The sequence below is a fragment of the Papaver somniferum genome, unplaced genomic scaffold, assembly GCF_003573695.1.
Source record: "Papaver somniferum cultivar HN1 unplaced genomic scaffold, ASM357369v1 unplaced-scaffold_139, whole genome shotgun sequence".
Classification (NCBI taxonomy): Eukaryota; Viridiplantae; Streptophyta; class Magnoliopsida; order Ranunculales; family Papaveraceae; genus Papaver; species Papaver somniferum.
Window position 1 is genome coordinate 900,168 of NW_020623156.1, and position 70,899 is coordinate 971,066.

Consider the following 70,899-nt stretch of genomic DNA (forward strand, 5'->3'; position numbering starts at 1 on the left):
TCTTTCTGTATTTTCTTCTCTTTCAGGAAAGAAACTGGCCCCTCAGAAAAACTTTACCAACATTCTTTCTTTTGTCCACCAGGGAAACAAATGTTGTAAGATTTATCTTCACCTCCTCTTTTAAATCTAGAAACTCTTATCTCTTATGTATTCTCCTTCTTCATTCTTTTGTATTTGAGCAAGGTAGACATCCTCCCCTCTTCTCTCACTCCATTTTGAAAGATTGATATTTTCTTCACAAGCCTGCACCAATACCTCATACATCCAGATGGTCATCTCCAAATGAAAAGCCAACCACGCTCCAAAACCACGTCTTCCCCTCTCTACATAATCTCCGTCGTCCCGTAAGCTTCTATTTCTATCTTGAATGTCTTCCTTTCCAGTTGTATCAACTTGCTAGGTGCATCAAAGATTACCTCATATTCTTTAACCCTCGATCTGGAATCTTCTCCTACAGATCCAGTTTTCTCACTTCTAGAGGACAACCTTATCGTTTCTTCTAGAGAAGTCTCCTTAGATGATATACACATCAAATCAAATCTTTTGAGCATACGATCTCTTCTTTGATTAGATCTACCAGCTATACTAACCAATAAATCCTGACCCCAAGGGGAAGGATCAAAAGATTTCTCCTTGGACAGCGGACAAGTTCGATTAGCACACCATCAAACTGATTCAATCATAAGATTGAAACGATTGAGAGGCTGAGCTTGTTGGAGAAAAATAGCCATTAGGCTCTTGAGAAATCTTGGAAATAAATCTTAGAACATTTCACATCTGTAGCGGATACTCGAGGATACAAACAAACTGAGGATTTTGGATCAATAGATACGTATATGAAATGTTAGAATTTTGATTAAGCACTTACTTTTTTTCTTTTCAAAATTTTAATACTCGGTTAGGTTTCCTAATCGTAAATATTATATACGGTTGGGAGTTCATATTTTCCAAAATGTTTACGGTTAGGAAATCACTATTTCTCAACTGTATTTTCTGAAATTAATCTAAATTTTAAATCCCTAATTCAATCAAATCTAACCTATTGATGGAATTAAAAGGAACAAAAGAGGGGCAAGTTTTTCGATTCTTACCCAATTGAAGTCATCACAGGCAAGGAATTCAATATCGGTCATACCGCCCGATATTATAGGTTCTTATCATGTATCGAGAAAACCATTACGATATTTGAAATATTGTCAATACAAAGATTGAACGAATAAAGCCCTTGTATCGGCCGCTAGAGACCGATATTTCCTGGATTCACCGATACGCTGATAATATCGGTAAGGGTAATTTGGTAGGATAATTATTTACATTTGAAAATCTGTAAAGAAAATCCTTCCTTCTAATAATCTTCTTCTTCTGTACCCTTGAAACTCAGTCTGAATCAATAAGGAAAATTTTCAACTATTTCATTTTTTAATGAATTTCTTATCTTTGAAACAACCGTGGTTCTTTAGTGCTCATTTTCTTGCTGCATAAGATTTATCAAATGAGAATTTATTATCGTAAACACTTTTATCTTCAACACCATAAATTCAATCAAGTTAGTACCAATGACAGGGTCATCTAAAATAGGATTAGTAAATATGGGATAAATAGTGAAATGAAATTAAATTTGTTCAATAAATCTCTTGATCTTGAGAATTAATTTATCATATGGTACCAATTTTTTTTAGACTGAAACATTTATAAATATTTAAAATTATAATTTTAATGATGTATCACCCATAAAATACGATATAATCTTTTGTATAGGTGTATCGGACCCGACCGATATGACACCCCTACATGATATTAATTACTTTGATCATAAGTTAATAATCGACGATTAATCATCATTTAATAATAAAAAATATGGAAGAAGAGGCGATGGAGGAGAAGAAGAGAGGAGAAAGAAGAAAATGAAGTTATTATTTTTGCGGGGTTCGAAATAGTTTTTTGTTCAGTTAGGTTTAATTTTGGTTATTAAGCTAGTTATTAAAGGATATTTTTGTATTTTTGATATAGATTAGGTCCTCTCATCCACAGTTAGAACATTTAAATCCATAGGAACCCTGAAAACTAAACTATTAGAGCGCTATGATGAAGGCACAATTGGGAGATACTCTCACAAATTGGGGGATATTCACTGTTATGTGGGGATGGATATTCGCTAAGGGACATTTTTAATTTGGTATCCCCCAATTATGCCTTCTAAATTAAAAAAATAACCACATTTTAATTGCAAAACGATAACCAGATAAAAAAAAAAAAAATAAGCAATTTACAAAATGATAACCACAGTTTCAATCAAATTTTACTTTTTCAGGAGGACAAAAAAACATAAACACATTTTAGTCATTATTATATATAAAATTAGTTTGAACTTTTGTTGTAAATTAGAATATTAATAATTAAAAGCCAAATACTTGTCTGTCGTTGATGATATTGATAATCTTTTATCGAACATGAAAAGGAATTGTGGGGGATTCCAAATCGACTGGAATCGACGCAGAACTGGCCGCGCTCTCAATTGCAGAAGATGTTGTTGTGGTGGACAACATTGATCTATACTCCGCCTCCATCTTCTTCAACATCCCTTTTGATAATCCTTCCGTCTTTTTCCCAAGTATTTCCACCTAATAACAAAACAAATGATCATTAATTACAATCAAACAAAATAGGAATCGGGATTAATTCAAAAAGTTATATGATAACTTACTTTTGTAACACACTGATTGTTATTGTTTGGCTTGATAGTTTTTTGATTCAAATTAACCTATTCGGCATTGTTTTTACCCATGAATGCAATACCGACTGGTACGATCGGTATTGTTTTGAATATCGGGTAAAACCTTCCAGTGCCGATTGTTAATACATTTGGGGATATCTAAGGATAATTTAGTCACACAACATTTAATTGGATAAGAGATTCCTAAATTATTTCATAATATTTTTTTTTCTTTGAGTATCCTCTAATTTGTGAGAATATCCTCAATTTTACCTTCCTTATAATAGGCTTCAGAAGAGAAAGTAAAAAAACTGAAAAAAGAAAATGATTTATTTTTTCTCTAATTTCATTTTTTTCTCGACCTCAACCACAACAAAAATCTAAATTCTAGTAGGATTTTTCTAATTTTCTCCCCTTGCTTTTTTTTCTCGAAAACTCCAGTGACGGTGCCATGTGGAAAATGAGACATCTCTATCCTCCCCTATTTTCTCTCTGAACCTAAGAGCATCTCCAACAGGGAGTCAAATTTTTTTTTTTTTCATGACATGTAGGATTTTAGACCCCTAATTCACATAAATCCATCTCCAATGGTGGGATCCTACAAATTAGGAGGGATGAGAAAATAAATATGAAGGTGTTAAAGAAAGTCTTATTTACACCTTCACTTGCACCTCCAGTCATATTTTCAATTATTTTATTTTCTTAGAAGTTAGTTTAAGTAAAGATAAACGGTTAAGATTTTATCATATAAAATATATTCTACAGATTAAACCTTTCACTATTGGAGATAGTTTATTAACCATACGGTCCTATATTTACTATATGTGTATAATCTCTTAAATAAATGTCTTAATTAGACTTCCACGTAGGATTTTTTACACCCACTGTTGGATATGCATTAAGGAAGAAAGAAAAAAAAATATACTTCCTTCAAAACTCAAATGATTGATTTGTCCGGTTTTGGTTTGGTTTGTTCGGATCTATCAGACAAATCGAGTTTGTTTTCTTGTATATATTTATCTTCGAATAAAAAAAATTGTTTCTAAACAATTTTTATGATTTTCAAATCGGTCTGATGGTCTCACAATACTATCAGAACTTATTTTCTTATTCCCATATTTGGTTTTTATTGTGGATTTGGATTTGCATTGTTATTAATCATGTTTTGGATGAAAACGATCTACTTTGTCAGATGTGGAGATCATTTGTGAAGAAACTAATTTGGACATATTACTTCCCTTTTATGGAAACATCTGATTACTTTGATGATCAAGAAACAAAATGGTCAGAAACCATTATAAGGATATTCAATACTTTAACGGGCTACAAAAGTTTAATATGGTTTTCTTATCTCGTTGTTTTAAGTTTCGATTGTAAATCTTGTATTATCTGTATTGTCCCATTTATTGATATAATTTATCATTATAATCCTTCAAATCTCAATTTGAATAAGGTAGTCTAACAAATAAATTTGAAAACCATTTTTTTTTTTTTTATGAAAGATTATCGACAACAGTAAAGAATCGAAGATGTTATCCAAAAATATTAGTGCTTAATCTGTCTCAAATAAATTAATGGCATCACGTACAATAATTGAAACTACGACAAAGCTAATTATAGGAATTGAATGGAGATTATAGGAATATGTTCATCATCCAAGTCAATTGTAATTCATTATACTCATTATAGATCATTATATTCAAACACAACCCTAACAAAGGTCCAGAAATCTGTACATCTTTCACTACCTACGATAATGAATTGCTCAGCCATGGATAATAAGATGAGAAGAATTGAAACGATTTGAACGAAGAGGAAGGATAGAGGGGGACTGGGAGGGAGGGAGGGTATATTTTGGTTTCAAATGAACGTGCAGGGGAATAAAATCCGGAAAATATATTAAAATATTTTACTAGCAAGATCTAAAATTGATGATGCTAATCCAACGGCAGTTAACTGCGGATTCATTTTTCTTGTCGCGCACGTGATAGCAGGACTGAATAATTTATCTTAGAAATCTTTATCCATTCTCTACGCACATTGCTATCCTTGCAGATCAGCAGCGGAAAACAACCATTGACTGGCCACCCAGATGCCCAAGTCAACAAAGTTACGTGCTTGCAACAACTATCAATAGAGACATAAATATGACACTCTACAGTTTTATTAATTTTACACGTATTTTGCATGCATACATATGGCGCGATGCGGTTGTATCAGTCACTCATGCAAATGATGTGATCACTCACCACACCCGAGTTATAAGGATGTGGTTTGGTTGATGACTTTTTTTTTCTCGCGTGTCTAGGTTCCAGTTCCCACGATGTATCCCCTTAAATTAGTAGTTTGGGAAATGCAACAACGCGACATGACATGCATCGACAATCTTTTGCGGTGACACTAGCTGTGCATGCATTTCCTAGCTAGCGCCTCCTATAGGTAACGTCTTATATTTCCGAGACAGAGAGACAATAACTTTGACAAAGACGACACATATTTTTACGCAGCTAGTTGACAGCACAAAATTTATTGATGATAATCAGACAAAGTTTACTGATGATAATAAAAAAGAACAAATAATACTTGAGAAGCCTGGACACGATATCCTTGGTCGCTGTAAGTTTACTTGGAGAATCTTGTCTTATCTATTTATACAACAGTCCAATCTATCCTTATCTTCGTCCATACGTAGCAAGTTTGAACTTGGTACAAATACAGTAGTCTAGTTTTGAAACTGTCGTTAGTCTTCTTCTACAGAATCATGAAGGTCGAAATTGTTTCGAAAGAGATCATCAAACCTTCATCACCGATCCCTCACTACCTTAGAAATTTCAAACTCTCTCTTCTGGATCAACTTCTTCCTCCTCTTTATGTACCCATTGTTATTTTTTACTCGGATGATGATGATGATCATCATCCCTTTTCGAGTCATGGCAGTCAATGTAGAAAATCAGATATTCTCAAGAAATCATTATCTGAAACCCTAACTAAGTTCTACCCTATCGCTGGTAGAATCAAAGATAACATCTTAGTTGATTGTACAAATGAAGGTGTCGATTATATCGAAACCAAAGTTAATGGTCTTATGTCTAATTTTATGTGTGTGGATGCAGTACACCAACTTAGTCCATCTCATATCCTTGCAGATATCAATGGTGCTGCGAAACAAGCTCAGTTAGTTGTTCAGGTGAATATGTTCGAGTGCGGCGGAGTAGCCATTAGTGTGTGTTTATCCCACAAGGTGGTCGATGCTTGCACAGCCATGACATTCTTAAACGCATGGGCGGCCAATGCTCGTGGTGTACACGCCGAGGAGATTGTTTATCCAACTTTTGATTCGTCATCCATCTTCCCAGCACTACCTATGGAGAGACAAGTACCACCATTTGAACCTGATGATGTGGTTAAAGGAGAGAATGTCATAACAAAAAGGTTTATATTCTGTGCGGCCGGAGTAGCTTCCCTCCGTGAAAAAATTGCAGCGTCAAGAAGTGGCAGCTCTGTGTTTTCAAAATACCCAACTCGTGTTGAGGCAATATCCGCACTGATTTGGAAGACCTTTATAGATATTGGTAGAGTCAAAATGCGTCGCAGTTCTCCGCCATCTACGAAAACACCGGTGGCCCTCAAATCCTTATTGAACTTTGCTGTGAATTTGAGAACGAGGTTAGATCCACCATTGCCTCAAGCATCATTCGGGAATGTCATAATGGATTCAACAGCGGAATCAATTACTACTGCAACGGGTAATGACGACGAGGAGAGTAGCAAGGATTTTGCAAAGACATTAGATGGATTAGTAGGACAGCTAAGGGCAGCAATCAACGAGATCAATGGTGACTACATAAGAAAATTAAAAGATGGTGATACTGATTTCTTAAAGTCAATCGGAAACTCGTCTCATCTCAGAAATATCAGCGCCGGCGGTGATGATGATGGGGGTATCAAAGTTCAGGTATGTTGGATTAGTAGTTTGAGTAGGTTTCCATTCTATGAAACTGATTTTGGTTGGGGAAAACCATGTTGGATAGCTTGTAATACTACTGGTGAATACAAAAACTCTCTTTTGATCATGGACACAAAATGTGGTACGGGAATAGAAGCCTGGGTAAGTTTAGAAGAGGAAGACATGTCAATATTCGAGGAAAATCATCAACTGTTGCATTATGCTAAAACTTAATTGCAGACATTAAGTGCGCGGTTCAGTGTTCATCATATTCACGACTCAAGGCTAGTAAAAAGTTTGTCTAATACTAGCATTTTCTTGGCGTACTAACATTAAAGTTTGGTGAACTTTTTAAGTTGTAACTGTACGCATTAACTATTTTCGTCATGTTTATAGATTAATGCAATGGTGGTGACTTCAAATCTGCTGATGAAGTTTGCAAGATTTCAAAATATTATCTTAAGCTCGTAATGGCTTGTGTCCAAAGTGAGCTGCTTATATTGACCAGGGAAACGGGCCGGCTAACCGGTTCTCAGTGCCTTATAATTACATTGAATCCCGTAGTACGTCTCTTTAGTCCAATTTCCTAATTACAAGCTCAATTACCTACAATTTGTTATCTGCGGTGCTTTCCTTTCTGGGTGTGATGTCTTGTTCGAGTGAAACACTTTTTTATATGGATTTTATTTTCTTGTGATATCCTAGTTCCAGAGTGATTATATATCGTTAGCTATAATCACAAACAAATTCATCTAAGATTCAAGGGGTTATTGCTTTTGCAATTCGATGAAAAGTAATCAACACTGCAAGAAAATGGAAAATGGGTCTTTAGTGCCAAATGTTTTCCCATCAAAGTTTGTTTAGTCACGAAACATATTCACTTGTCACCAATATCAAAATTGTTAGTATACATATTCTTTTTGCGACAAAAGAAATATTTTGTCTTTACAATTGTCACCGATAGCATGGATGACAACTAAAACTTGTCGTGATTTCCTCCGTCGCTGATGATTTGTTCGACGAGAATTTCGCCAGTCACCAATTTTACTTATACTGACAATGATAAATGGTCGTCGCAAAAATAAATAAATTTGTAACTACTATTTTGTTTTCTCGTTAAATATATATAGGATGACAATATCCAATGGTTTTTGAAAACTTTTAACTGCGAAAAAATAATTTGTAACTACTATTTTGTTTTCTCGTTAAATATATATAGGATGACAATATCTAATGGCTTTTGAAAACTTTTAACTGCGACGGGACAAGATTTTGTCGTCATACTGTTTTTGCATCTAAAATACTTCGTCACGATATAAACTTTAGGTGAGAAATAAAATGTTAACGCCAACGTGTTTTTCTGCCACGAACAAGAATAACCGCTGGAAAGAATGTTTTAGGGTGATAAAATTTTAGACATAACAGAAAGTTTCTGCTGACGAAATAGCGTGTTGTTAGGGTTACTTATATGTTTGTAACAAAAAATAGTTGTTAGTAAAAAATAGTTTTACAACGGCGAAAATTTTGGACATTATAATGATAAATAATTTCTACTACCTATTACGAACACGAGTGCTTCCCTAATGGTCGTTTCAAATGGTTACCAATAGCATTTGAGTTTAGTTTTGGCGAACGTGATAGGTTTCAGTTTAGGGCCTGGCCTCCCCTTCATTAATGTTTTAGCAGATCTTGTTAATGCAAGTTGCCTATCATTTTATAAGAGATTCTTGACAATCAACAATGTCATCTCTACAGAATTCATCAAAGATTAATGCTTTGTATACTTTTCCATTCAAGGATTTCTTCGGACTTAATATACGAATATTACAATCTGTGCAATAAAATCGAAACACAATGAAAATATTTAATTAAAAAAAATGAAATTGTAAAGTAATTTAATAAGGCAAAGCCATAAATTACATAACCGTTCGAGCAAAAATTAGTCTTAAAATGAATATTTATCGAGTTTCAAAGTAAACTAGCAACGAATATTAAGTTTCAAGTAAAATAGTAGTAACGAACTGATATTCTAGATCTGAGTCATCTTCTTCTGTCACAATATCCTCAGGCTCTACCACGTCATTGTTATAGTTAAACAATGTTTCGTCTTTTTCCTCCTCCTCCTCATCATCATCTATGACATCCTCAGCTAGAACAAGATCTGCATCTATGGTTTCGAGTTCAACATCATCATCTCTATGAAGTACAGTTGCCTCGTTATCATCTTCCTGAACAGTGGATAATAGCAATGGAGCCTCTTTGTTCTGGTGATATGCCTCATCAATAGTTGTTTCTGTTTCTAGTTGTACTTCATTGATATCCATTTCTGGAACATCCCGTATGTGTCCATGATGCATTTTCTGAGCCACTTTCCAATTTTCTCCATCCTTGTAGTCATCTAGGTAGAACACTTGTTGCGCTTGTGATGCAAGAACGAAAGGATCAATGTTGTACCACATTTTACTAGTATTTATACATGTCAAATTATAATCCTTTCGAATTCTTGTCCTTCCAGGAGTTACGTCAAACCAATCACATTTAAATAACACAACTCGGTGGCCATACAAAAAGTCTAATTCAATAACATCTTGCAAGCTACCAAAGAATTCAATTGGCTTACTCTTGTGTTCCCCGTCTACTACCAATCCGCTATTCTGGATCGTTTGACGAAGTTCACGTTGTTTTGCATGGAATCGAACTACATTATAGATGCAAGCAGAAAATGATTTTGCGCGAGATTCAACACCCTGTGCTAACGAATGCAATTCATCACTAACACCTGGAAACTTTTCATAATACAATTTTCCGATCTGCATATTTTCAGAAAAAAAAAAAGAAACAATAAAGAAACTGAAATTATTATTTGTAAACAATAATGATATAGAATCCTTAAAGGTCCATGTTTAGCATGGATTGCATTCATAATTTCTTATTTATGTTTATGTTTATGTTTATTGGTCTCGGTTTTACTAGTAATGCAAACCTTACTGTGTTGTTGATGTTTCTCATGTGCCATGAACTTTCTTTATATGGGAAGAAATCAAGATGCCACCTCTAAATGCAAGTGTGGAGAATATATGGGAAGCTATAATATTGATGGAGAATATACCAACACCATGGAATATGGGAACAGAACCACCTCCAAATCACAGAAGTCATGAATTTTGTTCTTATCATCATTTTCATGGACATACCATAAACGATTGCAGAAATGTGAAGAGAATTATTTTGAGAATGATAGATAAAGGAAAACTAAACGACTTTCTGGTAGGGCATCCGCAACCTCAACCATTACCACCACCGCCAGAACATCACAAAGTGAATACGATGAATAAGAAAGAAACATTCTTCATAGAAGTTGGTGCAAAAACAAAAAATCTATTCTGTCACTCTATCGTACATACATATAAGACAATTGAAGATTCATGATAATGTTTTGAGTAGAGTGTTCGCAAGAAATAATAATGGAAGAGAAATTATGAATATTGCGAAAATCTCGCGATTAGAGGAATGGAAGAAACAAATCATTTCTTTTACCGCAGAAGAAATTATCGAAGGAGAAGAGGTGCATGACAATCCATTGGTAATAAAATTAGAAATTAATCCAAAACCGAAGGAAGATGAGGATGATGAAGCTGAAGATTCATGGGCAATCAATAGAATTCTAGTCGATACTGGAAGCTCAGTGAACATCTTATTTTATCATACTTATAAAACCATGGGTGGAAGAGATGATGATCTTATACCATCAACATATAAGATTTATGGTTTTAATGGTACTGCTAACAAGCCTAAAGGGGAGGTTACTATGCAAATTCCATTGAAGGGAATATCTTCTAAAATATCATTCTGTGTCGTTGATGTAGAATCACCCTACAATGCGTTAATTGGTCGACCTTGGCTACATGGGATTCTAGGTGTAGCTTCAAATTTCCACCAATGCATCAAATTCCCTCACCCCAATGGTGTAGGAATCATAAAGGGAGATTTGGTAGAAGGAAAGAGATGTTACGAAACTGAGATAGAGTCTTGCGAAGGAAGAGCAAACAAGAAGGAAAACTGGCGACACAAAATCAAAGACGTACAAAGAAGTGAGAGGTTGATGGTGGATACAATTGAAAATAAAGGAGAAGATATGTTGCGAAATTAATATTAGCTTAGAATAAAAAGGATGAACATACTACTACCAAGGAAGCAATAGAAGAGAATAATAAAGAAGCAGAGGATGGCAAAAGTAATAAAAACAAGGAATGTATGAATTGTTAAGTTGTTGCGATAATCTCGCAATAAGTAAAATTCTCAAAAATACATTTGATTGAACAACAAAATTGAGATTGCGAAATTCAGATACAATATAATGATTTGCGAGACTTTCGCAAAGATAATGAATTTTACAGAAAATAATCAGAGAAGATTGACAAAAGAGAAAGAGGCGAACCTTTATGGCGTACACCCTAGTTCGCGAATACAATTTCGTAAGAGGCAAATGTAAGACCTAAAGTACGTCATATAAGGGGGTACCTGTTACATGGCTTAGGGAAAGGCTACACCGCCACCGGAACCTGAGTCATGGAGATTTGGGGTCAATAAAACCCATCCGGGAGAGGAACCTTGGATTCTCAGCTTAATCATATGACTTAGGTTGGGCGACTAAGGTAATAAGGACTCTCCCAAGGAGTGCAAATCTGATCAAGGAGCCGAGGTACACAGTTGAGTCAAGAGTTTCGGGGGCGTTTGAAGCGTCCTTGCCATTCTTGACAAGTCTTGGCTTATACTGCACTCGACCTGAAGAAAACCCCACTTAGGGTGCAGTCTCGTAACCATAAGCCCTATAGGTAAAAGGGATAAGAGGCTGTGAAAACAACTGGTTGTTGTTAAGACTGGATGGGAGGAGCTAACCTTGTATGGTAGAAGTACGCCTCCTTGAAGGGGCAACCAGGAGGGAGATAAGGGCGGCACCCTCCATTACGGAGCTGATAAGTGTCTTAAGACGCAAATGTCATGAGTCTTTTTATTCGCAAGGATATTAAGGCTTGTCATATTTGTGCAACAATCCTGAAGAGGCAATAATACAAAAGAAAAGGATAAGACGAGATCAATTGGTTTTCGCATGAAAGTGCGAAGATGTCCTGCAATTTCGTCGCAAGACGACAATGTCATGGGACTTTATTTTCGCAAGAATATTTAGGCCTGTCATATTGCCGCAACATTCCTGAAGAGGCCATAATACGAAGAAAAAGTTAAGGAAAGATCAATGGGTTTTTGCATGAAAATGCAAGGACGTCCTGCGATTTTGTCGCAATGACAAGAGGTGGCATAATAAGACCTTTAATTAGGAAGGCAAAATAAGACCACGAGAATGAGATTTTGAAAAGAAACAAAATTCACTTCGCAAAAGGTTGTGAAATTATATAATAAGAAAAATCTTATGAAACCTCTCATTTGGATTCAAATAACAGAGGCAAGTATGGGAATGTATGAAATTAGAAAATATTATTTGTCTCCATACGAGAGATTTACTCAAAAATTGAAGAATTAATGATTATATTGATTATATGAGAAGAATTGTTTTAATTTACGCATGTCAAAATGAAAGAAATACAAATAAACAGAAAGAAAAAATAAATATACAAGTATTACAAAGAATCAAAGAAAGAAGTAAAGACTATTTCTTGGTTAATCCTTCATTATCTTCATCAGACTTGTTTCCTTCTTCATCTGCGTCAGAATCCTCATCACCATCAGAACTTCCACCACTATCATATTCTTCATCGTCAGCTTCACTATCAGAGATAATCAAACTGGGAGTATTCTGTGGGATTTCTTCTAAAAGACAAGGATAATCATAATGTGGAATATGAAAAGATAAGCAGCTGCGGCATTTATCACATCATTCTCTACTTTGCAGAGAAAGATATGACAAGAGGCAAGACGTAGGATCAGAATCTCGCAACAGTTATGTCTCAGCGAAATTATCAATGGTATTGCACATTAGCGTCGCAGAACAATTTCAGAAACGACGTCAGCAAGAATCATGAGAAAGATGTGATAGTCTTGCGAAAATTAGAGAGCTTGCGAAATTAACATTTGTAAGGTTGCGAGAATGTCGCAAACCATACCCGAAAATAAAGGACAGATTAGCTGTCATCCACTATGTATTTCCTTATAAATAGTCATTCGAGTTGTAAGAGGGAGATATCTTTTTTGGGATAAGAAAAAAGTAAATAGGAGAGAGAAAGTGGAGAGCAGAGATCATTCTTAATTTCTTTATTTTCCTTGTAAGAACATTTATAAATTAATCAATAAAATTAAGAGTGAAAACCTAAAAATGAGCTGATCAATAATGAAATTAAATGAGGGGTGTATTATAGGATTTCCTGCAACTACATCCATATTCGATTAGATCATCCTCTTGAGGGGAAAATATTTCCTTTGGTGAAGTAGAGATATTCGAAGGGGCAGAGGCAATCAAACCTTGTGCGGGAATATCAGTGCTGGCGCGAGAAGGAACATCGATCTCCTTACAACCAAAATCAGGGACAATAAGACCAGAGTTGAGATATGGGGCTTTGCGAACTCTCTTAATTTTTAACTTTTTTCCGCCATCAATCTCGTGATCGGAATCCTGCGAAGAACAACGTAGATAAGAAATAGAGGCAACAATATTGTTTTACAAAAAAGAAAATATTCCTTACTCCTTTGTTATGCAAAGGTTTCCTCTTGAGAGATTCACTGTCTTTCAAGCTTTAAGAAGATTTAGGGTTAGAAATTGTAATCTTGGTAGTACCATAGGAAGAGCTTTTGCTGCATATGACCAGTATGGGAATGATAATAACAGTAGATCAGTAGCAGTAGTCGAAAATTCGAAAGAAAGGAAGAAAAACAAGATCAACTTAAACAGAATATACGAACCTTGGGTGAGGATCCATAAGAACAGCAGCAAAATCAAAGTCAAGATTTCGAGAAGACGAGGATGAAGAAATTTCGAGAAGCTGGAGAAAAATGGACATTTGCAGAGGACTCACAGAGACGAGAAAGAAAGACGAAGTAAAAAGAGAAAAGATCAAACTCAGTTAATAAATAGGTAAAAAAGGTGACCGGTTAAATCAGGACATGCCGGTAGAAAAGGAAGGAAATCGACACGTGTAAAAAGTTAAACTGAAATTACGGAAATATGTCGGCAAAAAAGAATACGAAAAGGTGAATGGGTGCGGCGGTATAGATCAGAGTTTCTCATATCGGTCTTTCTCTAAAAAGAACTGCATGAGAAGAGGCAAAATGTAGGAGTAAAATATCGCACCCCTATCCAATATGCGAAGATAATCGCATACAACATATCTGAAATGATGCATCAGATGACGTCAGCTTAATCACGAGTAAAGTGTGAAGAGTTGTGTGATATTAAGAAAACGTGCGAGAAGAGTCAATGTAAGCGTGCGTTAATGACGCACGTTAAATCCGAAAATAAAGGCTTTATTAGCTGTCATCCACTATCTAAACTCCTATATAAGGAGCCGAGCGACCTTGTACGGGAGAGATTTTCTTGAAAGCTTAGACAAGATTTTAGGGGAGAGAAAGATTGTTTGGAGAGCAAGTTAGGATTCTTTGTCTCTTTGTATTCAATTTAAATATTTTAATGAATGTTCTTATGATTCTTATGGAAATTATTTAAATTGTTCTATACATTTGATCTAGGGTGTGGTTGTGAGATTTCTCACAACTACAGTGCCAATCAATCTTGAAAACATGGGGTACCGTCCTCTCTCAATTTAAGGTGGGTCTTATTTTCTTGGTCTCACTAGACGGGAGAAGCGTTCAATTCTACTATGAAGATCCTGGCGAGGTAAATAATCAGCATCGACGTCGGTTTTCTCACACAATACTTACTAAGATTAATCATCCTCTTATAAAGATAGCAGAAGACCAACCTATCACCGTTAGTTCGTGCAACGGTATGATTTGTATTTCCATACCAGAAGCTCATAGTCCTTATGGTAATGATACTGTTTACATGTGTGATCCTGCACGGGAGTATACGTTACTCTTCCAAAATTATCTCTGGAGGAAAACGGGCACATTGGGAGCGGATTCGGCTACTACTTCCCAAAACGAAGGAGTATAAGGTTGCTAGAATCCACTTACCCTGTCGAATCAAAGACTACTCCCAATCACATCGCCTATGGACGTGTCCAAATTTATACACTTGGGAGCGGTGGGAGACCTTTGGGTGCTGGTGGGCGGAGAACTATTGGAGAAATCACCCACTCATTGCATTCGCCTGGAGTCACAGTTAATGGAGTAATTTATTTTAGGCAAAATTAGGCTAAGACCCGATCCATGGATAATCCATAATATGTGGTCCATAGTTAAAAGAGTTTTAAAACCAGATCCCTAACTAAAAATAAATTTTAATAGAGATCGAAATGACCAAATTGACCTTCACTATACAACTATCTAACCTAGGTTTTCTCTCAAACACACACATTCATTTTCATTTCAAGAGAGAGAAACCGGATCTCACTCTCACCATACACAGAAACAGATCGGAAAAAAAAAAACGAAAAAATCAAAAAAAATTGCTGAAATCGGTTGCAAACACAGATAGAAATCCAAAACTATTCATCATCTTCTGAATCGATAAATCCTAAAATCAGGACAACGGATCGAAAAACGTTAGAAACAAGAATTTCAGTTTCAGATTCAAATCCTAAATCGATTTAATTTGAATCGATTAAACCAACTGCAGATTACGAGAGGAAAGAGTTTGATGATAAACAAATAGGTATGTTTTAATTTGAAGCTGTTAGTTTTGAATTCTAACAATCAAAATATTCTCAAGTGCAAATTGTATGAACATTGGAAGGAAGAAAAAGAACAAAGCGATTAACTAAAGTTGTTATTTCTCTTTAGTTAATTTGATTTTTAAGTTTCAATTTTTTTGTTTTTGAATCAATCCATTTTTGTTAATTTTATTTGTTTTTTTATTACAGATCCAAGAAAAAAGAACAAAACGATATTTGCTTTTGAATCAAATGATTTTTCCTTTGAATATAGGTAATTTTTATGTATAAATTTAGGGTTTATTTACAACCTAAAATTCATTGTTGATAGATATTGTAGCTGATGTTCTAGTTCATGTTGACACAAGTACACTTGTATATTGGGGTATCAAATTCATGTTGATGTTCTAGTTCATGTTTTAAGATGACTTTTGTTATGTGATGACGTACAACATGTATAACTGACGTCTATACATCCAATTTGCAGGTGTAACTTGCATCTACACATCCAATTAGCTTGTGTAACTTTCCTCTACACATCCAATTAGCATGTGTAACCTCCGTCTACACATCCAATTAGCATGTGTAACTCGAAGTTACACATTCATACAATTAGATGAATATGAGTTTCTCTTACAAAGTTGTATTGAAATGCCTTGATCTGTAGGTGTAGCGATCCTAGGATTTGTCCTTCATTTATTCAGTAATCTAGGCTTGATTGGGAATTATTGTGATGTTGTTGTTTCATCTTTTTTCAGAGACCAACCATACGGTTGGATAGGATTTGTTTGGTAATAGTATTCATTTTATTAGGATGTTAGATGTCCGTTTTGGCATGCTTTTTTTGATGGGTGCAGTCTTAGCTTAGTGGCGTGTTAGAACCTGTGAAAATCTGTATTGTCTTAGCTTAGTCGACACCAGTTAAGGGGTACGTGGAGAACTCTCATCTGGACACAGTAATATGTTTTGTTTCTCGTTGGGGGTATGTTTGGAAATGAATTCTGGTAAAACTCTTAAATCTTATCCATTTAGGAATTTAGTACTTGGTCTCTGTAAGAGAAAATAAAGTAGAGAAATCGACGAGAGATCCAGGTGATCAGGAAAAAAATCAATCAAAAATATAGAAAATTCATACCCAACCCTGATTTCATCTTGAGCTATTGAAGGCGGTGAGTTTCATGTGCTGAATTGATTGGTTTCCATGGAGATTTACAAGTAATTTAAAAGGGGGTTTCTTTGTTCTTGATCAACGAACTGAAAGTATGAATCAACTTAAATTATTCTTGTTTCATCGGGTTGAACTCTATATACCGGCTTGTTGATTGAATCAACTAGTATTGTTTCTATCTTCACCTTCTCAATTCCTGAACTAGAAATCTAAGGATTCGTTCGAAATTAATTTCAATTTTTCTTAGTTACTGAACATGGTAGGATCAGAACTTGAAATTTAGAAGAGATTCGTGAGTTCTACAAATTTGTTGATCACCTGGAATCTTAGGGTTTTCCTTTGAAACTATTTGTTTTTGTTGTTGATGTGTTATTTTTTTTTTTTTTTTTTTTTTTTTTTTTTTTTTTTGTTTTTCAATCTCTTATTACTGGTTCATGAGGAGTAGAACTTTGCTAGGGTATGAAATTAGATATATGGTGATGTTCATGATACCATGAATTTTAGAGTTTATATGAAGACTTGTTGAATTGATACACAACAACACCTCAAAACTCTTGTATACAATCAGATGACATTTCGGCTCGATTTTAGGACACTTTAGATAATGATCTGAAATGAGATTTCTTTACATGAAATTTAGTTTTCTGAAAGATATTATATTGTGATATCAAGTTTTCCTTTATGAACAACATGTTGTGAGTTATATCTAACTCAGTCAATGCCGCCCAACGCACCATCCAGTCCTGGTTCCAGTGAGATTGGTGTTTATGCAACTTGTTCTAGCCTAGAGCTTCTACTGAAAGTTTTGGGTGTTTGTGAATAGCAGTTTCATCTTGATATTCATTGTTCCTGATACAATTATATGTTTGATTATGCCATCTTGTGTGTCTTGCAGTTCACAAGCCTGACAGTTCTACTTTTAAGAAAATTTGACACTTGCAACTTGATCTGCATATTTTAATGGCCTTATTATTCCTGCCTCAAGCATCTTCTGTAGCTCTGCTTCTATTTGAGGATGATATGTGGTTGTTGTCTTTCTTATCCTTTGCTTGAATGGTCGTGCGTTCTTGTTGATATCTAATTTGTGGCATGCGACAGAAGGATCTATTCCTGGCAATTCTTTCATACTCCATATGAAAATGTCTTTGTATTCACGTAAGATATTGATCGTTCGCTCTTCCTCCTCTCTTCCCATCTTTGTTCCAATTTTTAATATCTTTGGATCATCCTCTGTTCCAATATTTATATTTTTTGTCTGCTCTGTTGGGGTAAAATTCGCTTTTGGTTCTCCTAGTGGTGTTGGTTCTTTTATTTTGTGTATTGGTGCACCCTCTTCTTCTGGAATTTCACTTGGTATTGTTCTTCCTTCTTGTGCTCTTATCATGTATATTCTTAATTCTTCTTCCTTCCTCAGCTCTCTTGCTGCTCTCCACCGATCTTTTCGCTTCTTCGCACGTCCTTCATAATTCTTTACATCTATCTGACTGCAGATCTTCGCAATTATATGTTTGAATATGCCAGCTTGTGTGTCTAGAAGTTCACAAACCTGGCAGTTCTACCTTTAAGAAAATTTGACACTTGCAACTTGATTTGGCCTTAGTTCTTACTCAGGGATTATAATATATTAAACTACCAAACTTTAGAGACTTTTTTTGCTTGATTTAGTGTTTAATTGATTAAGTTTTATAATTTTAGAGTTTATTATGAAATCTGGAATTTGCTGGTAACTGCGTTGAGTATGCGTCTTTATGGACTTCTATAGGTATGTTAGAAAACGATTTAGTTCATGAGGTCTTAATGAATGTTATAGAGGAGATTGTCATCTTTCTATGGAGTTATTGATTGTTTAATTTGAATCGAAGATGAACGTTTTATGAACTCTGAAACTTAGACCCTCGCGCTATTTACCAGGGTGTTAGAGGCTGAAATTGAAGTGAGTTTTAATCAAACTACATTGTGCAGGTTGTATTGTTTGACTAGGTGTCTCTGAGTTCAGTTGGCGGATTGTGAAGATTGAGGTTTGAGTAACGGTTTGAGGTGGGAACTTTCATCACTCTTTCGTAACCATTGATGGCTTTGCAAAATTATGTTTATGCACTTTAACAAATTCATGCATTGTTAGTCTTTGTTCTCGAATACTTTGTAGATTCTGTTAGTCTTTCCATCACTTGGAAATGACTTGATTTGTGCTTGTTTTGCCTCTGTGATTGTGTGGGAAATAAGAATTTCCTTTTTGTGGTATATAGGACACTGCTCCTCCTTTTTTTAACTACTTACATTCAGCTTTTATTGCTTAGAGTGGGTCATCATGGTCTTGGTGATATCAATAGCTAATGAGTGTGGTTAGCACAAATATTATACATTGTTCGATGAAGGAGTAGTTCCATATACATGATTGTATTTACGTGCGTTGGTTTCTTTTGATGTTTAGAGTACATGCTTGTTTATTCCAGTGAATGAAATTTGTTACTCTCGTTTGAAGAAAACTTGCATTCTTAAAATTCAACTTTAATGTTTGTGTTTGAGTAGTGTAAGTATCCACTGGGCTTGATAGCTCACTCTTTCCACCTCTTTATTAGTGACAGGTAGCGTTTATGTAAGTGGTGTTGATTCAGACGAAGGAGAAATTGACGTTTGGGTCGATTAAGTGGACTTAACTTATGCTCTTGTGAGATCGTTGCTGGTCTCAGTGTTTTTTTTCTCGCAGTCTTGTAACTTTCTGAAGGTACTTCTTTTTTTTTTTTGAATATTTTGTATGTAAGCTAGTTTCCAACTCTTGAATGTGTATATTGTGTATAATGTATATTACAAACAACACACTATAAATTAGATGGTTATGTATAATATGAAAAGTCTAGTTTATGTCTTGGTTCGTCTCGGAAATGTTTAACTCAGTTAATATAGTTTTGGTTTAGAACCCTAATTATTGTCTAGGAAAAGGGGCGCTACAAAGTTGGTATCAGAGCCCATTAGTAGATCTTATATGGGCATTTAGTAAAACCTAGAATCTAAAAGACATCAAGAATAAAAATCATATTGAGTATAGTGGAGATTATTTGTTTTTGTTTGTGAGCAGTGTGCTTACAATATGTCTTGTAAAGTTTAGATATTAAGATTTATGTTCTTGTTGCGGTGGCAGAGAATGGTAGACGATACTGAAAATCAGAGTTTGGAGGGGATCCAGTCAGCAAATTGGGAGTAGTAATGTGGAGATGTTAATGAAGTCTATGGCGCATATGAGGAAACATCAACTCTTATTGGAAGAAAGGCTTGGAATTTTGCCTCCAAGACATAACTCAGGGGGTACAGGTCAGATTTCAAATCAAGGGGATATGATTATGCCGGCACGAAATCAGGATCAATTTGGACAATTACTTCAACAATATTTGAAACTCTCTCCAAAGGTATTCAGTGGAAGTCATTCAGATCCCGAGTAGGCGGAAGAATGGTTGAAAAATGCAGAACATGTTTTGGAACATGTATCCAATGATAGAGGTACTTGGGTTAAGTTGATTACCGTCAAATTTCGAGGACCATCACAGGATTGGTGGAAGACAATAATGGAAGCGGAACCCATACATTGCCGTCCAACAAACAGCCGGCATGGTTGTATCCAAACACCGTTCCGGTTTTTAAAAATTCAAGGCATCAGAAACCAATGGTTCCAGAACAAGTTATAACATGTCGGCAGGGTAAAAAATAATAACATGCCGGCTCCATTAAACAAAAACTACCGCCGACAAGGTTGCAGGTTGAATAACTTGCCGACCCTGTGGAAGCAGTTACAGATATTAAACAGCCGGCAAGATATTCAACCTAAGAGCTTGCCGGCCAAAGCCTAACTATGAAAATCCGGCAAGGTCGATAACATAATACCTTGCCGGCGTCGCAACTGCCAATTCATAATTTCGATTTTTCTGACCTAATTTAACATGCAAACATGAAATCGAAGTACTAGAGTGAGTTTATATAAGCCCTTACTTTCTTAAGCGCACCATTTCTCATGTTTCAGCGGCTGCGAATTCTCCTTCTTCGACAGTTCTTTTCTTCACTTTCTTTTGAACCAAACTTGCAATTTCAGGGTTATACTCATTGAGTTTTCGATTAGCGCCTTTCATACGAGTTGCCTTCCGTCGTGGTGGATCCATTGACAATGATTAATCGGAATTTTCGAATCGACGATTTGAATGAATTAATCAACGAGTTTTGATGGTGGTGGGGGTGATGGAGCCGGTGTGGTTGTGGAAGAGAAGAAGAAAAGAAGAAGACGATGAAATGAAAAGATTAAAACTGATTTAGGGTAATAGGTTTTTAAAGGGTAAGGGTAGTTTTGTAACTTACCCATTCGGACTCCCCCTAAAATTCTTAAAAATAGTCCCTTTAAAATTGGGTATACCCCAATCTCGCCAGGCAAAAAAAGTATAATATACATTCATTTCCTTGTTATTTCATTGTTTCTTGAAACCTTCCTGGAATATGCCTTACTTATCCTGGCTAAATTGGGGCTTATGCCACTTAATTGGAGCCTATGGATTTTTTCATCCACCCCATAAAGAATGATAAGGGGTGTCTAAGTTTGATGAAACTACCATTTTACCCTTTATCAAATATTAATACTACTAATTTGTCCCCGTCAAATCCTAATCATAAAATAAAAAACTAAAATCAAAATCATAAAACTAAAATCATAAAATATAAAAACTAAAATCAAAATCAAAATCATAAAACTAAAATCATAAAATTAAAAACTAAAATCAAAATCAAATTCATTTCCATCTCCACTTCAACTGATTCTTCTTGTTTTCTTCTCAACCCAATCCTATAAACTAGGTTTTAGTAACATAAAATTGCTGAAAAATTGAAAATTTTGAAATCAAATTTTTCCTGGTTTATCAGAATCGGTTAACGTTAATGTATATGTGATCCGATTGCAAATAGAAACAGTTTATGTACATGCCCACAAAGACCGATTGTCCTTGATATGTTTTCTGGTTCGAGAAATTTGAACCAGAATCGGATTACATTAGCACTTATAAAAACCGATTGTTGATGTATAATGGTAGAATCAGATTTTATATGTGTGTCGAGTAAACCGATTGTTGTTCTCAATTTTTCTGTATCTTCTCTTTGTTAGAATCGGATTACATGAGCATTATTATAAACCGATTCCTGTTATGCAATGTCAGGAATCGGTTTTTACATACATATCGTGTAGACCGATTCTGGCTAACCAATTTTTTTCAGTTAATACTCGATCATAAAATGAGTATGAAATCATACTCGATTTCATTTCGATTACAAATGAAAATGAAAACTATATGCTTTTACCCAATTTGAAAATGAGTAAAACTTTATACTCGAATTGAAAACGAGTATAACTTTAAACTCGAATTGAAAACGAGTACAACTTCTTAAGCGATTTGAAACTGAGTATGAAGTCATACTCATTCTTAACTCGGGTATATAATGAATTTTAATTTTATTTGATGTTTAACAACAAATAATCACAGATAAAAATGAAAAAATTTACTCACAGTCGATTTATGTTCATGCCCATATAAACCGATTTTGGATAATCGGTTGATACCACTAAGAACATAAACCGATTCTGAGTTGGTGTTCTTCAAAAACAAAATCAAATTTTTAAATTTTTTCAAGTTCAAGGGATTCATTAACACACTTTAATTTCACATCTAACACGATATTTTACCACTAATCACCCGAATTAACACTAATTAATTAAGGGTAAATTAGCCATTCAAAAAATAGTTGGTTAAGGAATTTATATGGATTGCTTCTTAATGACCCTATTTTATCACGTAGTTATAAACCCCAATTAAGTGATATAGACCCCAATTTAACCAGATTATTTATGTATGTTGAAATCTTAGTATTTTATTATTTTTGGATAAATAATATACGCATTGATGGTGGGGATAGGCAAAAAAATTATACAGTATTGCGAAATTGAAAATTGCAACGCGTGTGTGCTGGTTTGTGCCTGTTGGTTTGTGCCTTTTATTTGGTTTGAACTTTGAAACCATTGACTACAAAAGCAGCAAAAATAAAATAAAAATGAAATCAATAAAAACTGGGTAAAAAGGCTGCAGAATACAGTAGATCGTGAATGCGCCAAATCTATTCTATTATATAAAGCCAAGACCCCTTACTGTAGCAATGTGAAGCTGCAAAACTTTTGGACCATTTTGCCCCTGTATCATACGTTGACAAGAAATGTATAAAAATAAAACTGAGGGTATATATGTAATTCTGTTTATTATTTAACACAAAAGAGAAAAGGTTCAACTAAAATGGACCTCGTGAACCATTCTTTTTGCACGTGCGAACATTCTAGTAGACAATAAACATAAAATACACTGAAAATACAATTAATTGTTAAAGGGACGATAGGAGAAATACTTTACAATTTTCCCAAGACTATACGCACAACCCAAGTTTGTGTACGATAAAAAAATTATGGATTGGAAGGTAGAATAATATTATTGTTAATTAAGAACATAAAATATGATTAACTACAATTGTTTGATGATAACCACAATGGTCAAATGTATTTGTGTAATTTAGAGGCATTTATCATTAACAAAAAAAATACTTAATTATATGGATAGATACTGATAAAAAGGAGAAACATCATGGCTTACGAACTGATATTTCCAAGGCTTGCAGGCGTTCCAAATTGTAAGCGGTTCGACGACTTACCATAGGGCACCAGAAATAAGTGCCCAACCATCATGCACTCCATAAATTATTTTTGTTTTACCTTTTTAAACTTACTCTCCTTTTACATTCTACAAGATAATTCACATTCTTATTAACAACGAGTATTGGGGTCGAGATACGAAAGTTCAGCAAGGAGAATCAATTTTATTGAGTTTAACTAAGAGGTTTAAATGATTTTATAAATTTCAAAATTCAACACAAGATAGTATACCATTTGAAACTCGGCTATATTAAAGTAAATCATTTATTCTAATTTCAATCACTTTCGTGGAGTCATTGTTACATTTAGCATGTGCAATTAGCCTTTGAACCACCATGCTATCCTTGTAGACGAGTTTTATCTCGTAAGGGTTTATAGATGATTTACTCGTAAATCTATCTCAATATGCCCAGTTATCAATGTTGAACACAAGCATCATCAACACAACTATCAATCATATTACATATCAAATTTCATATCGTATTTCTGCCCAACTAAAATCCTAAAATCATCGTTAATTTAAAATTTCAATCAACACTACCAATTCAAACATAAACAACTACAGAAAATCATATTCAACATATGTTACAAAAAATTAAGAAAGACCAATTAAAATAAAAAAAATACTATTACCTTGATGTTGTCTGTGGATGAAAAACATTGAACATACCTCCAAGAACCCTAATCGCAAGGATTAACAACCCCTTTAGGATTTTGTAGCAAACATCTTTAATAAACCCCACGAATGAAGCATGCAAAATCCAGGTTTAAGTATAGAAGAAGAAAAGGAGAAGAGAAATAAAGAAACCGAGGTTCCCATTAGGGCGACCAATGGTTTGGCGTTTTGAATAGGTTGATTGGTCAAGCGCCAAACAATTCACCACACACAACATTTTTTCATCTGGCGCCTAATCATAGGTCGCTTGGCAGTGTTTCATTTGACATTTTTTCTTTGAATTTTGACCCATGATATGGCTAGGACGATGAGTAAAAATGACATGGCACTATTGTGAATTTTGAATGTGCAACGTCCGTAACACTAAGCCTGAGGAGAGCTTCCCCTTCTACCCATGATCGGTGCCAGTATATTAAGTCATACTCATCCATTTCATTCTGCTAATTATTTATATGCTAGACATGTCAAGTTTCCATCTGCATGTTTTACCTCCAGTAGTTACCTCTAACTTAAACATATTTTGCAACCTGAAACGAAAGAGTATTGTGGATGCAACCGAAATAACAGAGCTGTCCAAAAAATAAAAAATTTCATTTTTATTGAATTTCTTTTGGAGCCTTATACAGTAAAATCTCCCGGAAGAATACTGAACATAGGAATAAGTTCCATCTTATATACTATAATAAATAAAAGATTCCTTTTTGGTTGGTCATAAAATGACCAAATAGCTTGGTGTCACTATGATATTATTAATATGACTTCAATATCAACTACCACTTCACATATATTCAAGGGTAAAAACGTATATTACATTAATATTTACATATTCAATCTTATATATTTACATATTCAAAGAAATGTCATTGTTTTAAAAAATATGTCAAAATTTTTAAAAACTTGATATCTAGATAGTAGCTATACTATCAAACATGGAGATAAATAGGTTTACTTCTCCCTGTGTGATTATTGGTGACTTTAATTTTGTAACCAAACATGGAGATAAATTAAAAGGAAATCATATACCTCGGTATGAGCTGGATAAAATAAATGACCATCTTAATAATCTAGGGATGTTGGAAATTGGTTTCATAGAAGGTCATTATACTTGGACTAATAAGAGGAGTGGTGATAGGTTAATTCTAGAAGGTTAGATAAGGCTTTAGCTAATTCTGATTGGCTGAATTTCTTTCCTAATGCTATTGCGTATCATTTACTGGTTGTTGGTAGTGATCATGCTCCAATTCTGTTGGTTAGTTCTAGGGATGATAAACTGACTAGAAAGCCTCTTAGATTCAACAGATGTTGGCTTGTGGATAGCACTTGTAGGGATATCATAACTGGTAACTGGGATGTGGATGTTTCTGGTTCTAATGCTTTTATATTTGTTAAATCCTTGCAAAGTGTTAATTATCTCTCAGACCCTGGAACATTTAAACTTCTGGTAATATTGAAAAGCAAATTCAACACTATCAGGATCAATTAGTTAGCATGAAACTAAATGAGAATGTCAGTAGAGAGGAAGTAATAGAAGTAGAGGAGAATCTTAATTACTGGTACAATTTCCAACATAATTTTTATATGCAGAGAGCTGAGGAAAATGTGTTAAGTTTGAAGACCTTAATACTAAATATTTTCATGATAACATGAAATTTAGAAACCGTATAACTCAGATTGATTGCCAGCAAATAGTATGGGCATTTGGTTATCTGATAGGTCTGCAATTGTTGTTGAACTTAGAAATCATTTTTCTAAAATCAGTAAAACCTCTAATCCTCCTTGTGCTACTGATTTCTTGAAAATTTTAAGCCCTCGCATCTCTAGTGAGGAGAATGATTTTCTTATCCATCCTCGCCCAGCTGAAGAAATTGAAGGTATAGTTTGGAAAATGCAGCCTTGGACTTCCCCGGGGCCGGATGGCTACCCTCCTGGTTTCTACTAGAAAATGTGGGATGTTGTCGACGAACACACAATAAAAGTAGTAAGATCTTTCTTTGATTCTGGGTTTTTACTTAAGCAAATGAATCATAGTTTTTTTTCACTGATACCCAAAACTAATACTCCTAGAAATGCCTCTGATTTTAGGCCAATTAGCTTAAGTATTGTGTTCTACAAAATTATATCCAAATTGTTTTCTGGTGGATTAAAAACTGTTATGGATAAATTCATTTTTCCATCAAGCAACTTTCTTGTCTTCAAAGGAAATCACAGATAACATTGTAGTTACGGAAAATCCCACAACTACACCCTTTGTAATGTTAATAACACCGGCCCTAAGTCATATGTATCAACACAAACATTAATGATATTATTCACCACTTTGACGCTAATATGATCTTCTCAAACACTTTGTGTTAGATATATAATGCTCTTACAATGAATTCAAGATGAGTTTGTGTACCACAATGGAGATATACAAGATAAAGCTTTTTCTAATGGTTTTCTTCTTTTATCTCTCGGTAACTTTCTTAGCTTATCTATCTCAACTGGTCTTTCTCTCTATCTCTATCATTTTTTATCCCTTATGTAGGAAAATAGATCAATAGACGATAATCGTGTTTGACGTGCAAGATCTCAGTTGACTGATTTTATTTCAGTTTGTCTTATTCACCAGGCTTTTGAGAATTATCTTTATCCGTCGCGTTGCTGTTCTTCGTGCTTCTTATAGTGGAGATTATCATCGCATTATCTTTCTTCGCGCTCTTCCTTTACTATCGCGTAATAATTATTCTCCTTATTTCCTGGTAATTGTTGTATCTTCGTGCTTAAGATGAGTTTGTTAAGGACAAAGTTGTATATTTGCCTTGTGCGATATTTCTCCCCTACATTTTGCCTCTTCTCGCGTTATTATTCTACAATTGGAATAATGCGATAATTGTGGTCAAACTTCGCGTCAGTCGTGTCTTTTTGTTTTCTCCGTCTTTTCCGACACAATTCCGTAATTTCCGCGTAACTGCTACACGTGTTGATGGTTTTTCCTTTTCAAGCGGCACGTCTTTACTGCTTTTCTTTGGATAAATATCTAGGAGAGAGGTAAGAGGGAAAAGTTTTTATTTTTCTACCGTTATTTCTTTCTGTTCATCTTCTTCTTCTTTCAAACTCTTCTCTTTTTATCTTAAGTTCTTCTGTTTCTGATTATTCTTCATGGCAGATCAAGATATGTCAGTTCCTGCTACTATTGCTCCATCATCTTCTCGGTGAGTTGGTTTTGGCTTGGTTAGTTACATTTTGTGTCTTTTGTGGTGTGATTATGATCTCTGCGACTTTCCTTATGCCATCATTATTGTTCTTCAAGTTGTTGTTATGATTTCTAATTTTAGTATTCCGGTCCCATTACTTATTCCCATACTAAACATGCAGTTTGAAACCCAAATCTACCAAGAAGACAGTAAATATTCTTGAAATCTTCCATGTGACGCTTAAGAATAGCGTTTCACACTTATTGTTCCAACGGGTTCATCTCCTACTACTCTTCTGAACAAGGAGAGGACTCTGGGAAAAACATGGAGTGCGAATCGTATGCCTATCGCGCTTGGACAGCTGAAGGCGGGTCTTCCTCTTCCTCTCATCAATCTTGAGATTCCTCTGTTTTATCAAATTCTTGCGAAGATTAATCACGTTGTCTATTAGTTGAGCGATTATGCGATTCGCATTATCCATGAATTTTCACTTCGTGCTACTGGTGTGGGAAAGTCTCTCTGTCCGGGTAAAGAGAAGCCTTATAAACTTGCTAACTACACCGATTAGTCTTTTTTCAAATAGTATGTCGTGCAATGCGTTACCAGGGATGGTTCACGATGGGGTGTGCGTCTGAATAGGGCTAAGTTGCAGAATGGCAAGAAGAAACTTATGGAAGACGTGGATCAATATAGTAATACTAACGACTACCTTCGCCTTTCCAGTGATCCCATCTGGATGAAGTATTATCTTATTGTTGAAGGTCCTCTCTTGTGGGGTTTTGATCCGAATGGAAATCCTCGTGCTGGTCCGGATGAGTCGCTCATTGGGCGCGATGCATTGTCTTCTATACTCGCCTATCGTCCTTGGGAGTTCAACTAGCCTGACAGGGCGAATGCGGTATGTATTCTTTTTCCTTCTTTGCGGATTATACAATCTCATTTTGTGGTCTTCCTTTAATCTTACACAAGTTTTTTGGATTGGTAGATGGAGAAGGAAGCCGCTTCACTTGAGATGAAGGCGATAGTTGCTGCTGCTGCTAAGTAAACTACGAATAAAAAGAGAAAGATATCCTCCAAGGCGAAAGCTAAGAAGAAATCTTCAAGTTCTAAAGGGGTGAGTCATATTTATGTTCCCTAAATGATTGTTATTGCCTCAGTTTTCTTACTGTACTTAGTTTACACAGCCTACCGTAGGAGATGAAAAAACCAAGAGCAATGAAGACGATGAGGAAAATGAAGATAAAGAGGGCCAAGGTGAGGAGTTTGAGCGCGAGGATTCTCCTGTTTCGCGCAAACCCAAAAATGCGAAGATGATTAAGTATCACCACAGTCAGTCTAGGGATTGGTCTAAAGGCGTTCCGAAAGATAAGTCTTCAATTAATGTAGTGAATCCATTATCCTTTGGTTCTTCCCAAGGGTCTTCCTCAGTTGGGATTGCTCTACCTTCTAAACCTTCTTCTGCTGTGAAATCTTCTGCTGGTTATGCTGATAAAGAGAAAATCTCTCGCGTTTATGAAACACAGGAGGCAGGTGGTTCGCCTGTTCATTCTCCTGGTGCGATGATATCTGGAGATTCGCCTTCCCTTGAGGATGTCACTGCGGCTTTTTATTATAAGATTGCTTATCTTGCCCAACTCTCTCTATCGGATCCTAGTCTCTCTCAAATTCGTGGGCTGATGCTGAATCGTGCTCCCCTATCTTCTGGTGGTTTTGCTCAATTTGAGTGGGAATTTGCCTCATCGCTCGCCCCAAATCAGCATCTCGCACTTGATTATCTGGTGAGTTATTGTCTTCGCATTTCTTTTCTTGATTGGTTATATCGCTTTGTTTAATATTTTCGTTTTGTTCTTCAGAATATGTGTCGCAGTGTTACTCAGGTTGAGGATTATCGCAAGGTGGTAGACTTGATTCGCGCTCGGTGCAGAAAAATTTCTTTTCTTCAGGATGAAGTTGCGACTCTCCAAGGTAACATATTATTAGAGCATAGCTCGGTTGAACCCACCAAGCGTTGGTATGTCAAGTTTGGTTGTCATATTTTAGTGAGCCAAAACTCATTTTAAGAGTCTCTTGATTATGTATTAGAGTCAATTTCGTATAGGTTAGCTTGAAAGTATTAGGATATGAGACATTACAAGTATTGCGAAGACTTGAAGAAGGGAATAAGTAAGAAGCTACGACGAGAACATCATCCTTCCACTTGAGGTTAGTGATATTTGAGTTGAACTGTTTCATTCACTAACGTATCTTTCAAGTCGTGCATATTGAAAACAAAACTTTGAAGCATGAATGATTATACTCTAGTTAGATATAGTATTAAGGAATACAATACGAGGTTTATTGCTTAACCATTAAACTTTGTAGATAAGACATCGACATAATCGTTTGAATGTTATTGTGATTATGTATGGGTATAAGGTGAAGATTTCATCTTAGGAAACAATGTTTTACATTTTTTTTAAGGAAGTAAATTCATGAACTTGTTTAGTGATTTGAAAGAGAAATCGCCAGGCATTATTGGTAATGTTATTCATTACATATCTTTTGAACTACCAATATGTGTGATTAGTATAACCGCTGATGACTTGTTTATGTTCTTGGTAAAACTATTCACAAAGGCCTGACTTTTGTATTGGTATGACTTTTATTAGTGAAACCGATCTTAAGTAGTCACATGAGATGATATGATCGGTTTACTGTTATTATTATGACCGACTCTGGGTAAAGGGGAATCGATCCTAGTAAGAGGTGAAACCTAACACAAAGGGGAATCGATCCTTTTATGAGGTTCATCAAGTTTTTAGCAGAAAGGGGAACCGATTTTATGGACATGTGCAACACGTTTTTAGGCAAAGGGGAACCGATCCTATGGACATGTGCAACAAGTACAAGTTAGATACGATATATATGTGGGGAACCGATCCTAGTACCTAGTCAACCGAATTTTGGTAACTAGCGTGACTATGCAAAGTACTCACATGGAGGTAGAACCGAAACTTGTTTTGTAGAACCGTGAAACCCATGTTTGGTGATTGAGTGTTCAATTACGCAGTTCTTGAAAGTCAGATGAACCAATTCTAAACTTGTTTGGAAACCGAATATGGAATATATTGCATATATTGAGAAAATTTTCGGTTTTGGAAATTCCTTGGTGTCAAAACTTCCTTGGTCTATAAATATGAAAGTTTGCATTTCGAGCAAACTAATCCTCAGAGACAGCAAAACTATCTCAGTTGTGCTGCTACTGGTGCAGCCGCCTATTCGGAGAGGAGGGTAACCTAATTAGGCGAAATCTCTTACGACCGCTCAGTTTAAAGACTTCTTTGAGATTGAGAAGCTTTATTAGTAACGTTGGTGGGAAACTAGATAATTGCGGTTTATCTTTTGTTTTCGGTTGATTTGATTGACCAACGGTGGTTGAACTTTGTTTGCACCTAGTTTATTTATGCTTGATAATCTTCTCTTATGATATAAGCTCAAACTAGATCAAAGTTTCGATGAGGATCTTTAGACTGTTTGTAGATCTAAAGACGTCTTGTGATAATCAATTGTTAACAGACTCCGTTCCGTGCATGATTGATCACAAGAGATTCAAGTTGATTGTGTGCAGGTGTTTATTGAAGATCTAAGAAAATTTGAAAACAAAGAAGACTTTGAAGATTTCTGATTGGGGTTCATAATCTTTGGTGTGCACAATGCTTGTTTAGGTAAAAGAAGATCAAACTATAATAGGTTTATCCTTGTGGTAGATTAGATTGGTTAGTTGTATAGATCGGTATTAATACAATTATTTGTGATTAAAAGTATTGATTGCAAAATATCAACAATTACTTTGGTAGTTGATAATAAGATAGATCTAAGAACCTGACCAAGGAGTTTATTGAGATAAACAAAAGAGCCTTTGTCGAACTCACATCACTTGGTTAAAAAGAGTTGATACCAAACATATTTGTTGTTCCTTTACTGTTTGGAATACGAAGCAAAGGAATTGTTCCAACTACATGACTTATTACAGGTCGGAGGCGTGGGAATACAGACGGAACTAGGTGAACTATAGGCTTAGTTGCTTGGTCTCAACTAGGGGTGTCAACGGGTCCGGGTCCTCCCGGGTATCACTAGACCCGGACCCGGACCCTACTTATAATGGTCGGGTCCGGTTCCGAACGGTTCCGGGTCCGGTTCCTAAACTTGTGGACCCAGAACCGGACTCGTTTAAATACCCGGGTACCCGTCGGTTCCGGGTACCCATTGGTTCTTAATAAAACTATTTAAAAAACCTCAAAAACTTAATATATTTCTCTTTTTGGCTTGGATTTAAGTAATTTCTATAAAAATTTATTATTATTTCTTATTAATGTACTAAATAAAGGTTAAATGTAAGAGAAAAAATTTAAATGAGTAAAATATCAAAGCTAAAACTAGCAAAAATACTTGTAATTTTGCTAAAAACATGAATAAAAGAATGAATAAACGGGTACCCGATACCCGCGGGTACCCAACGGGTATTACCCGTTTAAATTCGGATCCAATCGGGTAATTACCCGCCGGGTCCTAAGTAGCTAATGGGTCCAACATTAGGACCCGGAACCGGACCCAAATATACCGGATCCAGTTTCGGGTCCGGGTAATGGGTACCCATTGACAGCCCTAGTCTCAACTATACGAATTTGGTTTGATTTTGTATAGCGGCTTAATCCTGAGAGTATTCAATTCTGGACAAGGTCCCGGGGTTTTTTCTGCATTTGCGGTTTCCTCGTAAACAAAATCTTGTTGTGTCATTTACTTTTATTTTCCGTAATTATAATTTTTGTTATTATAATTTAAAGTAAATTACACAAACGTTAATTCCTATTTACTTGATAAGTAATCCTATTGTGTTTGGTTAAGTCCGAACCTTCTATCAAGTAAACATACTTCGTTGTTGTATTGTATCGATCTCGCATCCATAGGCGATCACACGAAGTGTGAACCGATTAGTTGTACTGTCTCGACTCAGTCCATAGACAATCACTTTCGGAGAAAGGACTTATAGGTGGAAAATTTTTAGATTGAGGTATATTTGGGTACCCTCGTCTTTTCAATTGGTATCAGAGAGGGAAAACACGAAAAAATCTAACAATCTGTGTTTGGTGCGATCCAACCTATAAGAAATTGAATCTATGTCTGGTTCAGTTAACGTTATGCAAGAGTATGACTACTCAAAAGTTGAAGATGTTACTACTTCATTGACTCATGATCCAGGAGTTGCGAAAACATCTGTGTCCATCTCTGATGGAAAGGAAGATGCTGATAAAGAGTTGGTAAAACTCCTAAAGCCTATAAAATCTATGTCTTCTAAAGTGATGATATTAAAGACAGAGACAAATCTTCTTAAACAAGAGATCAGAGATAAAGACATTAAACTGAATATTCTAGCCATAGAGAATATGGATCTCACTGTTAAAGTAGAAGCTCTTGGTAAATCTCTTTCACAAGAAAAGGAGACACGTCCTATGACTCTGACTAATGATGTTGTTGTGATTTCTTCTGATGTTGAGGAACTAAAAGTCCTTGCTCGACTTTTACAGATTGTGATAAAACTGGTTTAGTCACGTCTGAAACAGATCAAGATGATGGTAGTTTGCCTAACTACATCAAGTCAGAAGAGGATAAAAAACCATCTTCTATATCTACTGATGATCAAACGAAATCTTCTCCGAAGGAAACTTTGAACCGATTCCGTGAACGTGATCTTAAGGAATACAATTTTCAGTCACTTGACAGGAAACTTATACTTCTTCAACATACGGTGGTAAAAATATTGAAAGAAGTTTCTTGTCTTAAAAAACTGAAAGACCATTCCTCAGTAGAAAGACAGATCATACCACTACCCGATAAGATCAACTCAAAAGAATCAGAGGAAAGAGTTGATAATCGCTTCTGCAAAAGGTTCCTCCTCACCCATATCGAAACAATCCTTGTTTTGATGAAGAACAACTCCAGAAGAAAAGGAAAGAGAGAACCTCTGCCAAAAGAAACAATCAGGAATTTCCGATAATTGTTTCACACAATCATACTGATGTGCATCATATAGAAATCCTTGGAATGAGAAAATCTTATGAAAATCTCATTTAAAGAATTAAGAGAGATTTATCTATCTCTGAAAATTCTCACGTCAGTACAGTTTCTCCACATGATCATATCTCTAAAGTTAGAAAAGACCAGTGTTCTTGGAGAAAATATGTTGGGCATAAATTCCCAAGGATAAACATGAACTATGGTTCTGATACTCACTGTAAGCTAGAAAAAGCTTACTTTATCAAAATTATGCACTCTCATCCCCTTCTGTGCTCTTTTTTATGATGAGAAAATCACAATAAAAGAAGAGCACATTTATTTTATGTGTAGGAGTTTTTCAGAAAAATCTGTGACAATTTATGGATTATTGCGAATCCATGACTGTCTAAAAATTGTTCATGTTTATCATGTTCTTCCAAAAATAGGTTTTATTTAGAATTTTATAATTTTAATAAACCTTCCAGCATGATAAGTTCGGACAAAGGAAGCGAAATATATTTCTGTAATATTTTCGTATTTTGTGATATTTTCGGCCCGAGAGTTTTCTCTTCTTAAGAGAAACTATCTCTTGCCTGTATATTAAAAACCTTATCAATCCTTATTTCTATAACCGTGCATGCCTCGAATAACTCGCAGTATCACAAAGGATAATAAGGAGGAAGATCAAAAGGTTAAAGATTGTCAAGGAACCAATACATAGAGGAAGAAGAAAAACATATCAAAAATCATGTCTGATTATGATTCTGATAGTTCAGTTGGATCACAAGATGAGTCATTTCTGTTGGCTTACAACTTACAAGATCCAACCAAAACCAAGTGGATTCGTTCTTTTGAAGAACTAAGAACCAATCTTATAATAACGGTTCGAAATCAGAACTGACTCAAGGATGAGATTGAGAAAACAAAAGCTGATATTGCTGATATGAAGGTTCAAGTTGAAAATCTTGAGAAACAGGAAGTGGTTGCAAACAAGTCTCTTGAGACATGCTTTAAAAGTTTGAACACTGAAGAAACCTCAGTGAACAACAAGAGCACCACTAGAGATTAAGTTATATGCTGTAATACTTAATCCTGAAAAATAGACATAAATTTTTGATTTCTTTCAATGATTGTATTAGGTCTATTATAAATAAAACTATCTTATTATAATGAATAAAATTATTTGATTTACAATTTTTCTTGTGATAGTTTTTGATTTACATAGCCTGTGCCTGAATGCTTTATTTTATTGCTATGTATGTTTATGGGATGTTTGATTTCGGTTTTATTACCTTGATACTCGATCTCATAATGTTGCGAACCCTTATGGTTTGGGTGACTTTTTGGTTTAGCAGGATTAAGTTCTAGCCCATGTTGGTAGGCTTTATCAAAGGTCATGAGGGGTTCTGATAGAAACAATATGTGAAAAAGTCACAATATGTTGAATCGTTTGGTTTAGCATAAAAGAATATGTGTTTTGGGGTTTTCAACTTTTGCTTGCAATAGTTAAAAACTGTTTTTCAACCTTTCTCTGGTAAAGGTTGGTTGTTGTTATTCTTTTGTTTTGCATAAGGATGACAGCATAATGATATTTTCAATTCTTCCTGGAAGAAGATGCAAACATATTGGAGAAGAGGATGCAAAATTTGAGGTAACGAGTTTGTTAGTTAATCGTTTTCCTGTTTAAGAAAAGCCTAATTTTGTTTCATATATTTATTGTTTTTGCTTAACAAAATTTCGGTACAATTGATGTTTTATTCCATTATTGTGTATGAATGTGTGTGTGATTCAATTAGTTCCAGTTAAGAAAAACTATTGTTATCTTGATTTATTGTTTGGTATCAGTCGTTTAGGCTTACAAAATTTCGGTAATTGCGGTGCTTTAATGTCTATGTTGTTTCAATTGCTTCCGGTTGAGGTAAATAATTATGCGTTGATTTATTTGGTTTGTATGAATTGTTTATGGCTTAACGAAAGAAAATGTTTACTGGATGAATTGTTTAGTCCAATTCGATCCCGGATAAGAGAAACTAAGTTAATTCTGATCTTAGTTAGACTTATCAAAGTGGAGGTTTCGATTATTCAAGTCTAATCGAATGCCTTAACAAGAAATGCTAGTTAACTAACCTAGTACTTGTCTTGTTTAAAATTTAAAGGTCTAAGTTATATGGATAATTAGAACCTGATGATAAAAACAGAGTTATATTTATTTTGGTATTATCGAACAAGCGATTGTATTAGTACAATCGGTTTAGCAAAGGAACTAAGGTGCTTAGTTGATTTTTGGTTTGATAAACTATTAGGGAAAATTGCCTCGGGCAATTGTTTTCTTGGTAACATATCAAAATAAAATTACTTTGTAGTTTCGGTTTTGATATTGGTTATCAAAAATGGTGTGTGGAACCCTCGTGCTTAACTCTACAGGTTGCAACTCTATTGAGATTTGTAAGATCCTTTCGGTTTGTCCTTTATTTTTTCGTTTCTTTATCATTTTGTGACAAAAAGGGGGAGAAATATATGGAGTAAACAAGTGTTACTGGTATTGATTTATATTGATTGGTATCACTACGGGAAAGTGTAGTTGCAGGAAATCCTACACTACATCCCTCATATGATTTCATTAATACTCAACTCATTTTTAGGTTTTCAATCTTAATTTTATTGATCAATTTTTGAATATTCTTACAAGAAAAGATAAAGGAATCAAGAATAACCTCTGCTCTAGACTTTCTCTCTCCTATTTACTTATTTCTTACTCAAAAAAGATCTCTCTTCTCTTCTTAGTTGAACTACTTTTTATAGGAAAATACATAGTGGATGACAGCTAATCTGTCCTTTATTTTCGGATACGGCTTGCGACATTCTCGCAACCTTACAAATGTTAATCTCGCAAAATTCTGCGACGCTGTTGTGTTGTGTTGTTGATAATTTCGCTAAGATATTATTGTTAGGAGATTCTGATCCTACATATTGCCTCTTCTCATATGTTTTCTGCGAAGTAGAGAATGATGTGAAAAATGCCGCAGTTATCCATTGTTTCATATTCTGCATTTATCACACGTATCCTTATTCCCATCCGTTTCTTGACACGTCTTTTGTAACCGCTACTTTTTAACCGCTTATATTTTTCCATATTAATCGTGTTTATCTTCTCGAGGAAAAATTCCCTCTATATATATTCTTTCTCACTCTCTTTTTCTTTCTTTTTATTATCTCTGCAACTTCATCGTTCTTCTGCAAATTCCGTTATTGCAACTTTTCTTCTTTCTTCTTCAATCTTTTTAAGTTCTTCTTTATCTTCATACTATTTCTTCTGCAGATCTTCTTCATTCGTAATTTTCTTCGAAATAATCTTCCTGCTAGTGCTTTCCATGGATTCATCAAGGTTAGCTTTCTTTTTTCTTCTTTATGGGTTTTGCTGAAATTGATCCTGTTTATTGCCTTATTTGATGTTGTTTATGTGATTCCCATACTGTTGTTATTTCAGCAAAAGCGCCTCCAACACTAAATTTACGGTTCAGAACCGTAACATTCCCACATCGCATCATAAGGTTGTTGCGCATAAAACAAAGTATGCGAATGAGAAGGTAGTAAGAAACATTATCCTTTTCTAATAACAATATTGTTGCCTATGTTTCTTATCTGGATTGTAATTCGCAGGGTGATAAGGATAAACCTCTCAAGAAATCCCGCCACCTTAAAACTGTTCAAACTTCTGTTCCATTCCACTTACTTGTCTCTTCTAAATCTCCTGCGACATCTTCGCAAGATAAACCATTATCTTCGCGAAAAAGCTGCCTCAAACTTCATTTCTTCAACTGATATTTCGGTGATTGAAACCCCCCTTGTTGATCCTTCCATGAATGAAACTTCTTCTCTTCCTATTGAGAATGTTTCCCAACCTTCTATCATTTCCAGTTCTCTACCTGAGTCTCTTCCCCTTTCAAAACAAATCGTGGAAGGAATAGATATTGCTTTCAAAGTTTTATCTGAAGTCCTGGATGATTGCAAGAAGTCCTCCATTGATCCTGTCAAGTCTAATGTTTGCGAAATTCTGAGCAAGCATTTAGGTTCTGACAGAGCTGCTTCGCAGACAGCTTTGGAAAAATAATGTAATGCTCTTCGTCTCGAAAATCAAAAGCTTCAGAATGTTCTGTTGGATCATGACAATCTTCGCAAGAAGAATGATGAATTGAGAGGTATGATTTTCTTATCTGTGTCTTCAATTTGCTTTTTTAATGGTTTTATCCTTCCCATATTTAATTATCCTTGAAATTCCTCTTTCGCATGTTAAGCCTTAAACCAGAAACGAATAATGGAGAGATATCAATTTGAATCTGCTATTGAAGAAGCCCGTGTTGATAAAGAAATTTTGATGGATCAATATAACCAATTAGATAACCTCTATTCATATTCTCTTGATCATATAAATAATCTTACCAATGAAAATACCCAATTAGTTCAAAGGCAAGATTTATTAAATAATGAAGTATCTCGCCTTTCTTATTCTTGAACTAAAGTTAATTTAGGGATGGAAACTTTATCAGATGAGAATAAAACCTTATCTCAAGAGAAACGAACTTGTTTAAACAAGATGGCGATATATTCGCAACAACTTAGCATTCTTCAGAAAGTTTGTGATCACCAGGAGCAATCTCTTCGCTCTTTGAGAAATGAACTTAAAGAAGTAACAGAGTCATCTATCGCTGAAAGAGATACACTTATTCAAGGTAGAATAGCTTTAAGTGTAAAGGCGAATCAACTTAAAGAACAATATTCCAAATTAGAAGAATCTTATTCTTCTCTTGCGAAGAAAAAACCTTTCTTATTTCTAAAGAGAAAAATCTTCAGTCTCGACTTAAAGGTTTAGTTGGAGATAAATTTGATGACGCAATGGACCGTTGGGAGAATAGTTGTCTGTCCTTGATTCAACACCTTATTTCGCAAAAGGAAGGTAGTCATAATAGTTTGACTTCCTTAACTATCTTTTCTTTGTCATATCTTTCTGAGTTCTTCATCTTATTGAAATTTTGTATTCTACCTTTCGCAGAGTCTGAGAAGAATCTTCATTCCTCCATTTCTGTTCTGGAGGCTAAATATGCCAAAATTCGCAAAGAAAATGCATTGCTTGTTTCTTCCCTTATTGGTTCCCGCGACCGAGAAGAAAGAAGACTTGATTATCTTGCTTATTTTAAGGATATTCAAGATGTGAATCATCAGAGAGAACTTCTTCGTCAAGTTCATCTCCGAGCTGAAGTCCTCGTAAATTATATTTTATTGTCTAAATCTCTTCCTCCTACATCAATTGAACCCTTGGAAGTAAATGATGATGAAGTTCCTCGTCCTGCTGATAGTGATTATGATTATGAAAGTGGTGCAGAGGACGATCTCTTGGAAGATGAAGGAGAAATTCCTTCTAAGGAAGCATCTGTTGGTGTTAATCAAAATGAGAATGAAAAAGAAATCTCTCCTTATGAAGTAATTGATGGGGATAATCAAGGTGATAGTCAAGGAGAAGATCAGAACCGAAATGAAGGAGAGGCTTGCAATAATGAGAACATTGGCGAAGAACGTCTGTTATCTCCTTCTACTGGAATTAATACTGAAGCTTGAGCTTCTTATCTAGTTTTATCTTCCTGAATTGTCTTATTTTTATCACTTTTTCCAATAATATTCTTCAACCAACTTTGGAATCAATTTTTCCTTTTAGTATTTTGTTGATGAGAATGATAATGCTTCTTGTTTATTGATTCCCATACTTGCATCTCATTATCTTTCTTGCAAAAAATAATTTGTTACGCAATATTATAAATATTTTATTTTATCATGTGGTCTTATTTTTCCTTCCTAATTAAAGGTCTTATTATGCCAGCTCTTGTCATTGCGACAAAATCGTAGGACGTCTTTGCACTTTCATGCAAAAACCCATTGATCTTGCCTTAAATTTTTCTTTTGTATTATGGCCTCTTCAGGAATGTTGCGACAATATGACAGGCCTAAATATTCTTGCGAAAATAAAGCCCCATGACATTGTCGTCGTGCGACGAAATCGCAGGACGTCTTCGCACTTTCATGCGAAAACCCATTGATCTCGTCTTATCTTTTTCTTTTGTATTATTGCCTCTTCAGGATTGTTGCACAAATATTACAAGCCTTAATACCCTTGAGAATAAAAACCCTCATGACATTTGCGTCTTAAGACACTTATCAGCTCCCTAATGGAGGGTGCTGCCCTTATCTTCCCCTTGGTTGCCCCTTCAACGAGGCGTACTTCTACCATACAAGGTTAGCTCCTCCCATCCAGTATTAACAACAACCAGTTGTTTTTGCAGCCTCTTATTCCTTTTACCTATAGGGTTTATGGTTACGAGACTGCACCCTAAGTGGGGTTTTCTTCGGGCCGAGTGCAGTATAAGCCAAGACTTGTCAAGAATGGCAAGGTACGCTTCAAACGCCCCTGGCACTCTTGAATCAACCGTGTACCTCGGAGCCTTGATCAGATCTGCATTCCTTGGGAGAGTCCTTATTACCTAAGTCGCCCAACCCAAGTCATATGCTTAAGCTGAGAATCCAAGGTGCCTCTCCCAGATGGGCTTTATTGACCCCAAATCTCCATGACTCAGGTTTCGATGGCGGTGTATCCTTTCCCTGAGCCATGCAACAGGTACCCCCTTATATGACGTACTTTAGGTATTACATTTGCGTCTTGCGAAATTGTATTCGCGAACTAGGGTGTACGCCATAAAGGTTTTCCCGTTCTCTTTTGTCATTTTTCTCTGATTGTCTTCTGTAAAATTCATTATCTCTGCGAGAGTTTTGCATATCATCATATTGTATTTGCATTTCACAATCTCAATTTTTTCATTCAATAAAATATATTCTTGAGAAATTTACTTATTTCGAGAGTGTCGCAACAACTTAATCATTCATACGTTTCTTGTTTTTATTACCTTTGTCATCCTCTGCTTCTTTATTATTTTATGCTACTGCTTCCTTGGTAGTGGTATGTTCATCATTTTTATTCTGAGCAAGCATTAGTTTCGCAACATTTCTTCTTCTTTTCTTTCGATTGCATCTACCATCAATCTCTCACTTCTTTGTGTCTCTTTGATTTTGTGTCGCCAATTTTCCTTCTTGTTTGCTCTTCCTTCGCAAGATTCTATCTCAGTTTCGTAACACCTCTTTCCTTCAACCCAATCTCCCTTTATAATTCCTACACCACTGGGGTGAGGGAATTTGATGCATTGGTGGAAAGTTGAATCTACACCTAGAATCCCATGTAGCCAAGGTCGACCAATTAATGCATTGTAGGGTGATTCTACATCAACGACACAGAATGAGATTTTAGAAGATATTCCCTTCAATGGAATTTGCATAGTAACCTCCCCTTTAGGCTTGTTAGCAGTACCATTAAAACCATAAATCTTATATGTTGATGGTATAAGATCATCATCTCTTCCACCCATGGTTTTATAAGTATGATAAAAGAAGATGTTCACAGAGCTTCCAGTGTCGATTAGAATTCTATTAATTTTCCATGAATCTTCAGCTTCATCATCCTCATCTTCTTTCGGTTTTGGATTAATTTCTAATTTTACTACCAATGGATTATCATGTACCTCTTCACCTTCGGGGATTTCTTCTGCGGTAAAAGAAATGATCTGTTTCTGCCATTCCTTTAGTGGCGAGATTTTCGCAATATTCATAACTTCTCTTCCATCATTATCTCTTGCGAACACTCTACTTAAAACGTTGTCATGAAAATCTTCAATTGTCTTGTATGAATGTACGATAGAGTGACAGAATAGATTCTTTGCTTTTGCACCAACTTCTATGAAGAATGTTTCCTTCTTTTTCATTGTGTTTAGTTTGTGATGCTCTGGTGGTGGTGGTAATGGTTGAGATTGTTGGTGTCCTACCAAAAAGTGGTTTAATTTTCCTTGGTCTATCTTTCTTAGAATAATTCTTTTTAAATTTCTGCAATCATTTGTTGTATGTCCATGAAAATGATGATAAGAACAAAACTCATGACTTCTGTGGTTTGGAGGTGGTTCCGTTCCCATGTTCCATGGTGTTGGTATATTCTCCATTAAAATTATCGCTTCCCATATTTTCTCCACACTTGCATTTAGAGGTGGCATCTTGATTTCTTCCCATACTACCTTGTGACCTCCTTGTCCTCTATTATAGTTTTGTCTTTGTCCTCCATAAGTTTCTTGTGGTTGATCGAGTCTTTGAATCTTGTTATTTCCACCACGATTGTAGAAATTTCTTTCTATTTCATACTCCTCTTGATCTCGGCTTCCCATATCCACTAGTTTTTGTTGATTGTTACCCGTATCCTTCTTCTGTTGTACTTGCGAAGTATTCGCTACTGTGTTTATTAGCTTAGGTAATAAGCTTGCATTCGCTGTTTGTGAGCTGGTGTTTGCAACTGGATATGATTCCATTTCATTCTGCCTTTCCTATAGAGAAATGTATTCTTCTTGAAGTTCTCGTAATTCAGTCATTGTGATCGTATTCTTGACTCTGAAAATTTGGACATACAATAGGTTTGTTGAAAACATAGCATTGATAAATGATAATATAAGATATCTCTCATCTACACGGCCAGCCATTTCTCTACACATAGTTCTCCATCTTTTAGTCAGGTGCTTCAAACTTTTGCCAATCCTCTGTTTTAATCCAAACACGTCTTCTATACCAGGTCGTGAAGAATTATTACTTATATATGCCCCTAGGAATGTAGTCTGCAAATGATTGAAGGATGTTATTGTATTCTTTGGTAGGCCTTCGAACCATTTTAACGCCTCGCCTGTTAAGCTGGATGCGAAATACTTGCATAATACAACATCATGATTTTCCCATTGCAACATGCACCTCACGTAGGCTTTAATGTGTTGAATTGCACAAGTTGTTCCATCAAAAATGCTGGTTAATGCGGGTAAATTTTATTTCGGTGGTATTCCTCCTAATTGTACTTCCCTTGTAAATGGAGTTTTCGCAGCTTCTTATATAGCTTCATCCAATTGTCTTCTGCCTACTTATCCTCTATTATTTAGCATTCCTCTCATTTCTTCTAATTCTTTCAAGATTTATTTATTTACACCTGAATTTTGGTCCATTGGTCTTTTTAATTTAGCCTCTCTTCTTCTGCGTTCATGTCTTTCTTCTCTCGCGAAATTTTGCTTCTTCTTCATTATTATCATCTCGTCTTCTTCTGCAAGTTTCTTCTTCATCTCTAATTCGCAAATGATTATGTCTCTCATTTTCCCCTTCATGATTTTGTTCATTTCTTATTAATTCCATTCGCTGCCTTTCAGCCATCCTTTTTATTCCATCGTACTCTTCATTAATATTACCGTTATTCCGGTTTTGAGTACGCCTTCTTTCTCGATTGTCGTGATTGTTCTGGCGAATTGTCTCCTGAAGCTCTTGTTCTTCCATTTCTGTTCTCAATCTTTCACGTTCGCAAATTAAACGTGCTTGTTCAGCATAATGTCTTTCAATTTCTTCTTCAATAGTCTGTTGATTTCTTTGAATTTCTCTTTCATGTAAAATTCTTCTTTCTTCCTCTCGATTTCCTTCGCCATCTTGGTCATTTTGTCCCTGACGTTGTCCGTTCTCTTGCTTTCTACCATTTTTCCCATCATCAAAAGTTTCATTTTGTGGAACATAACGATCATCAACTCTTTCTCTATTTTCGCGATATTCTTCATTAGGATTTGATATTTTTTCTTGAATATTGTTTCCAGCATTAATTGTGGGTGAGTTTCGCCTCATTTCTCTTCTAGTCGATCTTGAATATGATTTTGTAATACTTCTCGATCTTCTACTATGTAGTCTTATATTGTCCATCCTCAATTCGTGATTTTGCCTTGTTAGATTTGCACGTTCTTCTGCCTCAGCTCCAATTTCCTCATCTCCATGAATTATTCCTTCATATGCTTCTTGATTTCTTTCTACCTGTCTATGGTTTCTGGTTTGTTGCTCTTCTTCTACTTCTTCTGCCAAATTTGATTGCCAAGTGTGCATCCTCACTCTATCATAATCTGTATTCCTCCCTTGTACTAGTGTTTGTTGAATTGGTGGTTGAATTTGATTTTCTCTATTACCTCTCATTCTAGTAGATTCTACCATTTCACTTCTTTCTCTCCCAGCAATTCTCTTGCTTCTTCTAACAGTAGTCGGTTGTTCAGATGTATTTCTTCTTCTAGCCATTTCTTCAATGTTAAAAAATTACAATAAATTATGTAAATTCTTAATCAATCACTTTAAATCTTCACAAATATCAATATTCATCTTCAATTTTTTCTAGAATAATCTTCAATACGTCGTTGTTTCTAGCGCCATTATGTAGTTGCAGGAAATCATACACTACATCCCTCATATGATTTCATTAATACTCAACTCATTTTTAGGTTTTCAATCTTAATTTTATTGATGAATCTTTGAATATTCTTGCAAGAAAAGATAAAGGAATCAAGAATAACCTCTGCTCTAGACTTTCTCTCTCCTATTTACTTATTTCTTACTCAAAAAAGATCTCTCTTCTCTTCTCAGTTGAACGACTATTCATAGGGAAATACATAGTGGATGACAGCTAGTCTTTCCTTTATTTTCGGATACTGCTTGCGACATTCTCGCAACCTTACAAATGTTAATCTCGCAAATTCTCTAATTTTCGCAGGATCATCATATCTTTCTCATGATTTTAGTTGATGTCGTTTATTACATCATTTCTAAAATTGTTCTGCGACGCTGTTGTGTTGTGTTGTTGATAATTTCGCTAAGATATTATTGTTGCGAGATTCTGATCCTACAGAAAGGACATTGGTTCTTAAACGTTTATCTAACGAAAGAGTAAAATCATAGACTAAGGGGGAGTAGCATATCATATGATGCTTGTAGTTATATGGACTACAAAGGAATAACAAAGACGTGCGGATTGAAAATCTACCTATCTTACCTTTAGGGGGAGTATTAGCTTTGTTATTACAATGTCAACAGCGGCATTTAAGGATTGAACATATACAAGTTATTATGATGTTGAATTCGGGAATCAAGCGTATGTGTAATGAATTCTTGTAATTTGTTTATCCATATAATGTAAGAGTTTTGTCACTAAAATTGACAAAGGGGGAGATTGTTAGAGCATAGCTCGGTTGAACCCACCAAGCGTTGGTATGTCAAGTTTGGTAGTCATATTTTAGTGAGCCAAAAATCATTTTAAGAGTCGTTTGATTATGTACTAGATTCAACTTCGCATAGGTTAGCTTGAAAGTATTAGGATATGAGACATTACAAGTATTGCGAAGACTTGAAGAAGTGAAGAAGTAAGAAGCTACAACGACAACATCATCCTTCCACTTGAGGTTAGTGATATTTGACTTGAACTGTTTCATTCCCCAACGTATCTTTCAAGTCGTGCATATTGAAAACAAAACTGCAAAGCATGAATGATTATACTCTAGTTATACATAGTATTAAGGAATACAATATGAGGTTTATTGCTCAAACATTAAAATTTGTAGATAAGACATCGACATAATCGTTTGAATGTTATTGTGATTATGTATGGGTATAAGGTGAAGATTTCATCCTAGGAAACAATGTTTTACATTTGTTTTAAGGAAGTAAATTCATGAACTTGTTTTGTGAATCGAAAGAGAAATCGCCAGGCATTATTGGTATTGTTATTCATTGCATATCTTTTGAACTACCAATATGGGTGATTAGTATAACCGCTCATGACTTGTTTATGTTCTTGGTAAAACTATTCATAAAGGCCTGACTTTTGTATTGGTATGACTTTTATTAGTGAAACCGATCTTAAGTAATCACCTGAGATGGTATGATCGATTTAGTTTTATTGGTATGACCGACTCTGGGTAAAGGGGAACTGATTCTAGTAATAGGTGCAACCTCTCACAGAGGGGATTCGATCCTTGTATGAGGTGCAACAAGTTTTTAGCAGAATTGGGAACCGATTTTATGGACATGTGCAACACGTTTTTAGGAAAAGGGGAACCGATCCTATGGACATGTGCAAGAAGTACAATTTAGATACCATGTATATGTGGGAACCTATCCTAGTACCTAGTCAACCGAATTTTGGTAACTAGCGTGACTATGCAAAGTACTCACATGGAGGTAGAACCGAAACTTGTTTTGGTAGAACCGTGAAACCCATGTTTGCTGATTGAGTGTTCTTGATCAATCAAATAGTTATTCAAAGTCATATGAACCAATTATAAACTTGCTTGGAAGTGTGGAAAATCGGTTTCAAGATTGTAAGTATGAAAGAGGACTTACAAAGTAAAGATGTCGACATACTTTGAACACGTACAATAATGCTTATCTTTAATTTTTCAAAGATATTCCCTAATAGCTAAAGGAAGAAAGTCTCGGATCGAATAAAATAAATTGAGAATCTTTTATTGAAGGTTTTTAATTTTATTTTTGGAAAATGAAAATTAGCAGTGTGCATTTTCTAGTTGGATATTTTCTAAAAGATTTACGGTCATTATTTGGACAAAGCATTTCCAGGAATTATGGAAACCAAATCTGGAATATATTGCATTTCTTGAGAATATTTTCGGTTTTGGAAATTCCTTGGTGTCCAAACTTCCTTGGTCTATAAATATGAAAGTTTACATTTCGAGCAAACTGATCCTCGGAGACAGCAAAACTATCAGTTGTGATGCTACTGGTGAGGCCGCCTATTCGGAGAGGAGAGTAACCTAATTAGGAGAAATCTCTTACGGCTGCTCAGTTTAAAGACTTCTTTGGGATTAAGAAGCTCTATTAGTAACGTTGGTGGGAAACTAGATTATTGCGGTTTATCTTTTGTTTTCGATAGATTGATTGACTAACAGTGGTTGAACTTTGATTGCACCTAGTTTGTTTATGCTTGAGAATCTTCTCTTCTGATATAAGATTCACTCAAACTAGATCGAAGTTTCGATAGGTATCTTTAGACTGTTTGTAGATTTAAAGACGTCTTGTGATAATCCATTGTTAACAGACTCCGTTCTGTGCGCGATTGATCACAAGAGATTCAAGTTGATTGTGTGCAGGTGTTTATTGAAGATCTAAGAAGATTTGAAGACAAAAAAGACTTTGAAGATTTCTGATTTGGGTTCATAATCTTTGGTGTGCACAATACTTGTTTCGGTAAAAGAGGATCCAACTATAATCGATTTATCCTCATTGTATATTGATTAATTGTGTAGATCGACATCAATACAATTCTTTGTGATTAAAAGTATTGATTGAAAAATCTCAACAATTACTTTGATAGTTGATAATAATATAGATCTAAGAACCTGACAAAGGAGTTTATTGAGATAAACAGAAGAGCCTTTGTCGAACTCACATCACTTGGTTGAAAAGAGTTGGTACCAAACAGATTTGTTGTTCCTTTACTGTTTGGAATACGAACCGAAGGAATTGTTCCAAGTATGTGACTTATTACAGGTCGGAGGCGTGGGAATACAGATGGAACTAGGTGAACTATAGGTTTAGTTGCTTGGTCTCAACTATACGAAGTTGGTTTGATTTTGTATAGCGGCTTAATCCTGAGAGTATTCAATTTTGGAAAAGGTCCCGGGGTTTTTCTGCATTTGCGGTTTCCTCATTAACAAAATCTTGCTGTGTCATTTACTTTTATTTTTCGCAATTATAATTGTTGTTATCATAATTTAAAGTGAATTACACAAACGTTAATTCCTATTTACTTGATAATTAATCCTATTGTTTTTGGTTAGGTCCGAACCTTTTATCAAGTAAACATACTTCGTTACTGTATTGTCTCGATCTTATATCCATAGACGATCACACGAAGTGTGAACCGATTAGATGTATTGTCTCGACTCAGTCGATAGACAGTCATTTTCGGAGAAAGGACTTATAGGTGAAAAAGTTTTAGATTGAGGTATATTTGGGTACCATCGTCTTTTCACATATCTCTGCTCCAAAAGAATCGCGATAAGTTTGTGAGAGAAGCTTCTACTAATGCGAACCTGGTGACTACATGGCTCGTGCTCAGAATAATTTGTTGCTTGGTAGGCTTTCGTACTTATGCTTTTCATCTTTTACGTTCGCATTATTCTGGTCTTGGTCTTCTAGCTTGAGGACAACTTTCTTAATTGAGGGTCATGAGATTCCTTGCAGAAGTCTTCAACCTTTCTAATGTCGCGATCGCTGCGAACTTAGATAGGGAGGCCCTCCTGGAGAATTTTAATTCCCTTAGAGAAGATTTTAAACTAGCTGATGATGTATAGGATGATGTTGAAGATGATGCTGAGGATTACAAAAAAAAGTATGGTATCCTTAAGATCAATTTTAGGAAATCTTTAGCGATCATATGATCTCTCAGATCTTGTATTCGCGCTCTAAAAGGGGAAGTCAAAGTTCTGATGGAGGATAAAAAGGGTTTGATACTTGATATGGATAATAAAGCCGAGGAAGGGGCAAAAGCTCTTCAAAATTGTCAGAAAGAGAATCTTGAACTTTGTGTGATTATTGAGAAAATTCGGAATCGTCTTAAGGTTGAAGGTGACGATGATTTTGAGAAGGCCTTAGGGGAAATTGAGGAAATTAGGGTCACAACGGTTAAGTATGCTAGTAGGATAGAGCAGCACGAAAACTCCTTAGAATCTGTACTTGTTCAGAAAAAAGGTTTCTTTCACAGTTCGCCTTAACCTTTGTGTTTCATCGTCGTTCTAGATGCCTTTATCGTTTCTGACCTGCTTTTGTATTTCGCGGAAAATGAGAAAAACTTGAATGCTGAGCCGAGCTTGCTTAAACAGAAGTTTGATAAGTCGCACCAGGAGACAGTTCTTCTTCGTGATTAGTGGTTGAACTTACTGAGAAGCTTTCTTCAGCAAAAAACGAACTTATCCAGGCAAAACGCGATGCTGAGGAGCATAAAGAGTATGTGGAGGCTAGGTACGTGCGGTTGAAGCGTCGCAAGAATATTCTTCTTATCAATGCTTATCGCGAAGTGCAGAGGTAGTGCAACCAAGTTTCTCGAGACATTGCTGATCTGATTACCACATAAAATGGGCTTCTATCAGAGATTTCCCTCCTGTTTTCATTCCTGATGATGAACCTGTGGAACCTGGATGCAGTGACGAAGAATGGGTCACTGAAGGCGAGGAATTTGATGAGGAAGGGGGAATCGATGAAGATAATGCCGGTTCTGAGGATGAGCTTATTGAGCAGGGTGACCAGGGCGAAGTCAATGGAGCTGCTGCGGGGGTGACCAGGTCGAACGTCAACCATCTCAAGTTTCTGGCGAAATGGAGAATGATCAGGAGGCGGGCCCTCAAGAACCTGATTCATCTCCTAAGGATGACATTCCTGATGTTCCATGAACTGAAGCTGGAAGCTCTTCTCAAGTTGTTTCTCCTTCGCATAACTGGGCTTTTCTTTAGTTACACTTTTTTAAACATATTCTCAATGTCTGGATAGTTTTTGGGCGCTCCCAAACTTGGGGGGCATAACTTGACTCTTGATTTATTCCTTCTTTCCTGTGCTTAGAACAAGTATATAGAATCTAAGGTCTATATTTGTACAATGTCAAGGGTTTTATTCTGATTCTATCAGATATGCCTCGGTTATATGAATATATATCATTTTAAGGTATCTGACTGAGGAGGTGGAAAGCATGTAAATTTTAGTATTCCCATACTTTCCCTTGCTTTCTACCTTCACAGGAAGATTCCTATTATAAATAATGTGTTTTGTAGAATTTGTAGGTGACACGAATATTTGTATATGCAAACTAGAAGATGCTGCGAAAAGGAATAAAATGTGAATATTTATTTATGGTTCACGCGAATGTTGGACTCAGGTTCATGAGAATATCAGAGTGATGCGAATAATAAGTCAAGGTGAAAACTAAATTCATATCAGCCTCTTATCGTGCTACTCAAGCGTGTAAATTAATCTTTACTATGACATTGTAATCTTAATTGGATGTGGTATGCATCGCATAGTAATGGGATGATCATGATGACTTGGATATTTATTCAGGTACTACCTAGCATGTTATTTTAAGTTAATATGTCAAATTCTAACTTTAATAATACTTAGCTCATCGGGTGTGTGTTTCCTTGTTGCACCTTCGCGCCTCAGCACGATTCTTTTATTGCCTCAGTTTCCTTCACGTTTCTTTGTGATTGTATTCGCATGATCTTTTATAGGTGTTATTTTCCTCCTAAGTAAGGTCTTATTGCCTTCCCTAGCATAGAAAACTTAAAGGACTTATGGTCGCCTTAGGAAGGGTCTTCAATATTAGGCGACGAAATCTCAGTTCCATGTGCTCTTGCGATTCATTGGCCATCAATCTCGCCTTATCCATGTTAGTATTTTTACATCCTCAAGTTTTATTTGTGACAATATGCCAGGTCTTAGATACCCCAATGAGTACAATCCCCAACACATTGTCGTCTTGACACTCAACTCCCTAGTGGAGGGTGCTGTCCCTTTAATTTCCCCGCTAAATTTCTCTTTCAAGGAGGTCACCCCTAACCATTTCAGTTGGCTCCTCCCATCCAGTTATGCGAAAATCAGTTGTTTTCGTGATCTCATTCCTTCCGCCTATGTGGCTTACAGGTACAAGATCACACCCTAGGTGGGTTTACTCAGAATCGAGTGTTTACTCAGTTGTTTTCTACACCTCATACCAGAGAACTTATTCGCTGAGTGGTTCGTTCTCAGTGGCCTCCGACGGATAGGCTTTTATTTCTCCCCAATATAAGTGACTTGTCCAGGATTTTCCAAATATGGCGCGCGTTAGGGCTTATGGTCGCCTTTGACGTGATCGATCTTTAACGCCGTCGGACAATCACGCGAACTAAGTTGAGACGCCAAATTTTTGGTACCCAACCTCCCTAAGTAGAGGTTTTAATATGTAACTTTGCTTCCCCCTATTGAGGTCTTACGCAATAGTCGTGTAGACTTTGTTTCTCCTTTGGCTTGTTCGCACATATAAAGAACTTTGCTTTGCATTAATGTTTCTTTGGTTTGTAAAGAGATTGATTACATCATTTTATCATTGCATACGTATTTTGGATGGTAAATCGAATGCGATGTGTATCTTTGATTTCTCCTTCAGTTGTTATTTTCGCGAGGTCAACCTTGGTTTCTTGCTGATGAATCATCATTTGTTGTGCAATTAGAGATTTCATTATTTTGGAACCTCCATCTTGATACCAAGTCTCGCAAGCTTTCGCCCTATCTTCTTTTCAAGCTGAATAGTGTGTCTCTTCCCGTTTTAAGAAAATCAAGTTGTGCATATGCGTTTGTGAATGCACTCTGCAACTCTTGGGAGGATGTAATATCCACTTTTTGAGAGTGCTTGTGCTTTGCCGCCTCACCTTGCTTCGTCATTCTTTTAGGAGATAAGATGCTTAACCGATTAGTCCCACAAAATGTTCTTACTTCGCCATGTTTTAATACTTTCTTAAATTTTTGTAAGCTTGTATTCGCGCTCATTGTATCACATTCATCCTTATCCTTCCCCTTTGCATTTCTTCCGAAAATTTTGCTCTGATCGCCTTCCTCTTGCACATAGTTTTTTCCTTCCATCCTTATCACATTGTTCATTAACCTTTTCCGCCCGTTTATCATCTTCACATTCTGTCTCTGTTTTTCCTTCAACTTCGCCTTTCCCTCATAGTGTTTCATATCCAGTTCATTACATTTCTTCGCGCTGGTACAATCCCCTAATATTTCTCCTATGCCGGATGACATGGGGAATCAGATGCGCATGTGGTAAGTTGAAGAGACTCCTATCACTCCATTTATCCAGGGACTCCTTATGATGGCATTGTATGGCGATTCTACATTTACCATGCAAAATGTTACTACTATCTCTCCAGAGTTCCCGCGGGAATGACCATGGTAATATCGCCCTTAGGTTTTGATGTGGCGTTGTTGAATCCATATATGATGTATGTATAAGGGATTAGGTCTGAGTCGTTGTACCCATGGTTCTGAATGCGTGATAAAACAGGATATCGACTGAGCTTCCCGTATCTACAAAGATTTTATTTATCGCCCAGGGTAGTTTTTTCTCTCATTCGTCTTCTTCCCACTTAGAGTGCGGCTGCATATAGTCATAGTGACGACCAATAGATTTGTATGCATTCCTCCTCATGTTGGTATATCTTCTGTCGTGAAGGGAATCGGCTGCTTCTGCCACTCTTCTAGCGGTTGGCTTTTTGTTACCAGGTGTATCTCTTCGCCACCGCGGTCTCTCTTATACACTTGGATTAATACATTGTCGTGAAAGTCTCTGATATCTCTAGAAGAGTGGATGATTGAATTTATTTGCCTTGAGTTTTGTCCAATTTCGATGCGATGTATAGCTGCTGGTTTCTACAGTTGATTTTGATGAACGTGTTGGAGTGACGGTATCCTTGGTAATTCACTTGTCTCCAGAAATTGGTTCAACTTTCCTCTTTGGATTAATTCTAGTAAGAAACTTCGCACATTTCTGCAGTTTGCGGTGCCGTTGCCGTGAAACCGATGGTACACACAACATCCACCACTCTTATTTCCCTATTAAGGTTCTCGTCCTATATTCCCAAGCAAGGGTATTTTTTCAGTTAGCATGATTGTCTCCCAGATTCTTTCTATTGAGGTGTTTAATTTAGGGAGTTTTATATCTTCAAATGGAGGGATGTAGGACCTTCGCTCGAATCTTTGGTTGTTGTTATACCCAGCTCTGCGATCATTGTTGAATCTTCCTCCCTGATTATCGTACCTCCTCGCTGGATAATTGTACGTGTGAATCTTATCTTCATATTCTATTTGGAACCATTCTTCATCCTTGCCCGACAAAGCTACCTCTTTCTCAGTACTTTCTTTCATTGGCCTTCTCTGTCCTGTATTGAGGGTACTTTCCATACTGCCCATCATTCGCGGTAGAATCGTCGCACTTCCTCCTTTTAACGGTTGTGATGGTTGTCACATTGGTTTCCATCTCTCTTTGTTTTTCCTCCAATACAATATATTTCTTCTGAGACTCCTTTAATTCTTGCGTTTCGATTTCGTTTCTGAGTCGAAATACTTCTATGTATAAGAGATCGGTCGCGTACAGAGCATTGACGAAGGCGAGGATCAGATACCGATCGGATACCTCCGCTGCTAACTCACTGCACATGGTCCTCCATCGTGTAGTCAAGCTTCGAAAACTTTCTCTGTGCGTCTTTTTTAAGTTAAACGCAGTTTCAATTGGCGCCTTTGACCGGTTGTTGGTTATGTAGTTTCCCAAGAACAGTCTTTGTATATGCGCGAACAAAGTCACTGATCCTTCTGTTGATAGTGGTTTTTAGCTTAGGGTTAAAATCGTAAAACTGTACATCCGAGATGACGTCACTATGACCATTAGTACATTTATTGAATCAATCAGCACGCTTACGTAATAATTACCGGGGTACCTTTTTTCTACACGGGTCATGTTCCACGGCAGAACCCTTAACATTGACTAACATCACCTAAACCCTAATTCTCATTCTACCGCGACAAGGCATTCCAACCATGCCAGCCGGACCACTATGCCAATGGCAAACCATGCCAGCCACATCTACCGCGCCAAGGCATGCCAACCATGCCAGCCGCACCACTGTGCCAATGGCAAACCATGCCAGCCACATCTACCGCGCCAAGGCATGCCAACCATGCCATCCGCACCACTGTGCCAATGGCAAACCATGCCAGCCACATCTACGGCGCCTAGGCATGCCAACCATGCCATCCGCACCACTGTGCCATTGACAAACTGTTCCAGCCACAACTACGGCGCCAAGGCATGCCAACCATGCCAGCCGCACCACTGTGCCAATGACAAACCATGCCAGCCACATCTACCGCGCCAAGGCATGCCAACCATGCCAGCCGCAGTACTGTGCCAATGGAAAACCATGCCATCCACATCTACCGCGCCTAGGCATGCCAACCATGCTAGCCGCACCACTGTGACAATGGCAAACCATGCCAGCCACGTTTACCACGCCAGGGCATACCAAACATGCTAGGCGCACCATACGCAAACGGCATGCCAAACCCTTGGCCCCACCATGCCAAGACAACCGCACCTTGCCTTTGCCCTAACCATGATAGCCGTACCATGCGCCAATGGCATGCGAAACCCTTGGCCACACCATGCCAAGCCAATCACCTTGCCGCAACATGTTGGCCTTCCCTATGCGGCTACCAAAACAAAGGCGTGCGACAATCAACGGTCGCCGTTCAATCTCAGGAGCAAATCCTAGCCGTCCAAGGTCGCCAGCCAACGCATGGAAACCTTTGTCCCAAACCACGCCAAGGCATGCCGCACCAATCACCTTGCCGCTCCTAACCCATGCCATGATGGCCTTCCCTTCACGACTGCTAATACAAAGGCCTGCAACAATCAACGACCATCTTTCAATCTTGGGAGCAAATCTTAGCCGTCCAAGGTCGCCAGCCAACGCATGGAAACCTTTGGCCCAAACCCTAATTTGGTCACGCCCAAACCACGCCAAGGCATGCCATGCCAATAACATGCCAACCTTGCCGCGCCACCATGCTGGCCTTCCCTATGCGGCTACCAAAACGAAGGCGTGCGACAATAAACGGTCGCCATTCAATCCCAGGAGCAAATCCTAGCCGTCCAACGTTGCCAGACAACGCATGGTAACCTTTGACCCAAAACCCTAGTTTGGCCATGCCATACCAATGGCATGCCAACCTTGTTGCGCCACAATGCTGGCCTTCCATATGCGGCTACCAAAAACGAAAGTGTGCGACGATCAACGACTACCATTCCTCTTAAGATGCAAAATCTCGACCGTCGAAGGTCACCAGGCCAGCAAGTCTCCCAAGATCGACTTTCCAGGTGACAACAATATGCTACATATTTTCCACGAAAACATTCGAGACATCAACACATATCACAAACTGGGGGATCCTCTTTGGGTATTGATTTGGCGGTTTATAGTGTGCAGCGTACACTACGCCCGTCATAAGGAAGTGTCATGAGGATGAGGCGGTTAGTAAATACAGGGAGTAATGGGGAAACGCTCTCTTTTATGGAACATCAATTCCATGCGTTAACGGTTACCACCTCCTCCCATTTACTCACCCATTTTTTCCATTCCTTAATGAGACCAGAGTACGTTTCACTTCGACTTGTATAAATAGGTCTTACATATTTCCACCGAACAACAAGTTCAATCAGGAGCAATACAACACTCATAAATATTCGCTAGCTTTCCATCTGTGAGCTTCTCATTTTCTGATACAAGTCGTGAAACAACTACTCTTTCAGAATCAACCTGGTCTCAACACTTTCTTCGCTTCCCTCCCTAAAACCAACCCATTCTCCTTCACTTTGTGACCGAAGCAAGTCTGGAACGGCCATTTCTTGGTTTAGGCCGGATTTGTACAGATTGATCTCTCGAATCTAAAGTACTCCCTTGCAGTACATTGTTTAGGGTTTAAACTCGTTTCTCACCCACACACCCGAAATTACCGAAATCAGCAGAAATCGTTTTCACCCTCAAAAAATTGGCGACCACAGTGGGAGATTGATCTTTCGGTTACAATGTCAATTTTCAATCCTCGATCTCATAATTCGACCCAGGCATCAGGATGGTAGAGGCAAACGATTCGCTCAGGGATCGACGACTCAGCTACCAGACGACCCGATACGATCTGCTCAGGGATCGACGACTCAACTACCCGGATCGAAGAATTAGTTACCAGACGACCCGATTACCAGTCATGACACCGCAAGGGAAGACTGGGTACTTCCCAGAGGTTAAAAGCAAACGATCCGCCCAGGGATCGACGACTCGATTATCAAGTCAGTCAGGGATGACCGGGGACTTTCCACAATCGCAGTGCTTCCCACAAAACTCGGACTTGCACCTGACTCATTTTTCGTTAGCAGATCCAAAAAACCGAGTAAGTCTTGCCTAGACAAAATACATGGTTTACTATTTCAAGTTTTCACGAGAATGATAAAACCGATAGCCATGTTATGTTTCATCTCATGTCATCTACCGACACGCAAGTTCACGGTTCCATATCTTCCCTGGGACGTTTGTGTCAGTTACAATCATATCCAAAAACGGCATCATCCTAAAATAGTTCATCCCGAATAATAATCCAAAACCCTCATAGGTAACACTTGTCTATCAACCCAAAAATCCAGAAAATCAAACCATAAACCAGACGCTTTGTTTGACTTACAAAAAAAAAAGGGAAAACCCTAACCCCCGGTTCTTCGTGGAATCAGTCACCTACCTGTACGTACCCACTTTGCATAATAATAATTACCCGTCACTATTCATGAAGTAGCCGACGCTACTACGGTGATATTCGAAGAGTGATTGTTTACGATGAATTATTTCTACAAGTTTATGAAAGGCATCCCTACGTCTAGGGTTTACACCAGTTCAGAAGAACAATATTTCTACAGATTTATGGAAGGCATACCTATGGCTAAGGTTTGCACCAACACAAGAAAAATAAGAAAACAAATTGAAAGAGAAACACTGGAGTACATACCTGGAATATGCTTTCCCACTTTATTGCTACCGCGCCACGCCAAGCCAGCGCCATGCCAAGTTAGCTCCTTGCCAAGACATCGTCCACGCCAAGCCAGCGCAATGCCAAGTTAGCGCCTTGCCAAGCCAGCGTCCACGCCAAGCCAGCGCCATGCCAAGTTAGCGCCTTGCCAAGCCAGCGCCAACGCCAAGCCAGCGCCCATTCCAAGCCGATCTAGCGCTAACAGCTTGCATCGATCCAGCACCAGCAGCTTGCATCCTTCCAGCGCTTACAACTTGCATCATTACAGCAGCATGCATCTTCCCAGCACTAGGAACTTGCATTCTTCCATCTTTGTTTCTGAACGCCCAGTAGAAGGGAATCAGCAACCCAATTTCATAACAAGTAAAGATCAGGAATGGATTCTCCAAAATCGAGGCAAATAAAATCAACAACCCCCTAAGTTCACAAAGACTCTCTTCCTGTCAGGAGATGCATGATTTCTGGGGACTTCGCCCACAAAATCGTGCAGAGTATGATGAAACACTTATGTGAGATTCTGTATTTCCACAAGGCGCAGCGTCAAGACATATTCGCATCCATCAACCGCACTGCATCAGGGAAGCAGCTGTTTCCAAACAGAGAAGCCGTTCCCAAACCTTAACCTCTCCTCTAAAGCACGATTGATAAATGGAACTAGGGACTTCTCACCATTGTTCGCTTGAAGGGTGTCTAGTTTGACAACACACTGATTAACGCAGCCGCTCCGCTTCAACGTTCGCTCCAACAGCCACTTCTCTTCAACGTCCTCCAGAAGCGGATCCGCTTCAACGTTTGCTCCAACAACCACTTCACTTCAACGTCTGTTTGGATTTTTTAAGTTTCAACATCCTCTCCAAGGGTCGAAGCTGCTTCAATGCCGCTTCTTCTTGCAAAGGGTCATACCACCACGTTCCCCATGTCAAGGATCATGATCACAGCCAGCTATTATTCGTAGTTATGGCTGCCTTTTAATCCATCCCTCCAAAACTCGTGATCATGGACAGTTAGCTCGCTAACGCATCCAGACGATCCTTATAGTACCATGGATGCCCATACAATTCCAGCCAACCTACTTTGTTACTACGACAATGTAGTCTCTTCTGATTACATCTGCTACCAAGAACTGTTGTCGCTCATTTGTTGATACCAGCCAGAGCTTCACAACAACATCAATCACTACAAAGATGGAGACATGTAAACCATACTTTGGGACTGAGGATATACACAGAATCCCTTCACTGTCAAAGCTCAGGTGACACAGTCAACCAAAAGGCCATGGCCACAACAAAATCATCTACTCTTCAAGGGTGCAGTGCAAGAATAACATCACCTCTCTGTATAGAAGACGCCTTCGACACTCTACGAGGCCGCGGCAGATCCCAAGCCTGCTTAGAGGAAAAAACTTCAGAAACTAAAGAAAAGCGCGACTGGGCACTGATCATCGCAGTCCATCCCGACGACCATCAAAGATTCGTGAGATAAACTCCAGAGATACGGCTGAAACATTTCCCTGAAGAAACATAGGGAGTCACGACAAACAACATAACTATAACATTTTCTACCTCTTCGCTACCTAGAATATTTCATCCATGTGGTATTCTGAGCATCCCGACATCACATACACATCCTGAAGAATACAATAAGCTTGCATCAAATCCCGTGGACATGGATCCAAGGCGATGCAATGGAAGTACACTACAGATGGGGACTGCCAACATGGGACACTTTCACTCCCCTTAACCAGGTTATTTCTAATTTCAACGTCATCACTGTCGGAGTTTTACGCAAAAATTTCTCAACATGAATCCGTACATGTACACCGAAGACTCCAAAAGCACGCCACAGAGATACATTCACGTTTTCGGCCATGACCATCGGATCAAACGGAAGTATAACTGGGGACTGTTCACCGCGTCCCATTCCATACGATAATCCAAGATTCACAAGCTGGTTCGAAGGATGTCTCTTGGAACAAAGTCCTTGGAGACTTGATAGCGGCACAACGGCGGCAGAACGTCTCCCAACTCATTTGTTCCAAATCGTGTCTTTGGAAGATTTCTACCATACGATCATCCACACCATATCATCGGCGATCAGAGGATTTAGACACTGAACAACCTAAAGTCAAGGATGGCCGACAACGCAACAACAATATCCAAGATTAGACCTGACATGATCGTTTCCGAACATATATTTCATCCATTCATCCCAAGAATGCAGTGGAGTTTTGGTAAATTTTGGAATCCACTGGAGGGACACTGCAGACGAAAGCACGGATCCGTACGAACAACAAAAGAGGGTCGATACATCTTTTCATGCGAACGGAGTTTCTAGAGTTTGAACAGAATGAAGATTCATTATTGCTCCATGAACGGGAATAGATGACTGGGAGCGACTATACCACCTCGGGCCCGCAACAACCCTCCTGAATTCTTCCTGAGTTTCACTGTCGGGCCGTTTTCACCTCCTGAACGAGCTCAAAACCTAAATATTCCCACGTAATGAGATAGGAAATTCTTTTCCGGTCCGATGGGTGGGACGACCGTCGAAATCTGAGTTCGTACGAGAATTGTACAACGATTCTACTAAGGAGCGCTAATTAGGGTTTCAGCATGCCAAACCCTAAATTAGACAAAGTTGTCAGGCGCTATCACCACCATTTGATAGACGAAGTTTCAGAGTCATCACCGTTCCAAGCCTACCAATTCTAGCGGCTCTATTCCAAGCCGACCGATGCTGACGGCTCCATTCCAAGCCGACCGATGTTGACGGATCCATTCCTATTTGAGTCAAGTAAAGAAAAGAGGCAACCGTACCCGCGAAGACAAATCACCATGCCAAGTCGTCCACACCATGCCTTGGCCCCACCACGCCAAGTCGTCCGCGCATGCTTTGTCTCACCAAATCGCGCCTTTCCATGGCCGTACCATGCCAAGCCGTCCGCGCCATGACTTGCCGCGCCAACACCAACAACTCGCCAAGCCAGCGTCATGATGTTCCCTAACCCATCCAAGATGACGCATAACCAGACTAAGACGGCGATTTTCATCTCACCGCTCCACGGTATGCACCACCAGTACAATTCATGCAACACCGCCACATGGGAAGCACAATTTCTCCTTACCTATCGAAAAAGGTTACTCGGACCTTCCGGACCATCTTTTCATGACTTGTCGTTTCTATTTTTGTCCTTGCCCGTTACCATCTTATGCTTACCTCGCAACAACACTCCTGTTCCGAGCTAAGTAGGGGACTTAATGTTGATGGTGGTTTTTAGCTTAGGGTTAAAATCGTAAAACTGTACATCCGACATTACGTCACTATGACCATTAGTACATTTATTGAATCAATCAGCACGCTTATATAAGAATTACCGGGGTACCTTTTATCTATATGGGTCATGTTCCACGACAAAACCCTTAACATTGACTAACATCACCTAAACCCTAATTCTCATTCTACCGCGCCAAGGCATGCCAACCATTCCAGCCGCACCACTATGCCAATGTTAAACCATGCCAGCCACATCTACCGCGCCAAGGCATGCCAACCATGCCAGCCGCACCACTATGCCAATGGCAAACCATGCCAGCCACATCTATCGCGCCAAGGCATCCCAACTATGCCAGCCGCACCACTGTGCCAATGAAAAACATGCCAGCCACATCTACCGCGCCAAGGCATGCCAACCATGCCAGCCGCACCACTGTTCCAATGGCAAACCATGCCAGCCACATCTACCGCGCCAAGGCATGCCAACCATGCCAGCCGCACCACTGTGCCAATGGAAAACCATGCCACCCACATCTACCGCGCCAAGGCATGCCAACCATGCCATCCGCACCACTATGCCAATGGAAAACCATGCCAGCCACGTTTACCACGCCAGGGCATGACAACCATGCTAGCCGCACCATACGCCAACGACATGCCAAACCCTTGGCCCCACCATGCCAAGCCAATCGCACCTTGCCTTGGCCCTAACCATGCTAGCCATACCATGCGCCAATGGCATGGAAAATCCTTGTCCCCACCATTCCAAGCCAATCACCTTGCCGCACCATGTTGTCCTTCCCTATGCGACCACCAAAACGAAGGCGTGCGACAATCAACGGTCGCCCTTCAATCCCATGAGCAAATCCTAGCCATCCAAGGTCACCATCCAACGCATGGAAACCTTTGGCCCAAAACCTAGTTTGGTCACGCCCAAACCATGCCAAGGAATGCCGCGCCAATCACCTTTCCGCGCCTAACCCATGCCATGATGGCCTTCCCTTCACGGCTGCTAATACAAAGGCCTGCAACAATCAACGACCATCTTTCAATCTTGGGAGCAAATCCTAGCCGTCCAAGGTCGCCAGCCAACGCATGGAAACCTTTGGCCCAAACCCTAGTTTGGCCACGCCAAGGCATGCCATGCCAATGGCATGCCAACCTTGCCGCGCCACCATACTGGCCTTCCCTATGCGGCTACCAAAACGAAGACGTGCGACAATCAACGGTCGCCCTTCAATCCTTGGAGCGAATCCTATCCGTCCAAGGATACTAGACAACGCATGGTAACCTTTGACCCAAAACCCTAGTTTCGCAACGCCAAAGGCGCCAAGGCATGCCATGCCAATGGCATGCAAACCTTGTCGCGCCACCATGCTAGCTTTTCTTATGCGGCTACCAAAAACGAAAGTGTGCGACGATCAACGACTACCTTTCCTCTTAAGATGCAAAATCTCGACCGTCGAAGGTCACCAAGCCAGCAAGTCTCCCAAGATCGACTTGCCAGGCGACAACAATATGTTACATGTTTTATACGAAAACATTCGAGATATCAACACATATCACAAACTGGGGGATCCTCTTTGGGTATTAGTTTGGCGGTTTACATCGTGCGGCGTACACTACTCCCGTCATAAGGAAGTGTCATGAGGATGAGGCGGTTAGTAAATACAGGGAGTAATGGTGAAACACTCTCTTTTATGGAACATCAATTCCATGCGTTAACGGTTACCACCTCCTACCATTTACTCACCCATTTTTTCCATTCCTTAATGAGACCAGAGTACGTTTCACTTCGACTTTTATAAATAGGTCTTACCTATTTCCACCGAACAACAACTTCAGTCAGGATCAATACAACACTCAGAAACATTCGCTATCTTTCCATCTGTGAGCTTCCCATTTTCTGATACAAGTCGTGAAACCACTACTCTTTCAGAATCAACCTGGTGTCAACACTTTCTTCGCTTCCCTCCCCAAAACCAACCCATTCTCCTTCACTTTGTGACCGAAGCAAGTCTAGAACGACCATTTCTTGGTTTAGGCCGGATTTGTACAGATTGATCTCTCGAATCTAAAGTACTCCCTTGCAGTACATTGTTTAGGATTCAAACTCGTTTTTCACCCACACACCCGAAATTACCGAAATCAGCAGAAATCGTTTTCACCCTCAAACACCTTCGCATAGATTTTAAAACCATAATGAGGCTTCCCCTATTAAACTTCCATGAAAGTACTTGCGCAACATCGTTTGATGCTTGGCCCATTGCATTAATGTAAGATTATCAGCCTTCATGTGTTGTACCGCGTTTCCCGTTCCATTAAAGATGCTGGAAAATGTTGGTAAGGTACATTTGGCAGGAATTGGTGCTTTTAAAATTTCACGCGAGAATGGTGAACGCTCTTATTTTTCTATTGCTTCTGCCAATTTCATTCTTCCTCCTCCTCTCCTGCTATTGTTTTTCATCGCTGCTTTGAGTTCTTCAAGATGTTGTAGTATGGCTGGGTTCGCATTAGTCTTTCTATTCGCCTTGGTTCTATTACCACCTCCAATCCTCCTTGTTCGATTAGGATTCTTTCTATTTCCCTTCTAGTATCTCGTTCCAAACTTCTTTCTCTCCTGCGATCACATCTTTGGATTTCGCTCTCAGAACTACTTCCTCTTCCTCCATCATATCTTTGGATTTCACGTTATGGGCTTTCTCTTCTTTCTCGATTCCTTCTCCTTTCTCTTCGTTCTTACAACCTTCTTTATTTGTCGCGTGCATCTTCCCTTTCTCGCTCTCTTTCATGCACTTCTCATTCATATTCTTCACGATTATTTTGTACCTCTTTACTTCCTGTGTGATGTTCTCTTTTTCTCCTCGATGAACTCTTATTTGTCTGAGTTTTTGTTTCCCCAGTATGAGTTCGCGCCTGTATATTTCCATTCAGCCGGTTAATTTCCTCTGTTAACAAAGCGTTCTGTTGTGCCAAGTTTGCTCGTTCCTCCGCTAATTATGCGTCTCTTGCTCTACTTCGTTCGAGTCCTTTCCTCAGCTTTCTTTCAATTCGTCTGTCTTGTGCGAGACGTTCTCTTAATTGCTGAATGGTTAAATTGTCCTCATTGCCTGGATTTTATCCTCCACCTTGCATCGCTTGATCTTCTTCCTCCATTGTTTTTATATCAGTTGTGTGTACAACACATTCTTCGTAGATGATTCTCTCCTTGTTGTTATTCTACTATTTTGGGTATTGGGCGACAACATTGTTGTTCTCCTGGGTTGTCTCTATGATGGAGAGTAGGTTGTGGTTGCAATTCTGGTGTTCTAAACCCCGTCTTTCTCCTACAACTGAATTCTTAGCTTCATCTTTTACTCCTCTTGTGCCTGCAACTCTGTTCGCATCATTCTGCTAGTGAGGGGTGTTGGTGAAAAGGATTTGGTTGGTACTCAGTTATTGAAGGAGAATCTCAAGAAATCATTTTGACAGAGTACGGGAAATTCCACAACTACACCCTTTGTAATGATAATAACACCAAGCCTAAGTCATATGGATCAACTCAAACATTAATGATATTATTCACCACTTTGATGCTAATATGATCTTCTCAAACATTTTGTATTAGATATACAATGCTCTTACAGTGAATTCAAGACGAGTTTGTGTGCCACAATGGAGAAATGCAAGATAAAGCTAAGTTTTAATGGTTTGCTTCTTTTCTTTCATGATAACTTTCTTAGCTTATCTATCTCAACTGATCTCTATCTCTCTATCATTTTTTAGCCCTTATATAGGCAAATAGATCAATAGAAGACAACAATGGTTAACGTGCAAGATCTCAGTTGACTGATTCTATTTAAATTTGTCTTATTCGTTAGGCTTTTGAGAACTGTGTCTATCTGTCGCGTTGCTGCTTGGCTCTTCGTGCTTCTTCTGGTGGAGATGATCATCGCATTATCTTTCTTCGAGCTCTTCCTATATTATCGCGTAATAATTCTTCGCCTTATTTCCTGGTAATTGTTGTATCTTCGTGCTTAAGATGATTTTGCTAAGGGCAAAGTTGTATATTTGCCTTGTGATATATTTCTCCCCTACAAACATTGTTCTTGGACATGAGATTGTAGACACTATGAAGAAAAATAGAACTAAATCTACACTTATGGCTGTTAAATTATTAGATATGTCGGAAGCTTTCGACATAATAGAGTGGAGATTTCTGATTTCCATTTTAAAACAGTTAGGATTTCATGATCACTGGTGTCAAATGATTGAACAATGTGTGACAAATGTGCCTACTTCTATTTTTCTTAATGGCTCACCCAAAGAAGTTTTTTACCCTTCTAGGGGTATTCGTCAGGGAGATCCATTATCTCGATATTTGTTTATTATATGCATGGATGCCTTGTTTAGAATGCTTATCCAGGTGGAGATAAACAATAAAATCCAAGGTATAAAAGTTACTCCTAATAGTCCTTTTATCAGTCATCTGTTTTTTTGCAGATGACTGTTTAATTTTTTCTAAGGCCTCTGTTAATAGTGCTAGGAATTTGGAAGCAATGTTTCAGATGTTTAGTAAATATTTTGCGCAGTCTATTAATTTTGAGAAGTCTAGACTGGCTTTTAGTCTTAAGACTGACCCTACGAAGAAAATTCAAATTGATGTTATTCTGAACATTAAACGACTAGGCCTTAAAGATAAACATTTAGGAGTTCCTCTTTTGATTCAAAAAACAAATGGAGTCTTTTAGTCACCTAATAGAAAATTTTGATAGTAGGCTTGCTACTTGGAAAAGTATTTACTTGAACCAGCCGGGTAGAACTGTTCTTACTCGGTCTGTCCTGGGATCTCTAGCTTCCCATCATATGGATGTCTTTCCGATGCCTAAGAGGCAAACTGATAAGATTGACGCTATTCAGTGTAAGTTATGGTGGAATAAGAAAGGCAGTGGTATGGGCCTATATCTGTATAACTGGGATCGTATTACTAGGCCAATAGACCATGGTCGTCTGAATATTGAAAAGACCGCCTAACTCAATGAGTCTCTATTATATAAGCTTGCACGGAGGTTACTTACTGAGCTGATTCCCTTTGGGTTCAGAACTATAGGGGCAAATACTTTCCTAATCATAATCATATGCATTATGTTAATGATGATTGAGGGTCTTCGGTGTAGTGGTTGGAGATTATTAAGGAGAATTATTGTTGGAAAGTGGGAGATGGTAGAAATATTTCAATATGGAAGTATGTTTGGATTCCAAATAGGAACACTCCCCCTGTCTCTAATTTTATCTCTAATGCTATTCAGACTGTGGATCAGTTGATTTTGAGTGTAGGGGGTATTCAGACATGGAATGTAGATTTGTTGAAGGTCTTATTTGATACAAACACTGTTGATGATATATGTGTTATTAAATTGCCTGTTGCAGGAACTAATATTATTAGATGGAAGCCGATCAAGAATGGAATGTTCTCTGTTAAATCAGCATATAGGGTTATAACAAATGCTGCTACAGGAGTGAATGTTAGTTCTTTTCCATGAAAACAAATGCGGAAGTCTAGATTACCACCTAAAATCAAACATTTTATTTGGAAAATTATGAATGACTGCCTCCCTATTAGGGATAGACTATCAAGACATGTTCGTAGTATTGAGAATATATTCCCTTTATGTAAGCAGTATACTGCCACTCCACATTTCTTTATCGATTGTGTCGTTACTAAAGAATATGGTTTGGCCTTGATGAAGTTCTTGCAGGTAACTGACATGGGAAGGTATTATGTATTTGGATCACTAGTTGGTACGTAAGTGATACCAGCTCAATTGATATTCAGCAAGAACTAATTGTGTTTGCATGTTTTTCTTTGTGCCATATATGGAAGATTAAATTTGAATGTGTTTTTGACAGTGCTCAGATTGATGTTTTGTTTAGAAAAATAAACCAAACAATCAATGAGTGGGTAAATGTTCATAGAAGACAGTCTATTAGTGCTCAGACTGTACACAATTCTAATGGCAATGGAAATGAGTGGAAATTTCCTTGTGGGGGCTTTGTCAAGATTCATTTTGACGGTTTTTTTTGTAAAAGATACAAAAAAGAATGGAAGTGAGACTAATTATGTTTGATGACGCAGGGAATTGTCGAGGAGCAGTTTGTCTCCCTGGGATAGCTAAAGTTGAGAAAGAAGCTGAAGCAAAGGAAGCATTGGAGAAGATAAGGTGGGCTAGAGAAAAAGGAGCAAGGAAGCTGGAGATAGAAGGGGACTCTCTCAATGTTGTCAATGCTATAAGAAGCAATGCAAAATCAATTAGATGGATGAATAATAGTTTAATAACTTCTTGTAAGATTTTACTTAGGGATTTTGATGAGTTGAAATGCTCTCATATCCACAGAAAAGGAAATAATTTAGCTCACTATTTAGCAAAACAAGGAAGAAAGTGTCTAAGCCACGGATTTGTTCATTCGTTAATGAATTCTTTGTTCCTATTAAAAACGGGTCGCCCATCTCAGCTGGTCATTCCCATTCCACAGAAGTTTCATGTGCTCCAGAAGGTCCCAGGTTCGAGTCTCCGATGGCGCAATATTATAAAGTTTAACAGGAAAGGTAGAGTTAGCTTTCCCCTTACCACATAATCACAACATCTTTACGCTATTAGAGCTTAGCTTGTTAGGATTTGAACTGGTTAACGTGATAATATACTTTATGCAATAATAATAATAATAATAATAATAGTTTACACAAGAATCAGAAAAAAGTGTAACGGCTTTTCAACATATATGTTGTTATAATGACATGGATTTTTAAGAGAGGTGTAACTGCTTAAAAAGAAACTGATAACCTCTGGTTTTTATCTTTTGACTTTACTTTTCTATTTTTTTCCTTTTCTTATATAATCGTGTTTTATTGTCTCTCCCACAATTTATACTAATTCCTCAACATCCGAATTATCGAGAAATTGATCATCACCAAGAAACTGATGTAGCTCGGTGCTTGAAAAGTTAATCTTCAAAAGCATGATCATCGCCATGAAAATCATGAACACCACCAAAAACAATCCAATTTTTTCATTAACAACAGAAGTTATCATTAGCTAATACAACCCAATTTTTTTATTTAACCCCTGTTCGATTTGGATTTTCATTACTATTCATCGTGTATGATTAACTATTGAAGGGCAAAAAGTCACATTTCTTCTTGATTGAGAGAAACTAATAATACCAGTTCATAAGCACTGTTCCAGTCATTAAATAATTCAAAGATAGATTCAATCAAAAAATCCAAACTTAATTCAAACAGCAAGAAAGCCGGCTTGATCCATGGAATTTTATTTTCACCACAATTTTGCCGCTTTGTTTTTTTTTTCTTTTTGTTGTTGTTGTTAGCGGCAAATGAACAGTTTCCAATTGACTATGCTTAAGATTCCGATGAATTTAGTTTCTTCAAGCAATTTTAACAATGAAAGCAAAAGGCTTAAAAAAAAGCAAAGTCCTCAGACATAAAAAACTAGGAGAAAGATCTGTGAAAAAAGAGAGGAGAAGAAGTAAAAGAAGAAACAAATCCTAGCTAGTTTTTTTTATAAATTATAATCATCCATAAGATCTTAGCAGATGCATACTGATTAGCCCAGAGAACTTCATGACTAATGGGATTTGTAAAAAATAAATATAACCTAATGTCTGATATGTATTGATTTTGGAAGTATTTGATCAAATTTAAAATTCTAATCATGATTCAGTAACACCATGAGAATATTGTTGCAGATTTAAATTGATTTTAAGGAGAGGCGATAGCGATATGTTTTATAAATTACTAAAGAAAAGAAGGAAAGTGATATGCTGGAGGTCTTATTCTTATGTGGAAATATGGAAAGATGTTGAAGTGATAGGTTGTGGAAACAATACTATTCATGCTGTTATTCAATTGTGTCTCCTAGTAAACCTAAGGCTTTTACATGCTTGCCCTGTTTTGAACTTGAGAATCAAAACACGTATTCCAGCCAAATTTGATCGAAACCACCACCCAAACTTTGTTCCTTATGCCAAATCACATCTTTCTGCCAATTTTCAGCGATTGAATCGCACTCTAACCCATTCATTTTGACAATCAAAATTCTGCCAGTTGAAAACTTCATTTCCCGCCAAAAACACAAATTCAAATTGTTGAAGAAGGTGCCCCTTATCCAGAGTGCTGGGGTGCGAATATCAATTGGGGTGGAAATAGTAATTTTTCTGGGTTCCTCCGGGACATTTCTGGGACGCTTCCGGTGCATTTCTGGGGTGCCTACGGTACATTTCTCCGGGGTGTAAAACACTGCTTTTTGAGCCCATTTCGCCGCAAGGGCTTATTTCTCTAAAATTTCCTACAAGAACACAAAATAACACAATAAGTACTTAATCGAGTCTAACAATACAGAACATTGAGAACAAAATAGACACATAAATGCGTCTATCAAATACCCCCAAACTTATTATTTGCTAGTCCCGAGCAAATCAAAACTACAAAATAAAATAGTGACCGAGTTAATCTCGGGAAGGTTTACCAGAGGTTTACCCACAAAACCTTTACTCCAGACCCTAGCTATCTACGCAGAACCTTGGAAGGCACTAAAGAACCTCCTTGGTTGGCATACTTATTGACTACAATAGGAAGTACCCTGAGGCGAAATCCCAATTATTGTACACGAGTTTGCACTCAAGCATACTAAAATTCATATATAAGTGACAGAGCTCTACTCAGATAGTTGCACTATGGACATCATATTCGGAGTCAAACTAATCACATGGAAATATTAAGAGATGGATATAGAAAAAACATAGATGGTGTTGATGTTGACCAAATGATCGATGTTTCACATATCTGTCTGAAAGCCATTGCTAAAATGAACCTATCCTAATGGACTGAGATACCGGTCTGACTAATATCAACACTGCTGGCATATACAAGGGAACCAGCGGCCGATAACCTAAATCTAGATCAACAAACTGGCATATACAAGGGAACCAGTGGTTGACTACATAGAATAATAACCTTTTTTCTCGATTTTTTTTTTATATTGTAACTCAATCACTCTAATTCACCCTAGCAGTGGTAATAACTTGAATCGTGTGCCCCACCTAATCACTTAGAGAAACATAGTTTAAAATGAAAAAATAAAAAATAAAAATAGAAGTGAAAAGGACTCAACGAAATATGGTGAAACTATCATGTTATTTCTAACACCTGAGCTCTGTGCTCTTATGAATAGACTCTTTAGATGTTTCCATCTATTCAGATTGGTTCCTCAACTCCTACGATCAAAATGCTTCCATCCACTTAGATTAGTTAGTGCAATCCTAAATAGGCATAAATTTCTAAGCTCAGGATTTATTTATTGCAACTAAAAAGTTTCTCCCGTACCCCCAAACTTAAATCTAGCATTGTCCTCAATGTTCTAAAGATGAAACTAAAAGCATGAACAAGGAGAAACTGTTACCATTTGAAGCGAAAGAGTTAAGGAAAGATATTACCGTGTTGCATGAGCATGGGATACCTCCCAAGAAGTGCTAAGTTTAAAGTCTTCAGCCAGACTTAGGAAAGGATTAGTCAACTCGAACCATAAAGTAACAGTCGAAATAACTGTGGGTCTTCAAAACTAAATAGAGCTGACCAAAGGAAACTGCAATGAACCAAGAAAGTGAACAAGACTATCATGCCCTTACTTAGTTTCCTAATTAAGAAATTTATATCTAATTGTGGTTCAGGTTCAGGTTCTACGAAAGGGTCTAAATAGAAAATTTTCATTGGTTGCGTTTCTTCATAGGTGGGATCCGAATCATTAGGTCCTAGAGTCTGTAAAAACTCAAATATGATCTTAGAAGAGCACAATAATAACCTAAATAACTGAGGAACCTCTAAGTCAATAAGATTTGACTTACATAATTGACCACAATTAAAGTAGTGGTCATTCTTAAGCAAATGTGTCGATTCTAATTTCCTAAAGCATTTAGGTTTAGTCTCACAACTAAATATTCGACACATTTGGAATATAAACGTTCCCACAGTTGGAAGAAAACTATTTGGTGGGAAAAGAAAGTCAATCTGGGGATCATATCCTGGGCAAACCACATCAACCAGAGGATGGGTTTCTAACGATTGAACTTCTTCCTGGACATCATTAGGTTCGGGAAAACGAGTATGAAGGTAATCTTGTAAAATTGTCGAGGCATAGATATCAAGTCCTAAGTGAAGAGACTTTCTGAGAGTTAAAGGTAAGGCACTAGGAAGGTGATAATCACCCCCAAACTTCGAGTTTTGGGTATCTCTAGATAGACTAGCTACAATTTCCCTAATTTCTAGGTCATCAAATTCCTGGAAATGGTCAATTGATTCTTCTAAGTCAGGTTCATCCTTTCTCATCTCTACGAGTTCATATTCTTCGTCTAAGACTATTGTTTCTAAATCGCTAGACTCTAAAACATTATTCTCAGAATAAACTCGTTCCTCTAAATCATTATCGGCTTTGTAAACAGGAAATACTACATCGTCTAAAACGAGGGTATCTCTAGTCAAATCCTCGTCCTTTTGAATAGGTGAATAATTATTAAAATTAATTGGATTTGAACTAGAAATAATATTATCATTGCAAAGCTCAATTGGAGTAACCATTTCCTGATCACTACTTCTACATAAGTATGATTCTCCATCAACAGTATCCTCATCATAATAACAAGAAAAAGATCGAACCTCATCAAAACAAGTAGTGTTACCAATTCTAACCTCGTCATCTTGATTATGCAAATAACTATCCTCATTTTTAAGGGTATTATTGGAAACACTATATTGGAAAGTAAGATTATTTCGAGCAAGTCTTTCGTTCGTCTCATCCATCAGCTTGAGGGATTCCTCTATAGAGAGTTCACTCATTATTGTAGTTCTTTCGTCTATAATTACACTATTCATCTCAGCTAACTTACGCGTCGACTCAGCTAACTCCCTGAGGGAATCTTCTAAAGGAGGAATAGGAACAGAGGGATCATAAAAAGGACTACTTTTCAATAGTTTGATTGTATCCTCTAGAGACGAAGAACTATACTATAATCTTCTTGCTCGTAAGACTGATGCATGTGTGGATAATAATTGGGCTCACCAGGGTATGACCCATATCCTTCCAAATGATGGCGTTCCCAACCACTATAACCAACATGGTCATAGAAAGGATGATGTCCATATTCAAATTCAGGTCGATAATCATTGTATTGGCTTCTATCATACCAGTTCGACATTCTTAATTGCAAGGGAATTCTACACAATCACAAACAAGGCTGACTCGACCAAATCAAACCTATAAAATCTAGCAAACAACAAGCATGGTGACTCCACTTAGATTATTTTCTAGACCAGATTCTAATCCTTCGAAAGGGAATTCGTTACAATTTAAGCAAACCCCTCTGGAATCAATCCGAGTCAAAGTAAGTTGAATTGAGGCGAGGGAAGCTCAGTGGAGCTTTGATACCCAAGGCCTCACCGCTATCACAAGGCGACGCAGTCACGCATTCAACTCACAGAAACCATCATGAACTTCGAAGTATGCTAAAAGAGTAACCAATATTTTCGAAAGATTTTCCTACCAAGCTCGTTACCATATCGGTCTCGTTCTAATCAAATTTTAAGCTTGGGTTCGCGTTAGGTTTCGTTTTCCTAAGGCGGGCAAGAAGGGAGCGGTGATGAAATCCGAACCCTTATCTTGTATTGGCCAGGCCTTGCCCTTTACTATAAATTTAAAAACAGTCCAAATTCGTCCTGAATCAATGAATCACCTTAAGGAATACAGTAACTCGCTTACAAAAGATTCGCGAGTGTTT

At 37.4% G+C, this 70,899-nt stretch overlaps 1 protein-coding gene and 1 long non-coding RNA gene across 2 annotated transcripts; one reads left to right on the forward strand and one right to left on the reverse strand.

The window, feature by feature from the left end:
- Nucleotides 1-2,286: 2,286 nt before the first annotated feature.
- On the reverse strand, nt 2,287-2,996 carry LOC113335262. The gene is made up of 2 exons (XR_003353237.1): nt 2,705-2,996; nt 2,287-2,621 (listed from the first exon to the last, which is right to left on the reverse strand). It is a non-coding gene; the product is annotated as an uncharacterized LOC113335262 (long non-coding RNA).
- Nucleotides 2,997-5,410: 2,414 nt separating this feature from the next.
- LOC113335146 (salutaridinol 7-O-acetyltransferase-like) lies at nt 5,411-7,280 on the forward strand. The gene is made up of 2 exons (XM_026581277.1): nt 5,411-5,763; nt 5,860-7,280. Exons 1-2 carry the CDS (start codon nt 5,475-5,477, stop codon nt 6,891-6,893), a joined length of 1,323 nt encoding a protein of 440 aa, XP_026437062.1. The 5' UTR covers nt 5,411-5,474; the 3' UTR covers nt 6,894-7,280.
- Nucleotides 7,281-70,899: the final 63,619 nt, after the last annotated feature.

Bases quoted from the DNA above. Each gene is read 5' to 3' on its own strand.
- LOC113335146 (XM_026581277.1), top strand. From the start codon at position 5,475: ATGAAGGTCGAAATTGTTTCGAAAGAGATCATCAAACCTTCATCACCG. The intron at 5,764-5,859 runs GTGTCGATTATA...ATATCCTTGCAG, and splicing joins AGTTGATTGTACAAATGAAG to ATATCAATGGTGCTGCGAAA.